At 34.7% G+C, this 69,531-nt stretch overlaps 3 protein-coding genes across 6 annotated transcripts; all 3 read right to left on the minus strand.

The window, feature by feature from the left end:
• Positions 1–1,309: 1,309 nt before the first annotated feature.
• LOC141483870 (uncharacterized) lies at positions 1,310–7,044 on the minus strand. 2 transcript variants are annotated; one of them, XM_074178810.1, is made up of 4 exons: positions 6,054–7,038; positions 3,845–5,626; positions 3,240–3,449; positions 1,310–2,129 (listed from the first exon to the last, which is right to left on the minus strand). In XM_074178810.1, the coding sequence occupies exons 1-2, from the start codon at positions 6,935–6,937 to the stop codon at positions 4,627–4,629; spliced, it is 1,884 nt and encodes a 627-aa protein (XP_074034911.1). In that variant the 5' UTR covers positions 6,938–7,038; the 3' UTR covers positions 1,310–2,129; positions 3,240–3,449; positions 3,845–4,626. The 2 variants fall into 2 exon arrangements, with proteins under 2 accessions (XP_074034911.1, XP_074034907.1); XM_074178806.1 differs by lacking the exon at positions 3,240–3,449 and having other exon boundaries at positions 6,054–7,044.
• Positions 7,045–34,397: 27,353 nt separating this feature from the next.
• Positions 34,398–36,726, minus strand: LOC141483877 (uncharacterized). 3 transcript variants are annotated; one of them, XR_012466349.1, is made up of 4 exons: positions 36,103–36,726; positions 35,747–35,953; positions 34,711–35,672; positions 34,398–34,662 (listed from the first exon to the last, which is right to left on the minus strand). XR_012466349.1 is itself a non-coding variant. In XM_074178863.1 (4 exons), exons 1-4 carry the CDS (start codon positions 36,295–36,297, stop codon positions 35,274–35,276), a joined length of 687 nt encoding a protein of 228 aa, XP_074034964.1. In that variant the 5' UTR covers positions 36,298–36,726; the 3' UTR covers positions 34,398–35,273. The 3 variants fall into 3 exon arrangements, 2 of the variants coding, with proteins under 2 accessions (XP_074034964.1, XP_074034948.1); XM_074178863.1 differs by having other exon boundaries at positions 34,398–35,455; positions 35,570–35,672; XM_074178847.1 differs by having other exon boundaries at positions 34,398–35,672.
• A 9,595-nt stretch (positions 36,727–46,321) lies between these two features.
• Positions 46,322–49,773, minus strand: LOC141483873 (protein FAM200B-like). Its single transcript, XM_074178814.1, has 3 exons — positions 49,209–49,773; positions 48,491–49,117; positions 46,322–48,405 (listed from the first exon to the last, which is right to left on the minus strand). Exons 2-3 carry the CDS (start codon positions 49,114–49,116, stop codon positions 46,857–46,859), a joined length of 2,175 nt encoding a protein of 724 aa, XP_074034915.1. The 5' UTR covers position 49,117; positions 49,209–49,773; the 3' UTR covers positions 46,322–46,856.
• Positions 49,774–69,531: the final 19,758 nt, after the last annotated feature.

Here is a 69,531-nt window from a genome sequence, read left to right on the forward strand (position 1 = left end):
CATTGTTGCTGAAATTTTCGAGAAAAAATATTTATTTATCATTTCCCTAATGACAGAGTTAATTCTCCGAAGAAATTGCCTTTCTTAGCTTCTTTAGGAAATAAACCATAAAATCCTGCTTGACAGTTACTTATATGTATGCAATACATTTTAGGAATCGCACGTTAAAAGATAAGACGTCGTTAGTTCTCTACTTCTGAGGATTTTCGTAGGGGGACAAAAGTTGGTGAACAGAAAAAAATCAAACAATTGTTTTAAAATGTAACGATAGCCCAAGACGTTTTGATCGCTGTTTCAGTAAATTATTCTAGAATTCAGATATCAGAACACAAAGCTCAGAGTTGTTTTGAGAGACCGTTAACAACAATAGTCGTAGCCATCGTAGTCAATACATCAGATACTTGCAATGGTCCTCATTGCAGAGGTGTTACAGGAAGCTCTAACAAATGCAATGAGGAACATTCCACATGTATATGTTGGATGATTCAAAACCCGTCACAGTATTAGCCAGGAAATAGCTATTTTCTTACAGGAATATGTTGTTATTAACGATATCTCAAAAGAACTCTCGAACTGTCTGTTCAGATATGATACTAAATATCTCAACCAGAGGATTTGAGTGCTACTTGTTCTGCCCGCCAGGTGGAGCGGCTGCTATTTAGTTAGAGGAAGCACTTGCAATTGTATCCTCTGCAATGATGATTACACAAGTATCTATTAGATAATTCAATGCCCGCTGCGGTATTAGCCAAGAGTAGTATTTTTTTGACCGGCATTTGGCATAATGGCCTACATGCATTGATCATGCTTGAATTTTGTATTGGTTTGAAATTAGTTTTTGATATTAGATATAATTGATGACACATACATAAATTGTCTTACTTTTTACAACATTAGTCTATGCTGAAAAAAAAACTTTTTCATAGACGGGAGCATCATTTTCATTCATAATGGAAGACTTGTAAAAATTGTTTTATAAAAAAAGCAACGGAAATTCGTTTTTTGGAACAAAACAGAGATTTTATAAAAATAAGTCAAAATCAAATACCCACAAAAATAATTTATAAAATGAAAAACTCGTTTAAATCAAATATACTTTATTTTACCAAAGATTCACATGTCTTAAGATAAGCAGTGTAACTACATGCACAACAATAAATAAATATGTAATAAAAAGTACCTGGTGATTTTGGATATTCAATAAGAAAAGTTTTGGACTAATGATAAATATAAATTATGCACCACCCCAATGCATCTTTATTTAACATAATTGTTATAAATACTGGAGCATGCCAATATTGGTTTTCTGAATATCTGTGAGTAAATCCAATATAATACCATTTCAACTCGATTATGGGAAAAAATGCACTTACTAGCCAATAAGAGTTGGAATTTTTCCACAATATGAACCCTTCATTTTCTTTTCACTTTGAAAAAGTTTCGCCTTCAAAAATGAAAGGACAATCGAGCACATCTTTCTTTATTGTGAGATATTTGTGAAAAACACCTGTTGGAGCGTGCCTCACAAATATCTACAATAAAAAAGATGTGCATTCTTTTTTGAAAGGAAAACATGAAAGATAAAAAATTTTATAGTGAAAGTGTTAGGTTCGGGTTCTGGAAAATTCTAATTTTATATTCCAGAAATAAGCTATTTTCATTTCGAGGGCAAAAACTTATTGAAATTACAAGAAAACAGAAAACACAATGTGCATCAATAAAACAGAACTAGCAGTGATTTTTGAGAAACCATGAAAGGTAAATATATAGTTCATCAATGGAGAGAAAATTAAGGTTTATAATCTGGACAAATTGACTACAACAAAGTGAAATTTACAACAAAAAAACTACAACGCATTAATGAAATGACTACTAGGAAATTGAATGAGGACAATATAAAAAACTGATTGTAAGTACTCCAACTACTATTGTTTCTTGATAAATAGTATTTCTTCTTCTGCTGTTGAATCTGACTTCGAACTCTCCTGGGGGTCAAATGTCTCAGGTCTTCATTAGTGTTGATACTTCTTGTATATATGTCTGAGACGGATAGATAGAAGTTTCACCTTGAATGAATTATTTGAAAAGCGTCCTAACTAAATGCCTGGTTGGTGTATACCAAGTTCTCTCTGTAAAAAATGAATTGAAGAAATGTATATACTATTTTTTCCCTTTCAGAAGTGGATTTTTTCCACATTTCAATCAAGCAGATATTTTCCTCGAAAAAGTATCATTCGCCATTGAGAGAAGTGAGTAAACTATTTATCACTCTCAAAGGTGTATCAGAGAAGACTTCAACAAAGTCGAAATACAGACAGAAAAAAAACACCTGTTTAAAACCTGTGCAACGTCCCTCAAGCTCATGCCATAATGTCGCCCAATTTCTCGACCTGGTTGGATGATTACCTGGCAGAATTGTTTGGGGATTCTTTGGTCTTATCAGACATGTTAGGCAAACTAGCTTTGGAGCTCAGTCACTATTTAGAGTTTAAGTTGAGCCTTTGAATATAACTGGAGTTCTTTCCCAACACCAAACCGTTCTTTTAACACCTCGACACGTGTTTCAATCTTCAAGAGGAAGAACTTTTAATCCCTTCCTTTTGAAGATGATCACTTGGTTATTCAAAGACATGTCCGGGAGTTGAAAATAATGGTTGGGTGTTGGGAAAAAATTCCAGTAATATTTATTTCTACACCAAAGATTCCAAACACTGCATCATAAGCCTTCGAAGTTGAGATGGTTGTGACTTACGGGTGCAAAGCTGTCAGGCCTATATTGTCACTCCTGAGAGGAAAGCACCTCAAAACTAGTCTGACAGGTGGTCACTTCATCCAAGTCAAGCAAAAGATCATCTAAATTATTGAGAACATCCTGGCATGGGTTTGAGAATCATTGCACAAGTATCTGACAGATTTGGTTGAATATACTTTCTTATGAGCCAGAAATTTACGTCATATGCTTTTTCCTTCTTGAAATTATTGACATTGGTTACCCTGACAGAACAGAATTTAAGACAGACTACATGACAATGATCAAGAAATTTGAAATCTAATTTTATTTTACTCTGTGCTCTAGTGATATAAAGTGGTAACCTGAATAACTATTAATAAGATAAAAAGAAAATGAGAATATAGAAATAAATTGTAGTGTAAATTTCCTTTTTTTTTTCCAAGATTTTTCATAATCTTATTTCGATTTCAATTTTTAATGGTAAAATGTTGAAATCACTTGTACATACTAGTTTTCGTCTTCATGTTGTTGGAGATCCACATTTTGATCTGTGACACAGTTCGCTTCATCAAATCTTCACATTTACTGACACCAGCTAAAATCTCATAATTTGATGGCAGTGTCCCTTCTAATAAATGACGAGAGAAAAGTTTCCTTGCAGCTTGTCTCTCTGGTGTATTCCACGTTCTCTTAACAGCAGTTTGACCAGGGGAGAAGGCTGCAACAAATTGTCAAAAATAAAACATAAATTTGAAAGAATAAAAATTTAAATGGTTGAAAATAAGCTAATTGTAATGAAAGTACAGTTACTATTATCTATAAATAAAAAAGAGCTATTAATTACGAATATATTATTGTTTCTAGGGTATTTCATTCAACTTTTTACATCAGGTTCAGATACTATGTTGAAACGAGAATATGAAACAGAAGTTCACCAAATTTTTATTGGGAACAAATCGAGTACAAAATCGATTTTGTCAGTTTCCTGAACTTATTAACAAAGCTATATTATTAATGAAAATTATTTTGTATTATAAACTGTAATGGTGATAGCTTGTGTGAAGAAAATGAATATAATATTATGAATAGAGTGGACTTCAGTAATCACTATACCTATTAATCTTCGTCGTTTGCCATCTGGTACCTTTCCTGAATCTGAATCATCACTGAAGTTACTACCATCACAGCTTGAGTTACATTCAGGCCCATTTTCCTTTTCCATAGTGGTTATTCTGGTAATTTTGGATGGTCCAGGGGTAGGAGAGTAGTACAGCGGTGTAGTTGGAGTGCTCGATATTGCAGAAGTACCTGGGACAGGAGCTGTAGGTAATGACATAGGAGTGCTACGACAGCCATCTGAATTATTACTAGAAGTAGGAGAACATTGAGCGGCTAATAAAACTTTGCTAACGCTGATTATATCACGTTCTAAAACAGGTTGCCTATAATATTCTCTGTGGATCTTTTCCGCATGACCCAAGTATCCTTGCAGAAGGTGTAAGTCTTCATTGTCCAACTTGAGTGACATGGACTTAGTGGCAACAAGTTTTCGAAGTATGGTAGCTCGAAGTGACTTTGAACTGGTTGCTCCGCATTCCTCTGAATACTGCCTCATCAATGATATAGCAGATACATGTATGTAGACAACTTTTCCATTTGAAACACTACGGTGAGGCAAAGCAAATATGCAAGGATTTTTATCATCAATTCCGGCCTCTTTTCGGTATTTCAATAATAATTTAACACATTCATGCATTGAATTATGTAAGAGAACCAGAACTCCTCTTGCCAATCTAAATCAGAAATGATACTTCGTTAGAGTTCTCCAGGTCGCCGGCTTCGATTAAAAATCAATATGTTAATCAAAGTAAAATTAGCCAAGTTCCTCCAAGTATTTACATTGAACTTTTCATCAAAGCCTCATAGTAATGATTTCTCTTTGTCATTACATAAGAGTTCAACTTCTTGATATCCCCCATTGAGGGCAAAATAGATAATTTTTTCCTCTTATGTTTTAACAAACTCTCAGATGCAGTTTTATTGACGTGTGCCGGAAGCGCTGTTTTCAACAGATGTAACAAATTTTTGGAATCCTTCTTTCCTTCCATGTCCCCATTTTTGATACATTCCGAAATATGTAATTGGATCATATATTTTAGAGATGTACCAACTTCGGTTGGTAAAGAGGGTTTATTATAATTCCCTGTGTTTTCATCATAATCTCCCAAGGTGTTAATAACTTCAATAATATAGTCAAACATCTGGGGCTTCAAAATATCTTCGAAATGACGCACAGAAGAATTTTTTTCTTTAATCATTGACAAAACCCTTGCCATTCTTATCATACGATTTCGTATCATAGGATAATGATGCTGTGATCTGTACTTACAAGCCATTTCATTACCATAAAGAATAATGAGGTTGTCAAATCGTATGATCTCTTTAATAGGACCATCTCTAAAAGCAGGGAATAAGAAATATTTAACAACTTCGTTGGCCCTTCTATGAATATTTTCTGAATTAGCTCTAGATTTGAACAACATGCCTTTGCTCGAGTTGGAAGGGTTTTTCCTACAATTTTTTTGTAAATATTTCCTTAATGAATCTTTTTTGACGATTATTTTGCAGCAAGTACATGCTATGTACTGAGATTTATCAGGTTTATCAAAATATTTAGAGACTCTAGCAGGGACAATATTTTCACCTTCTTTGAAAGCAGAGAAATTACCGTCTCTTCTGATTTGTGAAAGTTTTTCTTTTTTGTTAGGGTTTTCATCAGCCATTGCAATGTACTCCTTAACCTCAGGTTCATTTCTGTGCATGGACAAGATGTGTCGTTTAACATTGGTCTTGGACTGCTTGCAGAATTTGCAGATATTAGGTTTGTTGCAGATTCTGTAACAAAATATATCTACATTCAGGGTCTCAAATTCATATTAACACTATTGCTATTTCTTTGTTGAATTTTACAAGGTATCTATTAAAGGCTTATAAGCATATATCGAATTAACCATAAAAAAGTATCAGGAACAAAATGATAAAAATACTAGAGAAAATGAACAAAGTTTATATATTGAATACTTCACTAATTCCTTAATAACTCGTCTAGAAAACAAACCAAATAAAATTTTTGACAACCAACAGATTATTTCCTCATAAAACAAAGTTCTGCTTTTATAAAATAATAAGGGTTTCCATTGAACATAAATGAACTCGTGATGCACTGTTGTGGTAAGGAATATTGCTTTAGTACTGTAAACTTCCATGAGGACATTGTTCAATTGTGTGAAAAGTAATAGATTCGATTTTTGTCGTTACTCACCTTCGCTTATAAGCAGCTTCATTCACTAAAGTGGGATTATCATCAATCATTTCTGATACGGATTCTTCAGCAATTGTTGAAAGGATGGATATAGATGACTGACTGCTTGATGAAGAAGGCAGACCCATGGCTTTGGATGGCAGACTGTTGAAGGACGTTGAAAGAAAAATGTTATTTGTAGCAGGCAGGCTGTCAATTGTGGGAGGTGATCTGTCATTTGTGGGAGGCGGGCAGTCAACGGAGGGAAGAGAACAGTCAACTGAGGGAAGAGAACAGTCAACTGTGGGAAGAGAACAGTCAATTGAGGGAGCCAGGCTCTCGATTGTGGGAGGCAGACTGTCAGGCATAGGAGGCAGACTTTCATGCATAGGAGACAGACTGTCAGATGCAGAAGACAAACAGTTACATACTGCAGACAAGCAATTGTACACGGAGGGCAAATCATTGGACCTGAAAAGAATTGGTGAAACAGTACTTGAAATGAAACTGGAATGATGAATACGACTGATCCCCTCTACGCCTTCCACCTCAATAGGTACATTTTGAAAAATACGTCTGGGTTTTATTTTCTTCTGTACAGGCCTGCCCTCTAACGAATCAGTAATCCGTTCTGTTTTTTTTCTACCCTTTGGAGTTTCCAACTTTGCTTTATTTGGGTTGCCAATGTTCAAATTTTTCTCCAAGACAACCTTAAGTCTGCGTGTGTTATGTCCCACAGCAAAATTATATAAGGAAAGAAAATCTTCGTTGAATCCATTTATGACGATTTTGTAACGTTTCCCCAATATGAAACACTCCACCTTATTATCCTGTGATATTATTTCTGACCTGGGAATGACCGTCTGCATGCCATTGTCAGTAGTTACAAGTGCAAAAGCTGCCATGACGCGGATCACTCTTGATGTATAAGTGAATACAACAATGACAACATTTAGCCAAAAACAAACGATTGAAAAAAAAACAACGACGTAAAAAAAAACAACCCAAAAGTATACTTCATCAACCAACCCTGAAAAAAAAAAGAAAAAATGACTATTTTTCACAACGTTCAATAGACAGTGATTTATTTATTTTTTTCTACCCTAGCAACTTTAAATCTATTAATATATATATATATATATATATATATATATATATATATATATATATATATATATATATATATATATATATATATATATATCCACCACTGTTGGAAACACAAAGTGTTTCCAACAGTGGTGGCATTACACCAATCATTCACCCGCAATTCAAGTAGAAGTATTGAAGTCGAAAATGTTCAGTCTCAGGCGAATGACGTTATTGCTAACATGTCAGAGTACCTTAGATTTAATAACAATCCTTAAGATACATATTCTATTTGTTAAAATTCAGATATTAATATTAATAACAATAAAAACTATATAAACTTACCTGCATATATTCATTTACGAGCCCTTTATAAATTGCTTGGCATGTTTCAGGGATAATTTTCCCAAGTAATTGAGGAGAATTTGCCGCAGAAAATTTTAACCCTCTAATGCATTCGGTTCCCATTTGGGAACCAAGTGCATCAAATCATCTCAATTCCTTCAAATTGCATTTTTAAAGCGTGGTGTGACCGTAGTTCCCTCTCGGGAACGTTGTTTAATAAGTTCATCTACCAATTCGTAGATGGCAGGGCACTACATAGTTGGTAACTATTAAAATAGGAGAACGTGTCATGGACGTTTGACGTTATCCATTATCAAGTTTTTGATGGGGTTGTTATTGTCATTTGGAAACCAATTTTTGCGTTGAAAAAATAGTTTTGGGTGAGTTATAACCTACTTACTTACTGTTTTTTATTACTTTATGAGTACTGATCCGCTAAATTTGATTTTAGATAATCGTACCCATTTGGGAACACTGTGTAAAGGCGGTTGAAAACACAAAATAGATGAAACTTGGCAATCCATCACAACGAAATCCTTCTATGGGAAGAGTGACCATTCTCATCAAATTAGGAGTATACCGAGTGATAGTGAGGATTCAGTCCTTGCAGATGAAGACGATCACATTCCAGAATACCAGAATTTGGATGAAACATTGACAAATTTTGAATCTGAAGATGAACTACCTCTAAGTAACTTCATAAACGCCAAATCTTCTGCAAATTCTAAAGTGCGCAAGCTAGAGTGGACAGAAAATCAAACTTTCACAGACAACGACAAGGTGAAATTTTGTGGTTCTACTGATTTACCAGAGGAAATTTTAGAACTTTGCACTCCTTATGCAATTTTCAATTTATTTTTCACGGATGAATTCATGAAGTTGATGGTAGATATGACAGTGCTTTATTCGGTTCAATCCAATCCAATTCGCCCATTTGTAACAACAACTGATGAAATTAAAAAATTCATTGGCATTTTACTCTGGATGTCGATTATAAAACTACCCAGCACAAGAATGTACTGGTCTGCAGACACGCGTGTTTCCCAAGTTGCGGATATTATGCCACAGATCCGTTTTCACGAAATAAAGAGAAATTTGCATTTCAATAATAATCAGCAAATGAAAAATAAAATGGAAAAAATTCAACCTGTCATCGATCACATTCAACAAGTGTGTAGCAAAATTCCAATGGAAGAAAATTTGTCCTGCGATGAACAGATAGTACCCTTCAAGGGAAAAATTTCTATAAAAACCTATAATCCCAAGAAACCACATAAGTGGGGATATAAGTTGTGGGTGCTTTCAGGAGTCAGTGGTTTCTCATATGATTTTGAATTATTTACTGGCAAAGTAACTTCAGAAAAAGGGGAGCAAGATTTTGGTTCTGCAAGTAATGTTGTTTACAGGATGAGTCGAAACATTCCAAAAAATCTCCATCACAAATTGTACTGTGATAACTACTTTACAGGCATTCCTTTGTTCAGTCACTTGTCACAGAATGGAATTGATTGTGTAGGCACTGTTAGAACAAACCGGTTGATGGGGTGCAGCTTTCCTACAGAAAAAAAATGGAAAGAAAGAGGTAGAGGTTCCTATACTGAAAAAATAACAACATACAAAAATCAACAGCTAAAGGCTGTACAGTGGTATGACAATAAAGTGGTTACACTACTATCCACTTTTGCTGGTAGTCAGCCGTCACACAAGGTTCGAAGATTCTTCAAATCTGATAACTCAAAGAAAGATATCAACTGCCCAGACATTGTAAAGGTGTACAATAAACATATGGGAGGGGTAGATCTTCTTGACTCCTTACTTGGATTATACAGAATTCGTACTAGATCTAAAAAATGGTATCATAGGCTGTTTTTCCATATGATAGATGTGGTCATATGTAGTGTTTGGTTGTTGTACAGACGCATTTCAGAACACCACAATCAGGACCAGCCAGATGGGCATGGAAAAATGCCTCTCCTACAGTTCAGGATTCAGTTAGCAAAAGTGCTGATTACAATAGGATCTAGTAATGTAGTGAGTAATAAGAGAGGTAGACCACGCAATACATCTCTCGAGTCAAAATATAAAAAAAGGAAGCATAAAGAGTCTTCTCCTCCATTTGAAACCAGAACTGATGGAATTGGTCACTGGCCCCAACATTCTCAACAACGCAATCGTTGCCGATTGGACGGATGCAATGGAAAAAGTAGAATGTTTTGTTCTAAATGTAAAGTATACCTATGTTTATACGATGAAAAAAGATGTTTTGTAGAGTATCATTGTTGATATTCACTGCAGTGAGAATAAATATTTCAAACTATAACTGTTCTTTCTTTGTACAATGTTCCCAATTGGGAACCAAGTTTAAAAATGTAAAGTTTTTGAAAATAATGGTTCAATAATTTTTCCACTATTTTTTATGTATTTTACAAGCCAAAATACACAGTTGAAATTTTTTTTGAAGGAAAATTCGATCTTGTGCAATAGAGGGTTAAGTCTTCGTAACTATTTCCTGTAGCCAAATATCTTAAGGTTACACTAAGTCTTTCTTCGGCACTCACTGAATCTCTCATAACAGTATTTTTTTTTTCAATTCTTGGTGTTACTATATTCAATAACTTATTAAATAACATGTCATTCATTCGTAAATAGTTTTTGAAATCATTTGGTTCGTCGACCTTTAATTCTTGTAGTAAATTAACCACTGTAAATTTGTTTCTCTCACGTAACCATTTCTTTGCCCATATTCTTTTTTTTCTTCTTTAAAACATCTGATAAAACAACTGCCACTGCTACAAGCGCAGGTATGGCAGGTGGCACCATTTTGTTAATGAACCAGTGACTGAACTGATGTTTCATGAGTTCATCTCAACGTGTAGGAGCAGTTAACACATGGATACAAATCTCAGATACATGTATCGCCACCTGTCGCGATACACGTATCGATACCGATCTCAACGTGAATGGGGCCCTTTAGGGTCATGAATTCTGAATAAAGCAGTAATGCAAATGTAGCCTTCTGTTTCCGTTCTAACAAAAAATTCGAAATTTGCCACAAATATAAAAAATATATGAAATGAAGAAATGCAAAAATGATAATAATGATCTGAATTTGAATATGATTTTAGCCCATTTCCAGTAGCCCGAATAATCTAAAAGTTGACACACATATCAAGGATTGATCACAAAACAGGAATTTTATAAAAATAATGTATTAATGATGTTTATTTATTCGGTTGGAAATTTGCAATCAATTGTACAGAATCATCTCGCAGAATTGACCAATAATTTCAGCAATAAAATAACATACACCTGGTTAATTTGTGAATGTCAACGTGTTTATCAGAATTACACTGATAATTTCGAAGTGTGGCTCCAAATGGTGAAACAGCAAATACAATGTAACTCTCATGATACTAAGATAAGTTGATTTCTACTAGAATTATTTATGACAAGTGTTTGACACTGAAAAACAATTTTTCAGTTCACCTCAAACTTCATTCACAGATTGCCTTATCTAAACTTGATAAATTATATACATCTGCTTTATTTTCAAAGGTAGTTGATTGACATTTGGGATATCCCATATACATAATAATTGGCACTTTTTAACCTGAAAATTATTTTTTTTCTCTTCTGGTTTCGCCGGAAGTAATACCAACTTTCCATTTTTAAATGAGACACCCTGTTGTTATATGTAATCGACTGGTCTGATAAGTTTTAATACTATGCTGTACTGTGTAAAGCTTTATGGATGAATAAAAAATAATCTATCTATCTGTATATCATCACATGTTCGGTTAGGGATGATCATAAGGAATCCAGCAAAACCTACCAGGTTTGAGGCTGTTATCTCCAAAGACTACATAGATATCGCCAATTATTGTGTCCATGAGCTCAATGAGTGCGAGGGAGAATATATTGACCTGCCACAAAAAATTTCTCTCTTCCACTCATTGAACTTATGGATAAAATAATTGGCGATATCATCGTAGTCTTTAGAGATTAAAGTATTCATATACTCCTTGCAGTATTCATAGGAATGAATTTTAGGACAGTTATCCACAAAACACCTTTACAATTGATAGTCTCGACTCCTTAACCCTACAGTGCTCAATGTATTAAATTCAGGACATCACATTATATTCCTCATTTGAAAGCTAATAAATCTCGAGTAGGTGCCCAAAACGTTTTGTCGCATATTTAGAACAGCTTTATAAATGCGTTAGTTAAGATCCAATATCCGATGCGCGTGGTCAGTTACTGTTTATGAGTTTTCAAAAGCCAGCTATCGGTCGCTATATGCTTGAAGCAAACACGTGATAAACGATTTATCAAATTTGTGTGATTTTTCTGTGAACAATTATTCCAAATTATTGTATCTTGTTCATAAAGGTAAGGTCGATGTTATAAGATGAAAATCATTCATTACTTTTCCTTTTTCCATCACAGACTGGTCTATATATTTGGATGTATCGAATTTGAGACATAGCGCTTTTCATTCAGGATGGCTTGGGCGAAAAAATACCTTACAGATGCACATTTATCGGATAGTGAAAATGATTTTGATTGTTCTGCTGGCGAGAGAGATGAAGAGGAAATTACGATAAATGAGGCTTTAGAGGAATTCGAAATACAAAACCTGCCAATTGAATTCGATGATGGATATTTATTAGAGTCCAATGAGGAATCTGAGGTGAATGAAATTGGGCAGAATAATGAGATGGATGAGAATGTCGAAACTGATATTCAGGATGGTGCTGAAACTACTAAAACTCAGATGGAAACCAATAAATATAAAAAGAAAAAACCTGAAGTCACATGGAGAAAAAGAAATTTAGTTTTAGACGAAGATCCCAAAACTTTCAAAGGTAGTGAAACACTTGGTAGTAGATTCATGGAATTGGAAACACCATTTGCTTTCTTCAAATATTTTTTTGACGATGAACTATTGCAGAATATATAGTTGATGAATCAAATCTCTACATGGTTCAAAAAGATCCAAATAAGACAACGACAATAACCGTTGCTGATTTACAAAAATATTTAGGCATATGTATATATATATATGTCCATCGTTCATATGCCCAATGTCAGATCATTTTGGAGTAGTAGATTAGGATTGAGACAGGTAAAAGAGACTATGAGTCAAAATCGATTTGAAGCTATAAGAAGAGTTATTCATTTCAATGATAATGTGAACATGCTACCCAGAGAAGACGAAACTCATGATATGCTTCATAAATTGAGACCGATTAAAAAGGCCCTGTCGTTGAAATTTCAGAGTGTCCCATTGGAAAAAAGCCTATCAGTGGACGAACAGTTATGTGCCACGAAGGCAAGGCATTTACGACTCCAACTGACCTCCCTGTAAATTTAATCCAGGAGTGAGTCTACAGAGGAGAAGGTTGTCGAGTTTACGACTCCAACGGATCTTTCTGTAAATCTAGTTCAGGAACGAGTCTACAGAGGAGATAGATGTCGAGTTTACGACTCCAACGGGCCTTCCTGTAAATTTAGTTCAGGAGCGAGTCTCTAGAGGTGATGGATTTCGAGTTTTCGACTCCAACGGGCCTTCCTGTAAATTCAGTTCAGGAGCGAGTCTACACAGGAGATGGATGTCGAGTTTACGACTCCAACTGATCTCCCAGTAAATTTAATCCAAGAGCGAGTCTACAGAGGAGATGGATGTCGAGTTTACGACTGCAACTGACCTCCCTGTAAATTTAATCCAGGAGCGATTCTACATTGGATATGGATGTCGAGTTTACGGCTCCAACGGATTTCTCTGTGAATCTAGTTCAGGAGCGAGTCCACAGAGGAGATGGATGTCGAGTTTACGACTCCAACGGACCTCCTTGTGAATTTAATCCAGGAGCGAGTCTACAGAGGAGAGGATTGTCGAGTTTACGACTCCAACGAATCTCTCTGTAAATCTAGTTCAGGAGCGAGTTTACAGAGGAGATGGATGTCGAGTTCACGACTCCAACGGATCTCTCTGTGAATCTAGTTCAGGAGCGAGTCTACAGACGAGATGGATGTCGAGTTCACGACTCCGCATGACCTCCCTGTAAGTTCAATCCAAGAGCGAGTCTACAGAGGAAATGGATGTCGAGTTTACGACCCCAACTGACCTTTATATGAATTAAATCCAGGAGCGAGTCTATAGAAAAATGGATGTCGAGTTTACGACTCCAACTGACCTCCCTGTAAATTTAGTTCAAGAGTGAGTCTACAGAGGAGAGGGTTGTCGAGTTTACGACTCCAACGGATCTCTCTGTAAATCTAGTTCAGGAGCGAGTCTCTAGAGGAGATGGATGTCGAGTTTACGACTCCAACTGATCTCCCTGTAAATTTAATCCAGGAGCGAGTCTACATAGGAGATGGATGTCGAGTTTACGACTGCAACTGACCCCCCTGTAGAAATAGTCCAGGACCGATTCTACAGTGGAGATGGATGTCGAGTTCACGACTACAACGGATTTCTCTGTGCATCTAGTTCAGGAGCGAGTCCACAGAGGAGATGGATGTCGAGTTCACGACTCCAACGGGCCTTCCTGTAAATTCAGTTCAGGAGCGAGTCTACAGAGGAGATGGATGTCGAGTTTACGACTCCAACTGACCTCCCTGTAAATTGAATCCAGGAGCGAGTCTACAGAGGAGATGCATGTCAAGTTTACGACTCCAACTGACCTCCCTGTAAATTTAGTTCAAGATTGAGTCTACAGAGGAGAGGGTTGTCGAGTTTACGACTCCAACGGATCTCTCTGTAAATCTAGTTCAGGAGCGAGTCTACAGAGGAGATGGATGTCGAGTTCACGACTACAACGGATTTCTCTGTGAATCTAGTTCAGGAGCGAGTCCACAGAGGAGATGGATGTCGAGTTCACGACTCCAACGGGCCTTCCTGTAAATTCAGTTCAGGAGCGAGTCTACAGAGGAGATGGATGTCGAGTTTACGACTCCAACTGATCTCCCTGTAAATTTAATCCAGGAGCGAGTCTACATAGGAGATGGATGTCGAGTTTACGACTGCAACTGACCTCCCTGTAAAATTAATCCAGGACCGATTCTACAGTGGAGATGGATGTCGAGTTCACGACTACAACGGATTTCTCTGTGAATCTAGTTCAGGAGCGAGTCCACAGAGGAGATGGATGTCGAGTTCACGACTCCAACTGACCTCCCTGTAAATTGAATCCAGGAGCGAGTCTACAGAGGAGAGGGTTGTCGAGTTTACGACTCCAAGGATCTCTCTGTAAATCTAGTTCAGGAGCGAGTCTACAGAGGAGATGGATGTCGAGTTTACGACTCCAACTGAACTCCCTGTAAATTTAATCCAGGAGCCAGTCTACGGAAGAGATGGATGTCGAGGTTACTACTCCAACGGGCCTTCCTGTAAATTTAGTTCAGGAGCTAGTCTCCAGAGGAGATGGATGTCGAGTTTACGACTCCAACGGACCTCACTATAAATTTAGTTCAGGAGCGAGTCTACAGAGAAGATCGATGTCGAGTTTATGACTCCAATTGACCTCCTAATAAATTCAGTCCAGGAGCAAGAGCTGCGGCGTATGCAGAATCTGTCGCAGGTGGGGGAACTAACCCTCCATAAGCAGGTTAGCAAACATTTGCGCTAGAGTGAGGTCTTATCAAAACCAGAAGCGAAAAAGCCCTGCACGGCTAAATCTAAGGCATCGTCAAAAAACCCTCATATGGGAAGGTTGTCGTGGGTATCAAGGTGGGAATCTTGCAATTTGACCATCCGACTACCTCATTAACAGAGCATATACTTTGTGCCTGCCTCGCTGAGAACCGAATCAGGTCTTTAGAGTTCGGCAGAGCCGTACTCTTACCACTAACCTGAAAGACCACTCACCATACAAAAATCGGCTTCGTTAAGAAGCTGGGTTTGTTTGGCCGAGTGTAAATAGGTGTGAGACACAATAAACCCTTGCGGGTTACGCTGGAGGGTCGAATAGACCCACCCACTTTGGACCTAACCTAACCTAACCTCCGGATGAAACATAAATATGTTTCACCAGCTTCTTACCTGGTGCATGTCAATTGACTTTCATAAGCAAACTTTTGATCAACATTGTTACAATTTTCGTAGGAATAAAATTTTCATGAAAATAAAATATATACAACCCATGTTGTATATATTTTATGATTGTTACGTTGTTCAACGGGGGTGGAAGAGAAATTTGGTTTTGGAATGAAAGTTCAGCCCCCCTTCGGTATATTCCAAAACCGTGTTGGTAATACACAATGACAAATATCAAGAGAGAATATGCAGTGTTTGTATCAACCCAAAGTGGTTTTGAGGGGTATTTTCCAAAGCAGAATAATTTATATATATATATATATATATATATATATATATAACATATATATATATACATATATACATATACACATATACATATACATATATATATATATATATATATATATATATATATATATATATATATATATATATATATATATATATATATATATATATACATATATATATATATATATAACCACAAATGTGCGGTTGGCTTCTGCTGTTGACTCCGTGCGTATGTGTTGTTTCCTGCTTTCGGCAAACAAGTGTTGCCCATCTTTACACTTGGCTGCACCGCGCTGATGAGGCCAATAGCCAGAAACACGTGTCCGCGGTTTGCCCCTATTTTTTGAGTGCTGTGTCCACGAATTATTTCATTCTTGATTCGTATCATACACACTCGATAAAATCTCTATCTATATATATATATATATATATATATATATATATATATATATATATATATATATATATATATAGAGGTTATGACATGTATTGCACCAGTTAGGCCATAGCAAAAAGAAGCGGACTCACCAGAATAAATCAAATGAATAATGCTACTGCTACTTATCATGCGACTCCGTGATGTCCAACTTAAATGCAATATCCAACAATGGCGGCTGGTGGTCTGAAGCGGCCGTTTCGACAAGCTAGGACAAAACACCAAATCCGACCTTTTGTCGGAATCCCGTACCAGCAAACTCCTTGTACTCGGGACTATCGAATCTTTCCCTTACGAAACCCAATATACTTTGGAATGCAACAATTTCTCCAAATTGTTAACAAAAATTAAGAAAGACCTCTTGTTTCTTCCTCGTCTCCTCCAACCCCCCCTCATGACCTATTTCCGCCTTTCGAATTCCTATTTATTGAAATTCCTCACATAACATTCTTTCTTGCCGTTAGACTTCCTATAATTGATCAAGGTGATTGTTTGAATGTTCATAACGATCTCCATTTACGTAACACAGCTGCAGCTATTTTATAATTCGCCTGAATCAAATTTTACCGCCAGGAAATAAACCTGACTAGTTCAGTAGTCGATCTTTCTCCACCAGCTTGCGAACTACGACGGCAGCAAATGACACCTATGACAAAGTCAACATCTAGGTTTTGTTTACTTTTCCAAATGCGCCAATTGAATATCAAAACAGGAATGCCAAGTGAGTATTGACCTTCCCTCTACACTCATTATTTTCATCTCCTTATATAAATGAATGAAGATATTTTGACTTTTTTTCCTTTTCTGGAGTACCAAGTTTGTTTATAATGATAAATTCCTATAAAATGTTCCTTATCAAAGGTAGACAACCAACCTTACTTGGCAGTTGTAGTGTGGGCTGCCTATCTGAATTGATATTAGTGTATTCACATAGAATAAAATAGCCTAATGTTACTTGGCGGGAAACCGGCACGTAACATGATGTATCTTTCTATAAGTAAAATAAGTTTTGAAATTCTTTGAATACTTATTGACTTTACTATCTATGAATAAATAAACCCGTTCTCTTTAGAATATCAGTAAAGATAGAACACATCTTTTCTTTTTTATACGTAGATACTTGAGTTTCATCTTCATATACATGTTATATCTTGTTTTTCACAATTCACTTTTTAAAAATTGGTTTATTTCTTTATAAACACTTTATTACAATATTTGAATATAACGTGAAAAACTTGGAACATTAACTTGATAAGTAATTGATATGAACTATCATTAATGAACTGTACTAGAGAATGGTTACTTGGTTAATGAACATCTGATAATAAAATTTACACATTCTCTGAAGTGATTAATTTTGATCCGTGATAGGGCATCGGTATTTTTGTATATTTTGCCAGGTTCATACTCTATTTCGTAGTCGTACTCTTCTAATTTGAGTCTCCAGCGTGCCAGCCTACTACCTAGGTCTTTTATTGAAAAAAGCCAAGTGAGAGGTCTATGGTCAGTGATGAGTTTGAACTTTCTTCCGAACAGGTATGGTCGAAAGTGTTTCACAGCCCATACAATCGCTAAAAGTTCTCTGTCAATCGTAGAGTACTTTGATTCAGCGTTGCATAGTGTTCTGGAGGCGTATGCTATGGGAAGGTCTTTTCCTATCAGTCCTTGTGAAAGAACAGCTCCTATTGCAAATGCGCTAGCATCTGTCGTCAAGAGGAAAGGTTCTTCGAAGTTGGGATAAATCAAAATTGGCCTAGAAGTAAGGGCTAATTTTGATTCGTTGAATGATTTCAAACATTCTGAGTCGAATTTAAATGGGGTATCTTTTTGTAATAATTTTGTGAGTGGTTTGAAAATTTTGGCAAAATTTGGTATGAAGCGTCGATAATAACCAGCTAAACCTAAAAAGGATTTGATTTCTTTTGGGTTTTTTGGTTGGGGGAATTCTTGGATGCATTCAACTTTGGAGGGGTTTGGTTTAACGCCGTTTTTCGTGATTACGTGTCCAAGATAAGCGACTTCTTTCCTTAAAAATTCGCATTTGTCAGGCTGAATTTTCAAGTTGGCTTTCCTTAGTCTTTTGAACACTTCCGTCAGTCTTGAAATATGTTCGTGGATCGTTGGTGAGTATATAATGATATCATCCATATATACAAGACAGCGCTCGTTTTGGATGCCAAGGAGGATGTTATCCATCACTCTTTGGAATGTGGATGGTGCGTTCTCAATCCAAAAGGCATACGGGCAAATTCATAGTGACTGTTCTCAACAGAGAAGGCTGTTTTTGGAACGTCTTTTGGGTCGATTTCGATCTGGTGAAATCCTGTCGCAAGATCGAGGGTGGTAAAATACTGACATTTCCCAAGCTGATCTAGCAGGTCGGAAATGTTGGGTAACGGATATTTATCGGCTACTGACAGTTCGTTCAGTTTTCGATAGTCAATCACAACACGCCATTTGGGTTTTCCTGAAGCATCTAGCTTTTTCGGTACTACCCAAAGAGGGGATGACCATGGGGATGTCGAATGTTGAATGATACCTTGATTAAGCATTTTGGAAATTTGAGTTTTGACTTCTTCTTTGTGAATATGAGGGTATCTGTAAGATTTTGTAAACACGGGTCTCGCATTGTTAGTTTCGATTGTGTGTTTAATTTCATTTGTGAAGGTGAGATTGTCGCCTTCAAGATAAAATATGTCAGAAAATTCAAGGCATAATTCGGTTATCATTTGTTCTTCTTCATGGTTTAAATGGTCAAGTCTGAGTTGGTTTTTTATCTCTTGAGTTCTGTCAATTTGTTCTAAATCATCGTGAGAGGTGTTAAAGTTCAAAATTGATTCAAAGTCTGTTATTGGCTCGAAAATAAAGTCTGAAAAATCGATTATTTTGGGGATTGCGTTAGCATTTATGATGGATGTCAAAAATTCACCATTTTTGTCAATTTTTACTAGGACGTTTGGTATTCTGACTTTCTCTTTTTCTTGCGCTAACAGTATAGCGTCGGTATTTTTAAAGTTACTTTTGAGTTTGAATATTCTTTCTATTCTGGGTTCAATTGAAATTTGGTTTGGTTTCGAATTTTCAGTTACTTCATTATCTATAACTTTGAACAAAGGAACTGTTTTGAAATTTGTAATTAATAGTTTGTTTTTTAGATCAATAATACAATTATAATGTTCCAGAAAATCGGATCCTAACAAACCATCGAATTCAATATCAAGGTTGTGAACATAGACTTTGTGGGGATCTTTATCTTTGAAATTGATCAGAGTCGATTCAGTGATTAAAACTTTTTGGTCCGTGATTCCCTGGACTATTACATTTTCTGGGAATAGGTGAAGGTATTTTTCACAAGTTTTTGGTTTGAATATCGAGTATCTATTAAAATGTTGAAGGTATTTGAAAGGTCTTTGATATAGTATACGTTTTTTGAATTCATGAAGTGAAGTGAACTTACATGAAGCGTTGTTCCGGGAAGTTCAGATCGGGGTGACAATCTTCTAGGTTCATCGATTGGATTTGGGTTTGAATGTCCGATGTTATGTCTCGGGATTGACTGAAATCTCGAGGGTGATGTTGTGTTGGAAGTGAAAGAAAATCCTGGTATTCTGAAATATTTGGATTGTTTATATATTGGTCGTGTTGGTCATTTTTTTCATATTGATCGTATTGGTTGTATTGATCATATTCTTGCGGGCATTGACCATTATCAGTATAATAGTCATTTTCTTGGTTACTAGCTGTATAGTAGTTCTCATACTCTGTGTTATAATCTTGGAGAGGTTGGGATTCTTCATATTTAACGCAATGTGTTCTTTGTTGATTTGAGTTGGGGTTGCGTTGAATTACTGAGGGACGATTCTGGTTTTGGTTTTGGAAATTTGGTCTAGGTGGGGTATTTTGGAATTGCGGTGTTTGTTGATTGTTTTGAAATTGTGGTCTTTGTTGATTGGTTTGAAAATTCGTTTGAGGACGGTTTTATTGGGGAAAATTTGGTTTCGGAAAATTCGTATTTTGGAAGGAATTTGTGTTATTTGGTGGTGGTTGTTGTCTTTGGCGGCATTCGTTCGACAAATGACCAAAGAGTCCACAAAAGTTACACGTTCTTGAAGACTGAGGTTGTTGGGGTCTTTTGGAAATTTTGTTTTTCGGTTGGTTATGTTTGTCATGCTTTTGGTTTTCGAAATACGAAAGTTGAAGTTCTCTCCTGATTCGCATATGTGCTTCGAGCATGTCTCTGGGGTTTCCAGCGCGTATGATTTGTCCTAGTCTGGGTTCAGGTCCGGTAAGTAGTGTATTCAGTGTCATGGTTTCGATGAGTCTCGATTGAGCTGTTTTTTGGTCGGCAGTGAGAGTAGATTTTTCAATAAAAGCGTGCATTTTGGCATTATGTACTTGTAATCTGTTGAAAAATATCAACGCGGTTTCATTTGGTAGCTGTTTTAGTCTTTGCAGGTCTTGGATTAAGGTGGTGAGATCTCGGGTATCACCAAAGTTTAAATTCAGTAGGTGTCTGATCTCTTGATATGTTTCGGGGTTTCGAGAGCTTATCAGTTGGGCAGCTCTTCCGCGAAGTTTGTTTTCAATGTGTATCGTCAAAAGATTTCTTTGATCGCGAGTTGACATTTGGTATGCACAATCGCAAGCATTTGTAAAGGTTGTTAGAAATATTTGGTCTCCTTCAAACTCAGAGACGATCGAAAATATGTCCGACAATTTATATGGTTCAATTTCGGGAATAGGTTCAGGGATTGGTTCAGGGGCATTTTCGTTGTCAGGCATATCGCTCAATTAATCGATTCACTGGACTATAATAAATCAATAATAGCAATACTCAATACCTTTAAGATAATCGAACAGTACGATTATTTTGATGATAATTGATCTGTACAATTATCAACAATTGATTTTACAATAAGCCAATAATCAATCTGTATGATTATTGCAATGAAATAAAATTCAATACAATAAACGAGATGAATCTTTGTTGACTTACAGTATTTGTTTCATGGGTGATTCGTCTTGTTTTTGAAGTTTTCCACCAGGGGCTTCACTAGGTGTTCCTTCCGTGGTTTTCTTCAAGTGATGACTCCTCGGGTTCTCTTAGTTCTGCTTTTCCTTGAAGGGCTCGGTTCTTTGTTTCCTCGAAGGATTGGAATCCACCGCTGCCAGTTAAAATTTTCTTGTTCTAGCAACGTTTGTTGTAGCACAGCTAATTTAATAATGAAGCAACTTATTGTAATAGTTTTAATAAGAAAAATGTAAAGAGGTTAGTCAACATGAACGACCATCTTTTAGAATACATACACACAGACAAGGAGCGACTCCTACTACGCTACTTATACATGTTTGACATCTATAACACAGAACATCTGTAACACAGAAAAGATCTAGAGTTTGTGCAGAATTGTATTCAATTCAACATTCCCCCTCAATTCTGCATTAATACATCAACCTTATATTAAATATACAAACTTACATTTCAATAACATTAAGTCTCTTCCTAAAATATTCAAATTGTTTTAGTGGTAGAGCCTTGGTCATTATATCAGCTAATTGATCATGAGTAGGTATATAATTAATAACAAAGCTTCCGGCATTCACAAGATCTTTAACAAAATGATGCTTAACATCAATATGTTTTGTTCTTCTAGTCTCATAAGTGTGAGCCATTTTAATACATCTCTGATTGTCTTCATAGACATTGACTGGGTATACAGGTTCAAATATTTCTTTTAGTAATTTACTTAAAAAGAGACATTCAGACATACAAGCTGATAGTGCTAAAAATTCAGCTTCACTACTTGACAGTGCTACTACAGATCGTTTTTCGGAACACCAGCCTACTACATTATTATTAATTAAAATAATGAAACCACTGACACTTATCCTGTCATTAACATCACTTGCGTAATCAGAGTCTACATAAGACAACAACTCTATTTTTGATATATCATACAAATTATAATAAAGACCAAAGTTTTCAGTGTGTCTCAAATAACGTATTACATTTTTCAGGTGTTTCCAATGAATTTCTGAAAAGCAATTTTGAAATCTTCCGAAATAGGATACCACAAAACATAAATCAGGTCTTGACCCTAACATAATGTACATCAAGCTCCCTATCAAGTCTTTATATGGTACTTTAAAATTATCATTTTCTGAACCTTTTGTAAGATTCAATTTAGGCTGCATTGGGATTTTCGAAATTTTACAATCATCCATTCCAAAATGATTGATGATTTTTTATTAAATGTTTCTGACATATATAAATTTTGTTATTCTGCCTCAAAATTTCAAGACCCAAAAAGGTTATCTTATCACTTGTCAAATCCCTCATATCCATAATTTTCATTAATTCTTGTTTTACCTTGGTAACATCAGAGATACTATTAGAAAATAATATAAAATCATCTACCCATATCAAGATATATGTAACATCATTAAAGTAAAGACATGGATCAACATTAGATCTTTTAAATTTCAAATCAATCAAGTGACTGTTGATATAATCATTCCAACACTTTGGACTTTGGCGTAGGCCATACAACGATTTCACTAATTTACACACAAGACCTGGAGAACTCACTTTTAAACCGTCAGGTGCCTTCAAGTAAACTGGTGTCTTGAGTTCACTCTTCAGAAATGCAGATTTCACGTCCAGCTGATGGATATGCAATTTTTTTTCAGTGGCAACTGCTAACAAGGTCCTCAATGTCAACATTCTGGCTACTGGTGCATAGACATCTTCCAAAGTCGGTTGCTGATAACCTCTCGCAACCAAACGTGCTTTCTTCTGGATTTCTCCATTCACCTCCTTCTCAGTGAAAACCCATCTGGAATCAATGATGTTGATGTCTGGTGAGGGTATTACCATTTCCCATGTATGATTTTCCTCTAGCGAATGAAGTTCTTTATCTATAGCTTCTTTCCAACCATTATTATTTTCAACGGCTTGTTTATAACTTTTTGGTATTTCTGAAGGTAAATGTCCAGTAGATAAAGCCATCATAAGATCGACATCATATTCATCTAGATATTTAGGCCTTTGCCTATTACGGGAACTTCTACAAATATCATCACTTTCTTTTTTCAGCTTATCATTCTGGTTTTCATGTATAGAGTCATTTTCTTGAATGATACTTTCTGACTTGGAATCATTTTCAGGTGTCAACTGTGTTCGATTACCAATTTCTACAGCAATTCTGTTTTCATTGGGTGTATTGATCATTTCATCAAATACTACAGATCGAGAACTCACTACAATGTTTCGACTTGAATCATATAGTCGATAACCATTTTCACAGTACCCTACCATCACTAATTTCTTAGTATGAGAATCAAGTTTACCAGTACGATTTTCTTTTGCCACATGTGCATACGCTTGACATCCAAATATTCGTATCTTGTTCAGATCAGGCTTGTAACCATACCATAGCTCTGCTGGAGTTATATTGCCAGGCAATACAGAATTTGGAGTTCTGTTATATAGGTAAACAGCTGTTAGTGCAGCTTCACCCCAAAACCTCTTGTCAAGTTTCGAATCAAAAATCATACATCTAGATTTATCAAGGATAGTACGGCCAAACCTTTCGCTCACTCCATTTTGTTCCGGATTCCGAGCGACAGTGTGAGTAATACGAATTCCTTTGGCAGCACAAAAGTTTTTGAAGGTTGTTGAAGTATATTCTCCCCCATTGTCACATCTAAAGTTTTCAATTTTATGCCCAAACTTAGTTTCAACCATTGATACATATTTGGCAAAAACATCTTTCACTTCTTCTTTCTTTTCGAGAAGGTATATGACTGCAAAATGGCTATAGTGGTCAATAAATGACACAAAATAATGTTTTCCATCATTTGATATACACTGAAGAACTCTCTTAGCTTTCCGCTCTTCAGCTACACTTTTCAAAAAGGGTGTACGTGTTTGTTTCCCTTGAAGACAGATCTCACACAAAGAGTTTGTTGGAAACCTTGCAGAGTGTCCCATACGACGGTGCCATAAGTTGGACGATTCTTCATTTGTAACAAGAGCTGCTTTGGTATCCAATTTGATAGTTACAAAATAAAGATTCCCAACACGTTTTCCATGTATAATAATAGTTTTGTTTTTCATCACCTTGACAGAACTGTTCTCAAACACAACAGCAAATCCTTTTTCCTCCATACGCTTTACGGAGAGAAGATTGTAGGCAAGACCTTCACAAACAAAAACATTGTCGAGTTTAATGGACAAATTGGTTTCAGTGAACACAGGTAAACGTCCTTCCAGTTTCGTATTCACTACTTCTCCTACTTTGGCAACATTTATTTTATGAGAAGAGTGTTTCAGATCAGTCGAATATTCATCATAACATGATTTAACTAATAGTCCAATAAAATGAGGACTTAAATTACCATGCAAAAGGCAAGCCTGCATTTTTCAATATAAGTTGATTTTAGCATACATTCAAAGGATTTATTATTAAAAAATGTTGAATTTCATTTAGGGGATAGAAAATGAATAAAAACTACCCCAAAAATCCTTTTTTTAAATATATCTCGAAAGCATAAAAATATATGAAAAAAAGGTCGAAACAAAAAATGTAGGCAATACAATTTTCTATAAAATCGTTTCTGATCACTTTTGACGTATTCGCAATAGAAACCGAGATATTTGCAATAATCAATTATTACTTATAGTTCAGACGGGCTGCAGTAGAGCGGCTATACCTCTCCAGCACTACGAAATAGATTAAGTGTTGTCGGTGTTTCCCAGGTGCACATATGAATGAATGCGAGTTAAATTTATTTTCATTCCCGAAAGTGTTTGCATCCATTTCATTAGAGTGTTTTTTTGCATTTTATTGAAGAACCTGTGAAAAGTGAAAATGGAACGTGAATTGTGCTCAATTAGTGAATTGCCTCTTGAAAGTGATTGTGACACAATTGCAACTGTGAAAAAAATGGTTTGAAGACATTAATAGACAAAAGTAAAGTGAAAAATGACCTGAAATATAAAGTGTGGAAAGGCAAGGAGTCATGTCGATTTCATGATGGTTTGTATATACTGTATATTATTTTATGTTTTATTCTACGATAACAGAACCTAACAGTAAAATGTTTTTATTGCATATATATAATGAATTATTCATCTCATTCATTCATGTAAAAAAATTGAATAATTTATTATACACATGTGTCACAAAAATATTATCGAAAATAAATTTGTATTCTTTAATCTGTGAAATGTATACAGTGTGTAAAAGCCAAATGAAATAAATTCATTATTACGGTTACAGTACATATTAAAAAAATCCTGGAAGACGTCAAATGTAGATTATAATTTGACATTCTTCTACTTAAAATTGTCACCCCTACATTCAGCCCCCTTCGAATGACAGGTACAACCCCCAATTTTTTGATGTTATCGCTTTTAAATACACTCAAAAACTAAATGTAATGCAAAACATAATTGAATGTAGAATATGAAAAAGAATTATGGATGTTAACGAAGTTAACCGCAAACGTCTTGGAAACATCCTAATCCCAAATAAAACTGTCTTCTAACATTATTCAACATATCAGGCATGACCGACCTAATCGCAAGCGTTATTCGTTCTATTGAGTCATTAAAATCTGAAGGTATAGTTTCGTACACATCGCCGTTCACATATCCCCATAAAAAAATCTAATGGTGAAAGATCAGGTGATCGCGCTGGCCATTCAATCGATCCTCGCCTCCATGCTCCATCCTGCTAAAACCATATCGTATTCACTGAAACTAGAGGGATTTCTGGATCAGGATATGAATTGGCTAAACTTGGAATGACATTATTTTGAGTTTCAAATGATTATCGCCCTTCAAGTTGCCCTCAATGAAAAAGGGACCAATGATATGGTTTCCTACAATCCCTGCCCAAACATGGACCTTTTGAGAGTATTGCGTGTGTTCTTTTCTCGTCCAGTGATGATTTTCCGTTTATCAGTAGCGGCAATTTTGCCGATTAGCATGACCATTAAGAGAAAAGTACACTCATCAGACAACATAACGTCTTAACTAGAGACGATGAAGAGCTTACTAAAAAAGCTTTTGAATACGAATCAGCGCCATTTTCACAATCATTATTCAATTCTGCAGGCTTCATGAGGAAGACCCAAAAGTCAGATTTGTTTACTGTTTCCAAAACCAGTCTTGAAAGTGATAAATTGTTGTTATCTTTTTCATTCGTCGTTGATGGGGGGGTTTTTACTCCACCAAGTCACCTGGCCTCATGATAAAACATACTTGGAATTATTTCAATCTTATCGTCAATACGTTGTTACTCATTTTACTAGTAATGCAGTGGTTGTATGGATACAGCAGTGATCAATTTGGTGTCAAGTCTTACGAAAGATATCGAAAACAAGAGAAAAATGTTGCTGCAGATGAACATGCTTGTTACATTTGCACAAACGAAATTTTTATCAGATATTTGTAACAAACACAATTTTGTTCTGAATTTGAGTGAATATCTACGCTCGACTGGAATTACAGTAAGGAAAGCTGATGAAGATGATGATTTACTTACTGCCAATACCGCGATATACTTGAATAACCATGGAAATTCAGTTGCAGTTGTTGGCAACGACATCGATTTATTGGTTTTATTGATTGGTCTCACAACAACAGAAGATAACATTTTATTTATAAACTAACTAGTTCAAAAAAATCTACCAACAAATTATACTTCACTTCTGATAATAGTAATTTCAAACAATTCATATTATTTGCACACGCTTTCGCAGGTTGTGACACAACCAGCGCCCTATTTGGGAAAGGTAAGAAAAAATTATCTATACATATGATATGTCAGAAAATCTATAGAAGCAGAAGTGGCTGATTATTAATGATATTTTGAAAAACGCTGAATCTCATGAGGATTCTGAAGAAGAATGGGTCCTTGTTTATAACGATTTTCAGTACTAAACATTCTTCTTCACCTAAAAAATATTAAAAAGCAAAATTGAGGCATTTGGTTAAGAATTATTAAAATTTTTGGCTTTCTGATCCATCTTGATACAAAAAAATGTGGGGAATCTTCCAAAACAAAGAACGAAGGAATAAATCAATTTCAAAAAAATAACTCTATACAAAAACGAGTAAATCCAAAAAATATAATTCCCTGTAATTTAATTATTGAAATTTTTCGTTCTTTTTGTGTAAAAAATTTTTCCGTATTTTTTTACACAAAAATCATGTGTTTGAAGATTATTGACAGTGTTTCATGATGATGATGCTTGATGATGGGTTTCCATATGTTGCGTATCTCTATGCTAGCTTGCCTGAATACGTTGTTGGACAACATTTATGCGGCTTCCTTGAATTTTCACCTTAACCAATGTTCCTCTCTGTGTATGATCTCAGCTTGGGACCACTCGATGTTGTGTTGATGGGTCCAAACATGGTCTGCTATTCCTGATTTGCTGGTTTCCCCTCGCTGTGTGTGTTTCTTGTGCTTAGCAATGCGAACATTCAATGGCCTCTTAGTTTCATCAAAATAGGATTTTCCGCACTCACAGGGTATCCGGTAAATGCAATTCTTGGAATTGCAGTCCGCGTTTGGTGGCCTGGTTTCGTGAGGCTGCTACGGATAGTGTTACCGGATCTGAAGCAGATTCTGATGTTGTACTTGGAACCAATTCTTCTAATACTCTCCGATAATCCTCTGATGTAGGGAAGTGCAAGCATTGGTTGTGACGGCTTTTCTTCCTTGCGAGGCTCCTGCTGTCTTTTAACCAAAGTCTTTTCAACCATCGCTTTGGAATAGCCATTCCGTTGAAGATCATTTTTGATGATGTCTAGTTCCTTCTCGAGACCTTCCTTCGTATTACAGAGCCCGAAAGCACGGTCTAATAGAGTCTTGATGATTCCTCTTTTAGTCGATTGATGGTGGTTGGATTCGTGGTTCAGATACTGACCCGTGTGAGTGGGTTTTCGGTATTCAGATGTTTCCCACTTAGTGTCGGTCCTCTTCACCAAAACATCTAAGAATGGCAATTCGTTGTGGGTTTCCTTCTCCATTGTGAAATTGATGTAAGGTCTCACGCTGTTGATGTATTTCAGAAAGGCGACTAGATCAGTATTCCTATGGTTCCATATAATGAAGGTGTCGTCAACATATCTCAACCAGACTCGCGGTTTCTTGTGGGCTTCTTCAAATGCAAGAGTTTCAAACCACTGCATATATATGTTGGCTATGACTGGTGAAAGTGGCGATCCCATTGGCAGCCCTTCATCTTGTGTGAAGAATTCGTCCTTCAGTTGGAAATAACAGTTTCGTGCACAGCATCCTAGTAATTCCATGATTACTTCAATAGGTAGATTCGTTCTCTCTTTCAGGTTCCCGTCTTCGGGTAGCTTTCTCTGTATGATTTGGAGTGCTTCTTCGACCGGAACGTTCTTCACGTCGAAACTGATTAGTTGATCTTCCTGTGTGACTTCAATTGGCTCTAGTAGTTCAACAAAATGCCTTGAATTCTTTACAAAAGAGGATGTTTGTCCTTGTAATAGTTTTATTATGGGAAATAAAAATCTAGACAAGTTTTGAGTAGCCGACTCTCTGGAGCTGATGATCGGTCTAGACTAGAGTCAATTGAAGTCACACAGGAAGATCAACTAATTAGTTTCGACGTGGAAAGCCTTTACACCAACGTTCCTGTCGAAGAAGCACTCCAAATTATACAGAGAAAGTTATCCGAAGACGGGAACTTGAAAGAGAGAACGAATCTACCTATTGAAGTAATTATGGAATTACTAGGATGCTGTGCACGAAACTGTTATTTCCAACTGAAGGACGAATTCTTTACACAACATGAGGGGCTGCCAATGGGATCGCCACTTTTACCAGTCATAGCCAACATGTATATGGAGTGGTTGGAAACTTTGGCATTTGAAGAAGCCCACAAGAAACCTCGAGTCTGGTTGAGATATGTTGACGACACCTTCATTATATGGAACCATGGGAATACTGACCTAGATGCTTTCCTGAAACACATCAACAGCGTGATACCTTCCATCACTTTCACAATGGAGGAGAAAATCCAAAACGAATTGCTATTCTTAGACGTTTTGGTGAAGAGGACCGACACTAAGGGGAAACATCTATATACCGAAATCCCACTTACACGGGACAGTATCTGAACCACGAATCCAACTACCATCAATCGACTAAAACAAAAATCATCAAGACTCTATTAGACCGTGCTTACGGGCTCTGTAATATGAAGGAATGTCTCGAGAAGGAACTAGACATCATCAAAAATGATCTTCAACGGAATGGCTACTCCAAAGCGATGGTAGAAAATACTTTGGCTAAAAAAACAGCAGGAGCCTCGCAAGGAAGAGAAGCCGTCACAACTAGTGCTTGCACTTCCCTACATCAGAGGATTATCGGAAATGATTAGAAGAACTGGTTCTGAGTACAACATCAGAACCTGCTTCAGATCCGGGAACACTATCCGTAGCAGCCTCACGAAAACCAGGCCATCAAATGCAGACTGCGATTCTAAGAATTGCATTTACCGGATACCTTGTGAGTGCGGAAAATCCTATATTGGTGAAACTAAGAGGCCATTGAATGTTCGCATTGCCGAGCACAAGAAACACACACAGCGAGGGGAAACCAGCAAATCAGGAATAGCAGAACATGTTTGGACCCATCAACATAACATCGAGTGGTTCCAAGCTGAGATCATACACAGAGAGGAACATTGGTTTAGGAGAAAATTCAAGGAAGCCGCATACATGTTGTTCAACAACGTATTCACCCAAGCAAGCGTAGAGATACGCAACATATGGAAACCCATCATCAAGCGAAAAATGGCCAACTTCCACCAAACGGTTATCTCCCACTGAACCAGTGAAGTGAAAAAAATGAAAAGCGGAGATAAATGAAAGTACTCGAACGACCCATAAATAGTCATCTCTCCGAGGAATCAGTCCAGTCATCGCCCGAAGACGATTATAGATACTAACGATCGAAACGTCGTGAACTAACTTGGTTTGGAATCTCTTAACTTTTTATTTTTATTTTCATTTTAATTTCTTTATTTTTATTTTTTTATTTTTTGTTCAATTGTTCTATTTTAACTTGTATTTCATTTCACTATTATTTCATTTCAGGTTTTTTGCCTAATATAATTGTTATTTTCAGCTATTAATTTTTAATTGTTCCTTTTTTTCAGTTTTTTCAGGTATTTCAAATCATTTTATATATTAGACAATGGAAGTCCGAACTAGTGAAATTCAAAAACCATGTGTCACAAGAAGGAACAAATTGTTGTTTTTGTTTTTTTTTGGTAGCATTTAAAAAATATAAATTGTAAAAATTAATTTTTCAAAACAAATTGTTTATTGAATAAATATGAATGAAAAATACAGTTTTTATTCAAAATATAAAAAAAAATTGAAATTATGATTAAAAAAAATCATTCCTAAATATATTCATACTCAGTAGCAAACAAAATTGTGAATCAACAAATGCGTTTTTAAGCAATAATTTTTTTTGAAAAATGATTTTGTTTTTAAAAATCATAATATTCATTAGTGATGAAAATCCCCTCTGAAAAATTTCAAATATCTCATTAACAATACAATTGTTTATAACAATTTTTCAAACAAATAAAGCTAAAAGTTGCGTAAAAACCATCTTTATGTAACTCTCAATAATAAGAATATAAACAAATTTGAATATAAAGAAAAATTTTTCATTGCTTCAATTGAATTTTGCACTTTTTACTGTCTTTAATTATTAATAACAAAGTGAAAAATCAAAGTTTTTATATTTTTTTAACGGAAATCTTTTTTAAAAGCTTTCAAGAGAAGTTTCAAGAAGTAAAACAATTGAGGTTTTTGATTTAAAAATTATCGAGGTTTTCATGTAAATTCAAAACTTTTCAAAATTAGTTAATTAACCAAAGTATATCTAATAAAATAATCACGAGAAAAAATTTTTCCATGGATTTTCGTTCATTCAAGTGTCTAGAAGGTATGTGAAGTTGTTTTTCTTAATGATGACATTTAATGTCATATCGGTCAGCACGTACGGGACACGCATTGCCCGCTTTTAGAGCTATTTTCGCTTCTTAATTGAAATTATAAATGTTGGTGTTTGGGTTTGGGAAGGTTGTTTTTTCAGTAATTTTTTTCCACTTCAAAGGTCTTTTTTCTAATTTCGGATATCTTTAATATTTTCAGAGATATTTGCAAAAAACCAAACCCCGCTTTTTTTACTAAATTTTTACTTTTGCAATTTTTTTAGGCTCCCTGGAAATTTTTCAAAAAGTAAGGGTCATTCTGAATCGAATTAATATTTGATCAAAATTTTCGGTGCCCTTGGACAGAAGTTCCAAAAAAAGATCTTGTAACCCAAAACCCAAACCCACCAAAAAGCTGGACTGCCCCGCGAAAATAGGGAAGTGTGATCACTCTCCCAAACACCCAACTACAATGATTTATTTCACAATCTATAACATCGACCTATTTCGTTACGCTTGCTCGGTGAATGTCTTATACCTGTTGCCAGACAGAATTAGCCGCACTACTGCAGCCCGTCTGAACTATAACTATTAATTGATTATTGCAAATATCTCGGTTTCTATTGCGAATACGTCAAAAGTGATCAGAAACGATTTTATAGAAAATTTTATTGCCTACATTTTTTGTTTCGACCTTTTTTTCATATATTTTTATGCTTTCGAGATATATTCAAAAAAGGGATTTTTGGGGTAGTTTTTATTCATTTTCTATCCCCTAAATGAAATTCAACATTTTTTAACAATAAATCCTTTGAATGTATGCTAAAATCAACTTATATTGAAAAATGCAGGCTTGCCTTTTGCATGGCAATTTAAATCCTCATTTTATTGGACTATAAGTGAGATGTTGCTCCACTATCAATAATGAATTTTATTTCATTTTTATTTACAACTCCACAGAAATCTTCTTCGTTTTGTTGAACTACTTGAGATGAAGCCTCGGCTTTGACAGCCTCAGTGACAAACACAATTTCATCTTCTTGTTTTGTGACATTGGCGTTATTTCTCTTAGGACACTGGGACTTCATATGACCTCGAGCTTGACAGAAATAACATTTCCCGCGAAAAGGTCCACGCATGTATTTTTCTGGATCCTGTTGACGGACACGGGTACCATAATGGCTGCCTTTGCTATTACTCTGGTTGTTGTTCCTCTGCCTGTAACTACTAAAAGCTACACCTGAAATTCTTCAGGCATCGCTGACAGAAGATGAACTATAACTTCTTGATCGTCCATTTTACCTCCAGCATTTTTCAAATCACGATACGTTCTCTCGAACTCGGTCAAGAAATCACCAAGAGAGGTTTTTCCATCAAAATGCATGTTCCTCAACTTTTTCTGCAACTGAACTTGACTTGATATCCCTGACTTGACAAATGTAGATTTGAGGGAATTCAACATCGCCTTAGCAATGTCTCTGTCCATGATTGTTTCCAATATATTATCAGCAACCCACTGAACTATAATATCACGAGCAATGTGCCTTATTCAGGTGCACCTTGAATATTGTATATTGAATTGAATATTGCAAAGTATGGCGAATTTCTATTCAGGTGTTTGTCGAAAAACATATTGAATGTTGATTATTGAAAAATTCTCGACTATTGAATATTTTTCAATTTTTCTTATTCAGGTGACCCAAAACTTCCAACAACAGTTTTCCAAGTTCCATATATCATAAGCAAATGATTAAGGAACTGTTTATAAAGTTGTATCTTGAAATATTGAATATTGTTTATAGGTTATATAGGTATTTATAATCAACTAGTCTACTTTTTTAGAGAGAAAAATGGGCGATTTATTAAATTTTCCTCTTTTAATTGCAGCATTGCAAAACGAAGAAGAAAGGTAAAAAGTAAAAACAACAGGAATATATAAATAATTTTTTCTGTAGGCATTTACAAAACATATTTTCAGACTTGAGCACAACCTGAGGAAAAAAAATGTAAGAAATACATCAGATCCTCTTGATCTGCCTGAAATCGTTTTCAAATCTGTGTATAGAGTCAACAAAGATACAGCAAGGTACCTAATAGATGAAATTGAACCATTTATAGGCGACCCAGAAAGAAATGAATTAAAAATTCCAAAATCCCAAATTATTCTATGTGCCCTACATTTTTATGCCCAAGGGACATATCAAAAATCCACTGGACAAGATATGAATTGTCCCATGAGTCAATCTTCCGTTAGCAGGTGCATCGGCATAATTACTGAAATCCTAAATGAACACTTTGGATATAAGGTTCATTTTCCTCAAACAGATGAAGAAAAAAATGAGGAAAAAGTTAAGTTTTTCAACAACTTCAATGCATTTCCAGGTTGGTTATTGCTTAAATATTAACTAGCTGTTCTTTATTATAATTGTTTAAATTTCAAATTGGCCCCTTTGAATAATATATTGTTTTTTATTGAAGGCATCATTGGAGTTGTAGATGGAACTCACGTAAAAATAGTAGCACCACCTGCTGATGATCAAAATTTTCCGGCGATTCTCTTCTACAATCGTAAAGGCTTTTACAGCCTCAATGTTCAAATCATTTGTTCTGCAGATTATAAGATTCTTGCGCTTAATTCCAGATATCCAGGGAGTGTGCATGATTCAGCAGTATGGAGCACAAGTTTACCCAGGCTTCATTTAATGCAACAATTTAGAAATGGAGACAGATCCTCCTGGTTATTGGGAGATAGTGGATATCCCTTAGAACCTTGGCTTATTACTCCTGTCATAGGAGATATGACTGAGCAGGAAAGAAGATTCAACATTCGTTTCAAAAGAATAAGAAATATAATTGAGCGAGTTATTGGCATCTTCAAATCCAGATTTAGATGCTGCTTTGGTCACAGAGCCCTACATTATGCCCCATTGAAAGCAGCAAAAATTGTAAATGCTTGTGCTATTCTTCACAATATATTGCTGGAAAGGGAGGACTTTTTTGAAGAAGAGAATTCGGAGGATGATGCACCTATTCCAGATCAGCCAATCAATTTTGATGATCTGAATATAAGTCAGAATTATTTTAATGAAGGTGTACGCACCAGAAACAGGATAATCAATATGTATTTTTGATTTTTTGTCACTATAAAATATACTCAACATTTCGAAATAGATTTTTATTTAAATAATGTTTACATTTGATATTCATTCCTTTCAACTCAAAGAAAAATATCTTTCCATAGCATCTACAACTTTTTGAATGGCTATAGTTAATTCGTCCATGCTATTCTCCAACTTGTTGCTTGTAGCTTTCAACAAATTCAAAACTGTCTTATATTTTTTCGTACTTCTTTGTTTCCTGGTGTAGCACCATTTTACAACTTTTTTTGTTGTAGGTTGCTTGAGCTTCATCATATGTCCAAGTTCCTAAAATCATGGTGTGGTAATATTTAATAGTGCTTCAAGGCTACATACCTTTTGTTTCAAAAACCCTAGCTCGGGAACTAACATCCCCTCAATACACAGCCCACTCAGAATGGCTAACAGTTTTTTTTCAAGCTCAGTTAATATTATTGGAATTGGCAAACCACCACCTGTGAGATGCTGATCAATGTAAATATCCCTGGCTTTCCTTTTCACATAATTTTTCCATCTCCAAAATGCCTCTTGCCATTCTTTAATCTTTTTGCAAGCGCCACCAGGCACCTTGTTCAATTCTTCACATAATTCGGTGAAGTCTTTGTTCCTATTTTCCAAGAATTGTATGTACAATGCATACTGTTTGTAAACCAATTTTTTTGTCTCTAAAAAGATTGCCTTCTGTTACAAAAAGTAAATACAGAAAAATTACTAATAGTATAGTTATAAAATTTATTATGATACCTACATGAAATTCAACAAAAAATAATCTTTAAAAATTTTATAAAACAACAAAAAACACATTTTTATTAAATAAAAGTCAAACTCTCTCCCTAATCTAAAAAAACAATCTTCTCATTATGTACTAAAGCAAAATATTGAATATTTTTTTAAATATTTCATTCTTGGTCAATGATAACTGTGTTTTCAATGTTATTTTCCACTTTATCACAATATCTATTGATGGCATTTGCAACCTCTAAAATTGCAAGGCTTATATCAAACAGTTTTCCTCCTAGAATGTTTACCGCATTTTCATATGTCTGACAAAGAATATCACCAGTTCTTGTTCTTCTGAGTTCTATAATACAAACAAAAAATAAGTTAACTGAATGAGCATAGCTTAAAGCTGTTCTTTCAAAATTCATTTTAATTGCATTCATTCTTATCTTTACAGATGTTAAATTCAACTTACTGCTCCTTTTATTTTTAACTGTACCCTTACTAGTGGATGGTTGGTTTTCAGGGGATGAAGCAGGTTTTGTTTCCTCATCTGATTGCTCTCTTTCTTCAGAGTGCTAAAATTAATATAATGTATATCGTAAAAGCGATTTAGAGTTGAAGAAATGGCTTTTAAGATGAATATACCTACCACAGTACTCACTAGAGTATACGAAGTACCTGGCTGCTTTTTTGTCGTTTTCGTTGAAGAACAACTCGGGTTAAGACCTAGTTCACCCAAGTCGAGCCCTGTTACTGCTCCTTGGCCAGTCAGCTTAATTATTTCAGCCTCAAGCTCAGATAGAGCTTTGCTTTCCCTAGCCTTTTTTCGGCAGACGCCTTTCCACTCTGTGAAAACCTTAAAATACAAGCATTTATAATTTTTAAATTTTTACCTACCTATAGGCAGTATCAATATAATTTAACAGAAACTACGAAAATTCAGAATTTTGTCTTGATAGGTATTATATAGTTTCATTTAATATTTTCTTATGCCAGTTTACTTACCTTTTTCCAGCCATTCGTATCTCTAATGGGACCATCTCCACAGGAATTCAATTCTTGAGTCAAATTCCTCCAGAGAGCTTCCATGTCCTCCGGATTATTCGAAGGACTCCATTTTCCCGTTAGTAATATTTTATGTGATTTTATATAGTCTATATAAATTTTAAATTGTTTTTTAGAAGTTCTCTTTCTTTCCATTGTCTATTGTTTCGTACAAATAATAGAATGAATAAATCCCATCCCAAATCAACCTTCAAAACTCAATAATAAACGAACTACTCTGTCAAAAATTAGTAATTTGTTAGAATTTCCTTTGTTGCCAAGTCTAAAAATTCAATTCAATAACAGTGTTTCAACATTCAAGAAAGCGACTTTCAAGAGTGACACATGAATACACATACTTATTGTTATTGAAAAGTTCCAATATGCAATGTTGAAAAATATTCAATATTCAAGTGAACACCTGAATAAGGCCCATTGTCTATTGGATCGTAGCCATCACAGACTTGTGGCCTGTGGTAACCATCACAGACTACAGAAACGAGTTTACAATCAGTATTCTGTGGTAGCCATTTTAGTTTTTGATTTCTTGTGGGAGTGCAGCACGACTTTCAACGAAAATTTCATATTTAACCCATTTATGCCCAACGGGTCGAAAACGACCCAGTCCTTAAATTAGGTTATCAGTTATACACGTGCATGTTTAAGGTATTGCCTACTTTTGCATTCAGTAGACAAAATAATAAACATCTTAAGTATAATATTGCAGAACGTGCTGAGGGTTAGGTTTTTTGGTATTCGTCATAAGTTTAGTCGACAAAATAGTGCAGTGTGACATGGATAACAAATGGTACTGGTAAGTTGCTTATTTGAGTATCGATTTTATTGTTTTTCAAATTATTTATTATACTCGTTTCACATTGTACGAAGTAATATTTGTTTTGTGGTTAGGTTAGCTCGTTTGAAAAATAAATGCATAAAAAATTGCTTGGGTCGTTATTGACCCGTTGGGCAGATATGTGATATACATTTTCCTATTTTAGGAAGAAACCACTGACGACGGCTGAGTTGTTAGATGAAATAGAACAACTTTCCGAAGGTGATCCTGTTCCAGATACAATCTATATAACTCCTCCAGATGATAATGGATTTGACAGTAATGAAGACTCAGGGGATGAAGACTGTAATGACCCTAACAGACTAAATTCAATGCAGCTTCAAGCGCAAGCGGAAACCAATATAGAAGAAGAAAATGGTAACAGTGATGAAGACAGTAACGTAAGAGAACCTGAAGGAAGGCAGAAAAAGTCACGAAAAAATCGACAATGGGTCAAAGGGGACTTGAATGGAAATAAAACAAAACAAACAAATATCGAACTTTTACCTGTGTTGACATTAGGCGATACATCTGAGCCTCTGGAAATTATAGAGCTTGTCTTGAATCCGGAAATATTGGAATTTCTTGTAAAAAATAGCGTCCTATATGCAGGCAGCAAAAATTGTATATTGGAAATCGGCAACGACGAGATGCTTGTTTTTATTGCAATCCTTTATGTAAGTGGTTACGTTCCCGTTCCCAGACGTCGCATGTTTTGGGAAGGACGAGATGACACCAGAAATGTTTTGGTTTATGATTCTATTAGAAGAAATCGATTTGAAGAAATATTTAGATTTTTACACGCAGCCGATAATAACAACTTAGCACAGAATGACAAAATGGCTAAGTTACGTCCTTTGATTGAAAAAATGAACCAAAATTTTATCAAATATGCTCCTGTAAGTTCTTGTATGTCTATCGACGAATCCATGATCCCGTATTTTGGCCGGAACGGGTGTAAACAATTCATTAGAGGAAAGCCAATCCGTTTCGGTTACAAAGCATGGGTTTTGGCAACTCCATCAGGATATTGTGTCAATTTCGATGTATACCAAGGACGAAATTCTCAACAGACTGGCGAAAAACTTGGACTAGGTGAATCTGTGGTAACAAATTTTGCCAAATTATTGCAGAGTCATTTTCCTGATTTGGAATTTTCATTATTTTTTGATAATTTCTTCACAAGTGCCACTCTTATCAGCAAATTGGGAGAAATGGGTTTTGCCGCAACGGGTACAGTGCGAGAAAACCGTACCGATAAATGCCCCCTTCAAAATTCTTCACTAATGAAAAAAAGGGCTAGGGGTGTATTTGACAATGCCGTTGACAAAGATGAGAATATTGTTTGTGTCCGTTGGAAAGACAACAATGTTGTCACAATGCTGTCGAATGAATATGGCGTAGCACCGATCCGTCAAGCTGTTAGATATTCAGCAAAAGAGAAACAGAAAGTTGAAATACCTCAGCCAAACGTGATACATTGTTACAACAGGTTTATGGGTGGTGTGGACCAAATGGACAACAATGTTGCAAACTATCGCATAGGATTTCGAGGCAAGAAGTGGTATATTCCCATTTTATTCTGGATGTTTGATGTGTCCATAAATAATGCATGGATACTGGCTCGGAAATTTGGAAAAAAAATTGATAATCTGGAATTCCGAAGATCTATTGTATTATCTATACTGCAAAAGTATGGAAAACCTCCCTTATCAACCGGCCCAAAGCCTATTCTTGTTAGTCCAGCAGCTCGGAGGCATGGGCAACATCTTATTTTGAGTGGACAGACAAGACGAAGATGTGCTCATTGTAAAAACAAAACCACTAAAGATTGTGACCGGTGTGAAGTTGCGCTACATGATAAATGTTTTTTAGATTTTCATAGAAAATAAAAGTGTTTGGATGATATTTTATTTGTTTGTTTTCATCTGAAAGTTTTCAATTTTATAGACATGCAAAACACAAAGTTCTGCTTGTTTTTATGTGTGCATTGCATATAGGATACTTATTTGCCCAAGTGGGTCAAAAACGACCCATATCAAAACACTAAATTTCCTCACTGAAATTCGTTTTTCGATAGTTACTTCTTCAATTGAATGCCATTTAACCATAATATGTGAGATTTGTAAAGATTAGAAGAAATAAATAGTTCTGGGCATAAATGGGTTAAGATACCCGTTCATTAATTTGTTTTTGATAAGTGGGAATAGAATTATATGGAGTGGGATCACTGCTTCTTCTGGAAAATCACAACTTTTTTTGTGAAATTTCACAGCAACTTCAGCAATGGGATCCAGACTAATCCAGAGGTGAGTTGGGGTATGTTTTTCAGTAACTTGAGATTGTATTTGATTTGAATACAGAAGGCGGCATTATTTTTGGTTTCAACTATACATTTTTCAAATACGTAATGCAAAGCTTTCTTGAAACGATCCAGGAATAACACATTTTCAATATTATCAAAACCATGTTTCTGTACCAAGAGGGAAAAAGGTTGAAGGTACTAGGTGTTAGGTACTATTTTAATATTTTGATCTACTTTTTGTAGAGACACGTCTCTAAAATGAACTGTTCTTCCACTCAACGTTCATAAATTATCAGTAATGATTTTACACTTAGACAATGTGTTTTATTTTCAGAATAAAAGGTGAAGAGAAAAAAAAGTATATGATAAGTTTGTATATATAAGTGATGGCGCAGAAAAAAATGGGCATATTTCAATGAAATGAAGATGAAAAAAAAAAGAATAAAAAATGACTGGGGACTCGCACCTGATTACTGTTGATTTTGAAGTAAATATAACTTTAGGTGATTTTTGGAATGTGAGATGCATTCGTGTTTTATCTTCTGGGAGATTTCATTATTCTGGTGATTTGAAATGAAAATGAGCATTTGAATGTTTCTGTTCTAAAGGCTGGAGGAGTCAAAATATCGTTTAACCTCAACATTCAAACTGTGGATGTCTGAACCAAAAGTAATTTTTTTATGTAGATAATACAGGGTTTTATTCATAATAAGTTTATTCATAATAATGAAGTTTTTATAACTCAGAAAAAATAATTAGAGAGATGGTTGAAGCAAACAACTGATCCTGCAAAACCTTTTTTTCATAAATCTAGAGAATCTCACTGTCTCATTATTATATATACTCACAGCTATATTATATGCTCATAAAAATTATAATAAATATACTACTGAGGCAGTGATACACGAATACAATACCAAAAGCAAAGAGATCATTAGAACAGCTAAAATGAATTCGGTGAATACTGAAAAACAATCCGAAGCATTAAAAAATCTGTTTAAAAATCTGTTTTTTCCGTTAATCAGCTGTAGTCCCTATTATTTGTTATGATTAAATAAATGTTTCACTGGTAAACTGAGTTTTATTTACAACTGATTACATTAGCATACATGTGCAAGTCATCATATATACAACCATTTCTTATCTACAACTAGGTTAGTCTTCTTCTTCTCTTATCTTAATAATAATGACAAATAAGCTTTTGGCTATAGGTTAATAGTATCAATGGACAATATTCTCAACACTCCTCCTCGATTTGAGGTCTCACATCAAAATCGCTTTACTACATTGCAAAATAAGAGTCATAAAACTAGTATATTATCCCTATGCTTCACAAATATTTCTTTGCCTAACGACTTTGTTAAAATGTCAGCTAAATTTTCATTGGATGAAACATATTCAATAGATATTTCTTTTTTACTTACTAGATCTTTCAAGTAATGTGCCTTTATATCTATATGCTTCGCCCTTTTGGAATTTTCATGACTTTTTGACATCAGGATTGAACTTCTATTGTCACAATATAGCTTTGCATTCACGCTTAATTTCAAATCACCCATGACTCCCTTTAGATTAATAAGATCTTGAGCACAAAAACCTGCTGCTACATATTCCGCCTCTGCGGTGGAGAGAGCAACGCATCCTTGCTTTTTAGAGAACCACGATATAGGATTATTTCCATGTAAGATAATACAACCACTTACACTTTTTCTGTCAATTTTGTCAGATGCCCAATCTGAGTCAGAATATGCATTTAATGTATTACACTCTTGTTTGCATAATGTATAGGTTAATCCTTTACTTTTTGAACCCTTTAGGTATCGAAGTATTCTTTTGCCTGCATTCCAAATCTCTTTTGTTGGTTTGTCCAAAAATCTACTTAGATATGAGACTGAGAATGTAATGTTAGGTCTTGTTGTGGTGGATAAGTACATTAATCCTCCAATTAATTGCCTATATGGAATTTCGATAACTTCACTATTTGGACTATATTGAAAGCCTTTTTCCATTGGTGTATATTTTGGATTTGATTGTTCCATATTGAAAGTTTCCAAGAGTTTACCTATAAATTTCTCATGATTTATTTTTAACTTATCCTTCTCTCTACTGATATGCATTCCCAAAAAATTACTAACTTCTCCTAAATCTTTTGCTTCAAATTCCTCTTTCAATAACAACATTACCTTTTCAATGTCTCTTTTGCTTCCTATTAATAAAATGTCATCAACATAAAGTACTATGTATATAAGTTCTCCACAATATAGACAGCAGTCATATCTTGACCTTTTAAAGTTATTCTTTTGAGCAAAATTACTAAAAGTTTCATTCCAAACTTTTGGTGATTCTTTTAACCCATATAAAGCACGATTCAATTTAAGTACTGCAGACTTTGTCTTTAAACCTTCTGGTGGATAAATGTATATGTCATTTTCCAATTTTCCATTCAAAAATGCTGTAGGAATATCTAACTGTTTCATACTGTATCATACTCCTCACTGAGACTTAAAAGAAGGTGACAAACTTTATCTGATTCTTCATACTTGCTTCCTGCACTTTCTAGCTCTCTAATTAGGCTATCGAACTTTTGAAAATGATCTTCTAATTTGTCTGTTGTTCACTTGAGAGTTAATAGCTTTTTCTTTAACGTAAGCTTTGTAAAAACACTTTTTCTCTCGAAAACTTCTTCTAATGACTGCATCATATGTTTGGCTGTCTTTGAATCTTTCACAATGTCGAGATGTTTGTCTGATATACATTGAACAATAATAGACTTTGCTTTTGCATCTTTCACTTGAAAATCCGTTTTCTCCTTTTCAGTACCATAATCTTCAACCTCCTTTTCCAATGCTATTGCTACTTGTTTCTCCTCTAGAAATGCCTTGACCCTGAACTTCCAATTGTTGAAGTTTTCCGAGGTTAATTGTGGGAAAATCACTGTTGTATTCATGTTTCTTCTTTTCTGCTCTGCGTTCCCCTTTCTAGAAATGTCTGCTTTTCTTTTACTCAGTTTCACGTCTAGCGCGATCCTGGGCCCATAACCTATTATTTGTTATGATTAAATAAATGTTTCACTGGTAAACTGAGTTTTATTTACAACTGATTACATTAGCATACATGTGCAAGTCATCATATATACAACCATTTCTTATCTACAACTAGGTTAGTCTTCTTCTTCTCTCATCTTAATAATAATGACAAATAAGCTTTTGGCTATAGGTTCATAGTATCAATGGACAATATTCTCAACAAAAGAAAATGCAAATAAGATTTTTCATAAAGCTTATTCCGTACCTTATTCATTAAGAGAAAAAGTAAAAGTTGAACTTGAAAGTTTAGTGTCAGAAGGTATTCTAATTCCTGTTAGTCATGCAGATATAGCTAGTCCTATAGTGGTAGTCCCAAAGAAAAACAATACTATCAGAATTTGTGGGGATTTTAAAAAAAATGTTAACCAAATTTTAAAAATGGATCACTACCCTCTTCCAACTCCAGATGATTTGTTTTTCTCAGTATCAGGTGGAGTTATGTTTAGTGTGATAGATTTATCCAATGCTTATTTACAATTGTCAGTTAGCAAACAAAGTCAAGAGTTATTAACAATTAATACTCACATTGGATTATTTCAATACACTAGATTACCTTATGGTATCTCAAGTAGTCCAGCTATATTTCAGTCAACGATGGAACAAATTTTGAAAGGGTTGGAATTTGTAGGTGTCTATTTAGATGATTGTGTAATTTCAGGAAGAAATTTAGAAGAATGTATTAAGAATGTTGAACAAGTATTACAACGCTTTGAAAAACATAATATCGAATTAAATTGTGACAAAAGTATATTTTTTCAGTCAGAAATTGAATTTTTAGGACACACTTTGAGTAAAGAAGGTATAAAACCATTAAAGTCAAAAGTAAAAGAAATTATGGATGCGCCTGTCCCCACTAACTTAACTCAGCTTAAAAGTTTTCTTGGGTTGTTGAATTTTTATTCTAAATTTTTACCTCATTGTTCAGATATCTTGAGTCCACTGAATGACCTACTAAGGAAAAGCCAACCTTTTAAATGGGGAAAGTCTCAACAGGCAGCATTTGAAAAATGTAAAGGCATGATTAAGAACTGTGTTACTTTAACACACTACGACCCTAATAAGGAACTTATAGTGGCTGCAGATGCAAGTCCATATGGGTTGGGAGCAATTTTAAGCTTGGTAGAAGACGGTGTTTGTAAGCCAATCCAGTTTGCATCTTGTACGCTGTCACCATCAGAAAGAAATTATGCTCAAGTACAGAGAGAAGCGTATGCAGTCGTGTTTGCAGTTCGCAAGTTTCACAAGTTTTTGTATGGAAGAAAGTTTACCATTTTGTCTGATCACCAGCCATTAAAAACCATTTTTGGAGAAAAACAGGGGTTGCCTACTTTAGCTCATGCTAGAATTCAGCGATGGGCGGTGACATTATCGGCTTATAACTATGAGATTAAATACAAAAAAGCTAGTGAGATGTCAAATGTTGATTGTCTTTCGAGATTGCCGCTTTCTGAGATGTTCGAAGACAGTAAGGTAGAGGACCAAGTTTTTGCTTTCACATATGAAGATAACCTGCCTATTACGGCAGAGCTGATTTGTGAAGAGACAAAGAAAGACAAATGTGTGAGTGAAGTCATTGAAAACATTAAACATGGGTGGTCTTACTGCAACAATGAAGAATTGAAGCCCTATTTTCAAAGAAGAAATGAGCTGAGTGTAGAATGTGATTGCCTAACTTGGGGAAATCGAGTGGTAATACCAGAATCCCTAAGAGGTGCACTGTTGGAAATTTTACATGAAAGTCACCCCGGAATTGTAAGAATGAAACTGAGAGCTAGAAGCGATTTTTGGTGGCCAAATATCAACGACCATATTGAGCAATTTGTTAATCAATGTCAAGCATGCCAAATATTGAGTAACCGTGAAAAAAATGTCAGCATATCAGCTTGGGAAAAAAGTGAGAGAAACTTTTCGAGAATGCATGTTGATTTTTTGATTTGGAAGGCTACAAATTATTTTTGATGATAGATACCACGTCAAAATGGTTAGAGATTTTTCGAATGAATGGAACAAATGCTCTAAAGACAATTGTAAGACTTCGTGAAGTTTTTAGTAGATTCGGTCTACCTGAAGTTTTGGTGGCAGACAATGGACCCCCTTTTAACAGTGACGAATTTCATCAATTCTGTAGATCCAATGGAATACATGTAATTAACACACCACCGTATCACCCAGAATCTAATGGCAGTGCAGAGAAATGCGTTTCGACAGCAAAAAAATCTTTGAAAGAAGTATTTTTACAGGATGAATTGTCAGTATTGAACATTAAAAAAGCTATGGAAAATGATATTTTCAACCGAAATTTGTATGAGAAATGCGATTCAATTGAGCATAAGTTGGATAATTTCTTGTTTAATTACAGGAACACTCCAAGTACCGTCACAATGAAGTCACCGGCCGAACTGCTATTTAAACAAGTTCCCCGAACTAAACTAAACATGTTTCATCCAAAATATTTAAAAGGGAAGGTAGAAAGGAAAAGAGAACAAGTCGTAGCCCAGAGACAAAACAAGGGAAGACGTGAAAATATAATGTATTTAGTGAATCAGTCAGTGATGCTATATATGACACAGCTGAAGAAGTGGGTTACAGCTAAAGTTTTAAAAGCAGTTGGTATAAATTCTTATTTAGTTATGACCTCAGAAGGAAGAGTTCGGTATGTTCACGCGGATCATTTGAAACCAACTTTTCTACAATTTCCAGAAATAGATGTTTCCGTAGATGGATCAGATAAAACAGATAAGTCGGCGGTAGAAAGCTTCCAAAAGTCGGATAGGCCTGAGAGTAATAGTGAAAACCTTCATGAGAAGAAATCTATAGAGAATCAAGGTTTAAAAAATAATGAGGTTCCCCCCTCAGTTGAAGTAGTAGACCCAAAGAGTTCTGTTAATCCTATTACACCTATACCTAAATCTCTTGCTAAAAATGATAGGGTCAGGGTTTCCTCCCCCAAGTATTCAAAGACATCTCCATCATTGATTCGTAAATCTCAAAGAGTTAGTAAGGCTCCTGACAGGTTGGATTTGTAACCGTGGCTGGGATCTTGGAAACAAGCTAAGTGGGAAGGAGTGTAATATATGCTACGTACGTTGTGAATGCACCGTAAAACAGGATCCTGACAATTGACAGTGCCTAGAGGGGTACTGGCAATTGAGGTTGTAGAGTTAGGGTTTTTTCACGAATAAGATGTCGGGTAATGGCGTGGGCCAGATTTTGTATGGTGATATGAATTTTGATAATAAATAATTATTTATAAATTACACCTTTTGTTGTGTGAATATACAATACCAAGTTTTTCACATTATATTCAAATATTGTAATAAAGTGTTTATAAAGAAATAAACCAATTTTTAAAAAGTGAATTGTGAAAAACAAGATATAACATGTATATGAAGATGAAACTCAAGTATCTACGTATAAAAAAGAAAAGATGTGATCTATCTTTACTGATATTCTAAAGAGAACGGGTTTATTTATTCATAGATAGTAAACTCAATAAGTATTCAAAGAATTTCAAAACTTATTTTACTTATAGAAAGATACATCATATTACGTGCCGGTTTCCCACCAAGTAACATTAGGCTATTTTATTCTATGTGAATACACTAATATCAATTCAGATAGGCAGCCCACACTACAACTGCCAAGTAAGGTTGGTTGTCTACCTTTGATAAGGAACATTTTATAGGAATTTATCATTATAAACAAACTTGGTACTCCAGAAAAGGAAGAAAAGTCAAAATATCTTCATTCATTTATATAAGGAGATGAAAATAATGAGCGTAGAGGGAAGGCCAATATGTTACAATTGTCAATACTTACTTGGCATTCCTGTTTTGATATTCAATTGGCGCATTTGGAAAAGTAAACAAAACCTAGATGTTGACTTTGTCATAGGTGTCATTTGCTGCCGTCGTAGTCCGCAAGCCGGTCGAGAAAGATCGACTACCGAACTAGTCAGGTTCAGCGTTAGCAACTTGAAGTGGACTGACTATCGTACTCAGGGGCGTAAAATTATCGTACATGGATCGAAATTATCGTATTTTTTAGGATACTGTCTCTTATAGATAAATAAATCATATAAATTGTAATATTGATATGCATGCAAGTACTCGATAGTTTATCTTTTTTAAACCACCGCTGTCAAATCAACAGAACACTGAAACCCAAATGTTTTACACGTGGTACAGACCTGAACTGATTCCCTTTCCACTTTAAGTTCAATAAACGCGCCAAGCTTAAAATTCACTCAGACAAAATTTCACTGTTCCCATGCAAGTTGGGTATGAAACACGCCAAAATTTTGTATTTATAAAGAAGAAATGGATATGAATGGGTAGTGAAATAAAAAATGAAAGAATTTCTTTTATATATCAATATACACTTATATTCATAAAAACAGAAAATATAATTTTTATATTTTAATATAGTTTTTAAGAAATAATTTAATATAATTAAGGTATTCATAAAGATTAATTATTTGTTTTATCACTTAGAAATCGTTTGGCATTAAAATATTATTAAATTCCTCTACATCCGCGTCACTATATAAATCTTGAACCGTTTTAGCAGTGCTTTCTGTAGTAATTTTTTTTTTGTATAGTAACGCTTTGTTCATCCGACTGTATTCACTCTGTGATGGATCATACGTTGTGCAATCGTTTTCTTTACCTCTAACTCGTTGTTTAGCTAATAGCACGCCGTTTACCGTCGAAATTGTCATTTTATTGCGAGCCTTAGTTTTAATCAAGTTAATTTTGCTGAATATGCGTTCACTGTCAGCATTCGAGTGTGGAAGTGAAATTGTTTCGAGCACAAATTTTGAAAGGTTTTTAAAAGTCATTCCTTGATCTCCTTCTTCACATTCCAACAGCTTTGCCCAAAAAATATCGACCGGATCATTTACATCAATACCTGCCGGGAGCTCGAAAGACGGTAATTGACGCCACTCGTCATCGATTATTTGATGTTGATCACTTGATGCAATACGAGGCAAAGCCTTCATCAAGGGCAGCAAACTGGGGACAATATCTCTGGTCTTTCTCAACATTGCTTTTGACGGATTCAGATACGAGACTAATTTTAAAACAGGATCTGAAAAATCAAAGCGCTTTTTAATTTCTTTACAACCTTCAATTAGAAAATCGGTACAAGTCGTAGCGAAATCTGATTTTAATTTTTCATTATTGCGAATTTCGACCTGATCTAGCATTTTTCTGACTTCAACTCCGAAGTACATATTTTCCGGACGTAAACGATGCGACTCATTGCATGGGTCTAGTTCACTTAAATCGGTTCGATAAATATAATCTCTGGACATGTACGTTTCTAAAATTTCTTGATAGCTTTTACACATTTTATCATGGAGGCTTGTAACAACTACCGACGATGACTGAAAGAGTTCATTTAGTTTAGTAAATTTAGGTAGTATAAAGTCCAGAAAAAGATAAAATAGTTTGATGATCGGATTGTTGAGAGCCTGGACAATCTGTTCAACAGATTTTAATCGAATAGTTAGCATTTGGTCTCTAAAGTATAATTCGAGTGCAGGCCACTGTTCAATTATCCTCGAAACGACCGCTTTTAAAGATAACCAACGCGTTTGTGCTGGGCGGAGAATTTTGTGAACATCAATGTCTAAAAATGTTTGGAACTTTTTGAACAAGTGCTGTCGTTTAGCGCTGTTTTTAAATTCACCATAGACATTACGAGCCAGATCTTCACAACTTCTTGGTAATTTTTTACATGCATTGCTGGCACAAAGATGCAATGAGTGGCATATACACTTGAAAATGTAAATGCCAGGGCATTTTTCGAGAAATCTTGAAGCTACCGAGTTATCTTTTCCCATCATTGTACTGGCTCCATCCGACGCGAATCCAATGATGTTCTCTAATGGAATCTCGTAATCTTCAAAGGACTTCATTACTAGTCCGAACAAATATTCTGCCGTAGCACTCTCCACCTCCGAATCTTGCTCGAAAATTTGACAGAGATCCCAAAACTTGCTGACCACTCGACCCTCTTCAGCGTCAAAAAACCTGTTTTACAAAATTTAAAATATAAAAACACATAATAGATAATTATTATCCGTAAAAGCAGTGAAATATGATTATTATTTTTTACCTCACAATGATGCACATCGTTTGTATGCCCCCAATATCAGTTGATTCGTCAATTAAAACACTGAACCGATTGATCTGCAATTTTTTTTGCAGATGTTCTTTTTCGGCCTCAGCAATGACATTTTTTATTATCGCAGTTCCTTTCGTCGATTTCATCTGCATGTTCTTAACAATTTCAGAGTCTGGCACAGAACTTTTCAATAGTGTTGTCAAATGATCTAAAGTGGTGAAGGATATATTATGTTCGGCTAGAAAACCACATAACTTTAATTCAAGTGCTTGAGTTGCTTTGGCTTTCGTGCTGATTTCGTCAGTTTTTTTTATAAAAGTAGAAATTGACTGTTGAGATGCTAAAGGCTTTCGAAGATGAGTTTTCGATGTCATGTGATTTTTTATCACAGTCAACTCTGCATTCATTATTACATTGCATGTACGGCATTTAGCTTTGTACTGGTCGTCAGGCACTTTACTAAGCCATTCCTTGTAATCATCATTTTTAAGCCAGGCGTCTCTGAATTTTTGCTGGCGATGTTTGTTGATCTTGGTTATTTTTCTGGGAGGTGTGATATCCGAGTCTGATTCAGTCAGTTGACTGCTCGTACTATTTACTTTGCATTTAGGACTCATTCTTCATTGCACAGATAAAAAATAATTAATAGGTTAGTAAGTTACAGAAAATATACAGCCACTGAAAAAATGTATTTGATAAATATACCTACTTGCCATTGATAACAATCACTCCGAGTGTGTAATCAAAATTTTGCTGCTTTAGAAAATTACTTCTTTCTTCACTTAATTTGAATAATTCCGTTTGTCAGAGTGAATACAGACATATAATCATAATAATATAACGAAATAACTGCCAACTTTTCTATACAAAATATACGATACATATGAAGTGTGAACATAATCGAAATATCGAACTTATATTCTCTTGTTCGCATTGGTAGATGCTATACTAACCAATAAGAAAGCGTGTACAGCAGGCGCTGGATAAAGTTACAGTATCGACAGTGGTGAAACTTAGTAGAGCGGATCGTAAGGACCAATAGGAATAGAGAACTTGTATTTCCCGGTATTTTCCCAAGATTTTATTGGACAAAATAAAATCATGCTAGTGCGATTTAGACTATCAACGCATGAGTGAAATAATATAAATTCTCAAATTTTTCATCATGATAGAAATTATCGTACAATCTGCGTACGATAATAATATGCTATCGTACATCGTACGTAGGCACAAAATTATCGTATGTGTACGATAATTATCGTACGGTTCCGAACGCTGGTCAGGTTTACTTCCTGGCGGTAAAATTTGATTCAGGCGAATTATAAAATAGCTGCAGCTGTGTTACGTAAATGGAGACCGTTATGAACATTCAAACAATCACCTTGATCAATTATAGGAAGTCTAACGGCAAGAAAGAGTGTTATGTGAGGAATTTCAATAAATAGGAATTCGAAAGGCGGAAATAGGTCGTGAGGGGGGGTTGGAGGAGACGAGGAAGAAACAAGAGGTCTTTCCTAATTTTTGTTAACAATTTGGAGAAATTGTTGCATTCCAAAGTATATTGGGTTTCGTAAGGGAAAGATTCGATAGTCCCGAGTACGAGTATAAGGAGTTTGCTGGTACGGGATTCCGACAAAAGGTCGGATTTAGTGTTTTGTCCTAGCTTGTCGAAACGGCCGCTTCAGACCACCAGCCGCCATTGTTGGATATTGCATTTAAGTTGGACATCAAGGAGTCGCATGATAAGTAGCAGTAGCATTATTCATTTGATTTATTCTGGTGAGTCCGCTTCTTTTTGCTATGGCCTAATTGGTGCAATACATGTCACAACCTATATATATATATATATATATATATATATATATATAGCAAAAAGAAGCGGACTCACCAGAATAAATAAATTAAAGATTCAATAAAATTTTTGTAAAATACCAAGAACAGTACCTTTTGGTGGATTTATTCTCCATACTCACCCCCAAATTGCTGAGCTAGCCGAGTGGTCATTTGAGTAAACTTTTCAGTGACCGAAAAAAAAAATTTTTGTTACCAACACGGTTTTGGAATATACCGAAGGGGGGCTGAACTTTCATTCCAAAACCAAATTTCCGTAGACTCGCTCCTGGATTAAATTTACAGGGAGTTCAGTTGGAGTCGTAAACTCGACATCCATCTCCTCTGTAGACTCGCTCCTGAACTAGATTCACAGAGAAATCCGTTGTAGTTGTGAACTCGACATCCATCTCCACTGTAGAATCGGTCCTGGATTAATTTTACAGGCAGGTCAGTTGCAGTCGTAAACTCGGCATCCATCTCCTCTGTAGACTCGCTCCTGAACTAAATTTACAGAAAGATCCGTTTGAGTCGTAAACTCGACAACCTTCTCCTCTGTAGACTCACTCCTGGATTAAATTTACAGGGAGGTCAGTTGGAGTCGTAAACTCGACATCCATCTATTCTGTAGACTCGCTCCTAGATTGAATTTACAGGAAGGTCAGTTGGAGTCGTAAACTCGACATCCATCTCCTCTGTGGACTCGCTCCTGGATTCAATTTACAGGAAGGCCCGTTGGAGTCATAAACTCGACATCCATCTCCTCTAGAGACTAGCTCCTGAACTAAATTTACAGGAAGGCCCGTTGGAGTCGTAAACTCGACTTCCATCTCCTCTGTAGACTCGCTCCTGAACTAGATTTACAGAGAGATCCGTTGGAGTCGTAAACTCGACAACCCTCTCCTCTGTAGACTCAATCTTGAACTAAATTTACAGGAAGGCCCGTTGGAGTCGTAAACTCGACATCCATCTCCTCTGTAGACTCGCTCCTGAACTAGATTTACAGAGAGATCCGTTGGAGTCGTAAACTCGACAACCCTCTCCTCTGTAGACTCAATCTTGAACTAAATTCACAGGGAGGTCAGTTGGAGTCGTAAACTTGACATACATCTCCTCTGTAGACTCGGAAACATTAAATTAGTAAGTGTTTGACATCAAGAACATGTTTCCAAATATTCCAACAGATGAATGCCTTCCCCTGATTAAAAACATATTAGATAGACATAATACTAACCCATATGTCAACAGTGAACTCTGTGAACTGTTCAACACGTGTTTAAAACAAAACTATTTTAAATTTAATAATACATTTTATATACAGAACTCAGGCCTACCAATGGGATCACCGATAAGTCCGTTACTAGCTGATATATTCCTAAACAATTTAGAGACTAATCTAATTTTGAATAACTGTCTTTCCCATAAACATATTGTGTTCTGGTTTAGATATGTAGATGACATATTAGTAGGCTTCGATGGTTCAACTAGACCATTACTAGACCATTACTTGAAATTCCTCAATAGTCTACACGATAAGATCAAATTCACCGTAGAGATAGAAGAGAACAATGAGATAAATTTTTTAGATCTGACAATATCCAAAAACAATGATAAACTCGACTTTAACATTTTCCGAAAAAACACATTCACAGATTGAACAATACCTTTTGACTCTTTTAACCCGATTTCACAGAAATTGTCTGCATTCAGGTCAATGATACATAGGGCTTTCACAATACCCCTTTCTGATCAAAACCTCCGAAGTGAAATTGCAATCATTAAACAAATAGCAGTTAATAACAAAATACCTACCACTCTAGTTAACAACATAACAATGAAATATCAACAAAAATCAATAATGAAAGAACTATACTCAATTTCCACAAGACCAGAACACAAATATGTTAGTATCAATTATGCTGGTAGAATCTCCGAGAATATTAAAAATTATCTCTCAAAATTCAATTTACAAACATCCTACACATCCAACGGAAATTTAGGAAACATATTATTTAATGCCAAACCTAAATTAGAGAAAGGAAAGAGATCTGGTATATATCGAATAGAATGTGGTGAATGCCCTGCCATATATACAGGCCAAACTGGGAGAAATTTTGATACAAGGTACCACGAACATGTCATTTCGGATAAAAAATCATTAATGTACGAACATCTTCAAAATTCGAAACATAAAATAGATAAAGATAATTTAAAGATCCTACATACATGCGAAAAAGGGAAAATGATGAATCTGTTGGAATCTATGGAAATAAACAGGTCAAAGAAAGATCCCAATTCTATTGTCCTCAACGAACAACTTGAATTAAACAATAGTCCTCTCCTGAACCTATAGTCCAGATCCCAAAACCTACATTATATTGAAAGCTTTGTTATGTTCATGGATTTTACAGGTATATGAAACGCAGGTACCGGATATCAGGTATATCAGATATATCAGGTATATCAAATCATTTATGCTAGAATAATATAGGTATAAATTACTCGGATTTAAATGTAATCAGTTAGTTTTGAAAATGGTATAATAGCCGAAACCGGTCAACAATAAAGAAATATAGTGGAAAATAGACAAAAGTGTGTTTTTGTAGTGTATCCTCAGTGAACATGAATTTCCACAAAATAAACAAGTCGTCAATCGAAGAAGTCAAACAAAATTAATAAACAGAGCTCAATTATTAGTAGCTTGTAGGAATGCATTATTTACTTGGGATTTGATAAAGTCTGCTCTTGTTCAATGTTTTGGTAATAAACTTGAATCTACTTTGGATTTTGGTAAAAGGTTACAAATTTTGAGAAGCACTTTTACCCAAAAAATCAATTCATTTCCTGACATAAATTAATGCCGCTACTAAATTGATTTATTCAAGACAATACCAACAAATTTGTTTAAGCACTTTTATTAGAGGTATATCAGGTCCACTACATAGCTTGATTGGAATAAAGAATCCAGATGATTCTTCAGAAGCCGCTATAACTTACATTATAGAAGAAGACAATTTTCAATATGCCCAAAATCTTTTCAGAACTTCAATAATGCCTCAACATACAAAGGTTGTCACAAGACCACAATTTCAAGATTGGCAAGCCCACAAAACATTATCCAACATTTTGGAAATAATCAAAAAATGTTCATATAACACTCCAAATTTCAACTATAACACCCCTCAAAGACCCCCATTCGAAACGAGAAACTCAGCATCTCAGTCATTTTCTGCAAACTCATTTCCCAAACAACCTAATAATGTTCAGCCATGACCTGTCCACAGAAACTTCCCAACAAACAGACAAATAAAGACATTTGGGGGTAGGACACCTTCAAATCAACCAGAACCAATGTCAGTTACATCCAGAAACACATTCCACAAGCAACCAAATAACCTTCGAAATGAATTTACACAATCAGGTGCTTGAAACTTCACTCGGGAAACTCATAAAATGAAATTTTGTGTAGATTTTGTTCAAAATTGTTCAGATAACGATAATGTTAAAATTCCAATGCTGTTTAGAAATCCAAATAAGGAAGCTCACAGCGCAACTATTAATGAAAAAAAAAATTCTTAGTGGAAGTCCCAAAATAGCAAAAATGCCAATCCATTTGATTATGAAAACATAAAAAAGCGGTTATTCAAAATGAAACTTCCTCGAAGGTAAGTTCTACATCAATCATAAACAATGAAACACTATAAGTAATTAAGGAAAACTATCTAAAAAATATCATCCATATTTTTTTCGACATTAGTTGAGAAAGTATGTTGATGGTAGTTGTACTGTTGCCTTCTATAGAGCATAATATTTGAAAAATAAAATAGTTTTGTTCGCATCCTGTCGAAGTAATTATCAAAAATGCAAAAACCTCAAATTTGATATTTCAAATGATATGCAACATAGTACTACAACTTTTTACTACATCTTACGATTATTATCACCCGTTCAAAATAACTGACCAAGTACGTGGTATATAAAGGGATATAGCTAAGAAAATGCTGAGAAAAATGTAGAACTCTGAGTTCAGAAAAAACAATTTTGAAAGCTGATAAATCTGCCATTAGGCGAGGTCATTTGCAAAATATCAAATCAGAGAAAGTTATTTTTAGAAGACATGAATATGGTATGTGGTAATGGTAATTTAGTTTATTTCATTTTGTAAATATAAATATTTTGTGCTGTATCGAACATTAAGGGGCCAAAGCAACGTTCCACCCACTAGAGACGCTCATGATCTTCTGAAAGGCAAAAAACCAGCGTATTACCAAAAAACATATTTGTCCGATATATTGACGTTAAGTTTCCAACTGAATGAACTCCGGTGCTCGTGTCGAAGTAATCGTCATTGAAAATATATTTGTGGACATCAAAAGTATTTTATTTTGTGAATGTCATTATCAAGAGAGAAAGGTACCTTTCCAACGCTATTCTTCACGCGGACGACCACGAGAAATCCAAGTAAGTCCCTTAATGTTCTCGTTCTTGACCTAATTTTAACTATCGTTTTCTCTTTCGCCATTATGTTTGGGAATAACGGATATCACCCCAACTCAGAATACTTTCCAAAAGTTCATTTTCTCGAAACCAATTTCTAAGCTAATATATACCCAAACAGTATGGCCGATCTCATATTGTATAAAAAGGATGGTTTCAATTTTGTCAAACAAGTCTGTTCTCCGTTAAATGGTAACATGTTCAGTTTACAATTAGAGATCGCGAAGACTTTTACTAGTAAATTTTTCAATTTTGATACAGATGCAGTTGTGGATTATAATCAAAACGACGATGAAAATATCATATTATTGTGGCGTTGTTAGTTTACCAGGAAGAAAACTGTTCTTTTTTGGAAATAAAGTTTTTGTCTTTCTACTACTCCATCTTGATACAAAAAACAAGGATGAGGGGGAATCTTCCAAAGAAAGGAAGGAAGTAATCAAGAGGACTTTCAGTTTGTGTCTGAAAGTTACTTCTTTGCATGATCTACACATCCATGTATAGAGTTACTTATTTTCAAATTGATTACTTCCTTACTTTCTTCGAAAGATTCCCTCATCCTTGTTTTTTGTATCAAGATGGAGTAGTAGAAAGCCTAAAACTTTCTTTCCCAAAAATTAATCACTTCTAAAAATATAACCCCTTCAATTCAAAAACTGCCCTATTCTGGAAATTATATCATGAGAACATAATACATTGGCAATTTACGAATCATTTGTGAAATTCAAGAAATTCCTTCAGTAGAAAAATGAATGGCCAATATTTGAAATGTTTCTCAGCGATTTCAGTTTCGCGAATTTGAACACTGCTTCGAAAGCGTTCAATAATATGGAATTAGAGAATTATTCGAACTCATACTTCGACTATTTTCAAACAAAGAAACACTTTTCCCTCAAATAGAACTAAGTTGTATTTAGGGGGCGCTCATTTCATAAAAAAAAATATTTCAATTGATTGATGAAAATACCAAAATAATTGAAAATAGGCGAATAAGGAACCGTATTTAAACTCGCAATGGTGTCTAATATAACTGATCTCAAGGAAGGAATGACGTACTTGATGAAATAGATACTTTCGATTGTCTTGAAACCTAAGAGATTTCGGTAACTACATGTAAACGAGCAAAAATCTGCTCAATCAAAACAGTTTAAGAAAAAAATCACCTATCTATACATTTTTCCTAGGACATATATAATCGAAATAGGCTCACAATGAAAAACAATCACAATAAAAATAATTTTTAGTGTCATTTCCTATTAGAAATCGTCTTGATTGAATATATGGGACTATTTTCTTTGTGGTTAGCAGTCGTTATCAAGAAAAGACGGAGCAACGCTTTAATAGAACGATGGTGTGGTTTATATTAAGAGGAACCAGGGATCTCAAACCCACTTCTTTCATAAGAAAAATCATATTTTGAAGACTTTCACCGAAATTGACCTACGGTATATCGAAACACATACTACCTACAGCTCCCAGAACTAACCAGTTTATTGTTTCAGATAATTTGCTGCAGATAGTCCTGTCTGAAAGACTCTGTATGCCTAACTTCATCAATGCAGTGGTATCACTAAAGAAATCATCTTGATATTTATATTGTCAATACCTAAAGCATTAGATTTTTTTTCGATAGCAGTCAAAATATCATCATCACATATATCGGTGATGGAAAAGTTCATAGGAGCGTTCAATTTATTATTATTGTATAATGAGAGAGTGTTACTATTTACTATTGAAAGTACAGCCACGTTTAAAAAATAGTAATTGAAGTTTTTAGGTCTACGTAGTTCAATTGGCAGGCTATTGGTGTGCGAAGATGATTTTGTAGTAACACTCCAATCTGCAAGATTTCTCCATGTCATTTTTTGATTGTTTTTATTTTTGTTCAAAAAAAAATTGTATGAATGGTGTTTTTCACGTTTTACTGCGTCGCTGACGTAGTTTCCTAAAGTTACATAGTACTGTCTAGCTGCTACTGTATTTCCTTCAAGATATTTGTCATGAGTTCTATCACGGGTTTTCATCATCAATTTGATATTATAAAATGATTGGTATATGAATTAAGGAGCTAGTGCCCACATAACTACAAACAAGAACTGCTTAACAGAAACTACAAATTCACAAGGACCCAACGAAATTGTAGTTGCTGATGAATCAAAGGTATCGATATAAAGCACCAGAAACTTGAACATAACAATTGTGCAAAATGAAAGGATTCGAGTGTTGGTCAAAGACGTTTCATATGTACCCCAAGTAGCAACAAATTTATTATCAGTTGGCTAATTGATTAGAAATGGAAACAGTGTAATCTGTGAAAATGATGGTTGTGAAATTTTCAAAAAAACTGGTCAGCTAATGGGAACAGCCAAATTGGTCAATAATATGTACGAATTAGGCACTGAAAGAGCAGAGCAGTGTTTTCAATCTGCAGAAACTATTGTGTCAGAAGAAATTTGGAATCAAAGACTAGGGCACAATGAAAAGGACCTGAAGAGATTGACAAATGGTGCAGTTGAAGAAATGATATGCAAAAGAGAAATTAGCTTGAACAAATAAAATTGTGAGACTTGAAATGAAGGCAAGCAAACTAGATTACTATTTCCAGATAAAGGATCTCGAGCGAGTAGTATTCTAGAAATTGTGCCTACACTTTTATGCGGCCAAGAAAAATTATTTGAATGTGATTGACAATGTTTCATGATGAATTTCACTAGTTCGGACTTCCATTGTTCAATATATAAAATGATTTGAAATCCCTGAAACAACTAAAAAACAAGAATTGAAATTAAATAGCTGTAAATAACAATTAATCAAGCAAAAAACCTGAAATGAAATAATAGTGAAATAAAATACAAGTAAAAAAGAAACAACTGATCAAAAAATAAAAATAAAGAAATACAAAATGAAAATAACATGAATAAAAAGTTAAGAGATTTCAAGCCAAGTAACAATCGAAACGTCGTGAACTAACATGGCTTGAAATCTCTTGACTTTTTATTTTTATCTTTAATTTCATTTTGTATTTCATTATTTTTATTTTTTGTTCAATTGTTTTATTTTTACTTGGGTTTTATTTCAGGTTTTTGGCTTAATATAATTGTTATTTACAGCTATTTAATTTTGATTCTTCTTTTTTAGTTGTTTCAGGGATTTCCAATCATTTTATATATTAGACAATGGAAGTTCGAACTAGTGAAATTCATAAAGAAAAATTATTTTAGTAGGATATGGTGAAAGTACTAAGAGTAACAGACTGTATGACCCAGAAACAAACAAAGTAATTATAAACAGAGATGTGGTGATTATGGAGGAAACTGAAGTACAAGTATCAATCACTACAAGCAAAGTAATGACAGATTCAGTGCGGGGCACCGTAGAAAATGAACAATCTGTACACCATAATGATAAAGATATTAGCAATTCCGAAGCGGGAGATAGTTACTTCAAGGGTGAAGACACCAGCGATGAAGTTTACACATGCAAAATAAATGAAATATCAACTTCAGAAAGTAGAAGATCACAAAGACATACAAAACCTAAAGAATTCAAAGATTTTGTCACATATATGTGTATGGAAATCTTAGAAAAAGATAACCGAATCTCAGTAGGCTTCTCAGAGCAGATACATATATGTGGAAACAACTCATGTCAGAGGAATTGAAGAGCTTTAAAGAAAATGAAGCTTGGGAAGTAGTCGACTGGCCGAGAAATTGTACAGCAGCTGTTGTGAAGTGTAAGTGGGTTTTTAAAAGAAAAGTCAATTATGAAGGTATAGTGAAATATCGTGCTAGGTTAGTAGCTAAAAGATTCTCACAGACACAAGGAATAGATCATGTAGAAATGTTTTCCCCTGAAATAAGACATTCAATTTACGATTACTTTTTCACTTTCGGTTAAATTAAGGTTAGATATTCATCATTTAAATGTAGAAACAGCATTTCTTAATGGGTATTTGAAATTGTTTATTTGCAAATGCCAGAAGGTTTTATTTGTTCAGATACAAATAAATGCTTACGATTGAATAAAGATAAACAGTTATCACAAGCTTGGAATGACCGTGCAAATAATATTTCATGCGAGTTGAATTATAAAAAATCTATGCATTGAGTCTTGTATTTCCATAAAAGAAAAAAATGATATGCTCACAATCATTGCGCTATCAGTAAATGTTTTTTTCAGTTTTTCCAATGATGAAAAGGAAACAAGTAGAATCAAAAAGGAATTAAGCTCTCGATTTCAAATTAAAGAATGTTTGGACATGTAAGTAGATTTTGATCGGGATAATAACATTATGATATTGAGTCAGAAAAACTATATCATTGAATTGTTAAATAAATTCAACATGTTTGATGCTGAAGGAATTAAGACACTTATGGAATTGAAGTTGGATTTAAAAAAGGGAGAAGATAGTGAAGAATCAGAACTCGATTTCCTTTCCAAAAGTTAATTGGAAGCCTCATGTATTTGTCTGTTTTGACTAGACCAGATATATATTTTAGTGTCAGTTTTTCAATCAATTCAATAATTCCTGTGATGAATGTCACAGGAAAAGTGCTAAACCGGGTTTTAAAATATTTGAAAGAGACTTTGAACTATGGTTTGAGATTTTCATGAGATAATTCAAAAACTCTGTGGTTTTGTCATCTCATGTCATAAAGCAGAAAACAGTTACATTATCAAGCACAGAAGCAGAACGTATGTCCACATCTGAAGGAGCACATGAAACTCTATACTTGAGAGGTTTGTTAGCAGAATTGACTGAAAATGTATCTTGTTATACCTTATTCAATGATAATCAAAGTAACATAAGTTTATCATAGTAACATCATATAGATATATGTCATTATTTTGCATGGGAATTGATTTCTAATTCGATTTTGAAATTAGAATATCTACTTACAGATATTATGCCTGCTGGTGTTCTAACTGAAAATTTAAACTCTGAAAAACATCATAAACTGTTGAAACTGCTAGGCATAGTAAATTTGTAAATTTATTTTACTGATAAGTGGGGGCGTTGATATTGAGTTGTATTAGCAACTTGAATTATGTACACCCAACGCCATCTATGGTTTGATACTTGTAATACATGTGAAGTGTTTCATCTGAAATGAATTAGTCATTGGCTGAATAGAGCGCACGTAGTTTTATTTTCACTCTGCGTAATATGTAATATTACTATTTCAGAACGCGCTTTGAAAACATATGAAAACCAGAGAATCATTAAACTTGGGGATATAGAAAAACTCAAGTGTACAATCGAAAAAGTTTTTGAAACTTTTTGGTCATATATCACATTACCGAATAGAAACATCGAAAATAATACCGTCAAATTAGTCAAAGATTACTTCGATCCAAAGCAAACGTATGCGCTCCATTTTAAGGATCCCTCGTGTTGCAAAAGATTTCAAGTGATACGATACGATATCTTTTCAAAAATTCCTCTTTCAGAATAGTACAATGTCCAACATTTATTACTGATGTAGAAATACTAAATGACGAAGAACGAAAACTTCAACTTTACCACACGAAAACAAGTGTCAGAAGTATCAATGAAATCAAACAATCCCAGAGTTCACCTTTTTATTGGCCTAAAAAAATGATGACTTATTTTACGACAGTTATTGACTCTTTTTTCGATATGGTCAAGCGTACCCCTTAAAAGCCCTTGCCAATGTCCTCGTTCTCAAAAATCTTCTCAATTTCATCCATAGGTTACCGCTGAAAATCATTATGCGTGCCGAGTACCTAGCTGCTGGTTATATCGTACTGGATCAATACGAAATGATTGTGAAAACGCTGTACCTGAATGAATCTGGTAAGTATACCTGTTCTGTATACCTGATGAATGTAAATACATAAAAGCATATGAAAGTGTCTCATTCATCAGAGAATAAGCCTGTGAGTCAAGTGAAACCTGACAATTGAATTGTATTAAATACTCATAAGTGCTGAAAGAGTTCACTGACATAGACTCAGAAAGTAAGTACCCTTTTTCGTATAGTTTTATATCTGTGCTAGTTTCTAGTAGAAAAGATATAGAAAGAAGTTTTCTACAACGTGACATGATGTTGATTTCTCAAGTAAAAACTATCGTATGATTGAAATTTTCACTTGTATGAAAAGTCGTTTGGCATAACTAATTAATGACAACGAGTTTCAACTACGTCACGAGTCTGACGTAGTGCAGCCACTGTAGGTAGTATTTCAAATCCAAATCATGATATGGCGGTGAAAATGAAGTAGAATGCTTGAAATTCGCACAGATTGAACAAATCCCAATTCACTTTAATTTCATAGGAAATATTCTCTAACATGTTTATTCAATAATTTTTCGTGTTTCGTTGATTCAGATTAAAAAGCGTAGGTCTCCTTTTGTAATAATTCAGCATTTCACGAGAATTGGCTTTGAAATATGGCCTAGCATGAGTTGAGATTGTTTTATAGTTGAAAGGTACCATCAACCCTATCATGTTATGAATATTTCCCATTTGTTACTTTTTTGGCTTTTATTTACTCATTTTTCATCTATTACAGATTTTGACTATGATTGATCTACAACTTATTATCAATATGGGAGCCTTCGAAGTTATGGAGAATATATTTCTCCACATACCAAGAACCTCAGTACCAATAACGGACCAAAGGTATCAGGATGAAATTATTACAATATCCAAGACCATGATTTCTTGTTATCACACTTGCCAAGAGTTTAGGTATCTCACCAAAAAATATATTAGTTGTGATGAAGTTGACTGGGGCTATATTTCAAAGCAAACGACTTTATCTCAAAATTTTCTGATGGATTATCAAGAATATTTAGATTAGTAAGAGATTTCGTCAGGATACCATTTCTCGGATGATTTTCTTTGGGAGTTCAGACATAAGATTCATTGGAATGTATTTCTTGAATGCAATTTGGTCCCAGATGATTTATTAAAGAAATTAATACATAATAATATCATCAAAGCCAATCAATTATTCTGGGATCACATTTGTTCCAACTCCATATTATATGATGATTTCATCAGCGAATTCTCAGAGAAACTGGATTGGTCAATCGTGTGTGAGTACCAGACTTTGTCTGAAAATATTATGGAGCGATATTCGCACTTACTTGATTGGTATAATTTGTCGGTGTTTCAAAATCCATCGAAAGAGTTTATATTGAAATATAGGGATAGAATTGATTTTAACGGACTGCAAATGAATATGTATTTTCCAGAAACATTCGTTGCCACGTTATTGCAGAAAATGAATAGAAGAGACTATAACAGAGGTGAGTATAAAATGGTTCATGATTCTATGGGAATAAGGACGGCAGAACTGTATAGATTAAGTAAAAAGTCAGTCAGTTCATGACGGGAGCCTATCACGACAATTCAATAGTAGGAATAAACGTATTCTAATTTTGGAGAGCTGCACTTCTAATTATCAGCCCTATGAAAGATACGCCTTTTCGGGACATTGGAGATACTTTCTCTCTAACTCTGACGAGTTATAACGTATCGCTACTACTTATTTCGTGGCTCTAGCGGGTTATAACGTATCGCTACTACTTGTTGTCGATATATAATCATTTCTCAGCCACCGTATTCACCAGACTTATGTTTCCCATATCGAAAAGACCCATGAAAGTATAGCGTTTTGCGATGATTGAGAAGATAAAATCCGAATCGCTGAGGAAGCTGCAGGGCATTCCAGAAAGTGCTTATCAGGTCTGCTTCGAGGATTGAAATAAGGATGGTACAAGTGTATTATATTTGAGGGGAACTACTTGAATGATAACATAAAAATTGATGAATGAATAAATATTTTTGGTGATTGAAAATTCACTTTTTTTAACAAACATCGTACAATACCCGTTTCATTTCAAACACTAATAAAATTTGGATCGACTCTACCTCCACAAAGTCCTTTATCGATCCCGAAATTGCCTTCGAATTTTTTCCAAACTAGAAAATAAATTATTCAATTTGCCAAAACCCACGAAGAGAGATGGCTGAGTATGGATTCGAACACCGGTAGATTGGTTGGGGATCACAGTAGGGCTACTATGTTCATCCTCGTATTCCTTGGAGATGGAGTGTAGACTCGAAGACCAGTCCATTGGTTGGGGATCACAGTGGGGCCTTTATATTCACCCTTGTATTCTTCGGAGACCCCCGAGCGGTCTTCACCACGGCTTTAGCGAAATGGAACGACGACAGGATCATGGCTTTAGTACGGCTCAGACTAAGAGGCATTGCAAAAAAAATCATAGAAGCGGATGGACTGTTACGGACAACATCTGAACGGGTAGTTTTAAAGAATGGATTGATCGACCAATTTGGAACCTTGAAAATCCCAGGGCAAGACAGACAAAAATTCAACGAATGCAGACAGTATCAAGGTGAGACTTGCAGACATTTTTTGGCCCGTCTGAAGGTACTGGCGGCAAAACTGAATGTTTTAACAGGTATTCGAACAGTTGACTACGTCCTGAAGGTAAAAACAAGAATCGATCACACAATTCATGATGGGTTTAATCGACCCCTTGCGAAGAAAAGTATTATTTGCCGGCCCAACTAGTCTGCAACAAGCCTTAGAGATCGCCAAAAAAGGCGAAATTATAGAAAGTTCAACGAACTCGAACACCAAACAGATACGGACATCACACCAGAATGATAAGGGGCGTAGTCATGGAATCAGTAGCGGAGCGTACAGGCAAAAAGGACGGGATCACAAATTTCGACAGGATAATAGTGACGCCATGCGAATTGATAGGGATGCTCGAGATGAGAGAAATTATGGAACACGCGTAGTGATGGGTCGGTATTTTGATACCGCGATTTTGGAACGATATTTCATAGGAAATGTCGCGTCGCGCTCCGTAACCATTGAGTAACCAGTTACTGACGTTACTTCTGGTTCCAACTGTTCCAAGTATTCACTTAGCGACAGGTACGTACCGCGATTGAAAGGAGCGGTCTAATCTGAGATCTGAGTGAGTAGCGTAGCGACGGTGATACGCGACAGTCGCGGCCGAATACCAATAGTATCATAATCATCAGTTATTCGAAATATGTAATGAAATTTATTCCAATGAATGATGAATTAATAAACAGTTCTGAGATAAAATGTGAAATATATAATTATTCTGATTAAAAAAACTAAAAAAATAATATTCAAAATTTCAACAAAAAGTCGCACTTCATCCAGGAACATTTAAAATATTTTAAAGTGAAAATAAATATATCCGGAGACAAACAGGCAGTTTCAGAGCCCTGCACTTTCTATTGGTTATCTATTGGTTATTAAAACCCTTTAAAACCTATAGAGGGGAAAGCAGAGGGGTAGTGTTTTTTCCGTAGGAATGTAGTTAGGAACGTTTTTAACCTTATGAAACCCAAAAGATATCACTTGAACCTTTAGGAGCTCACTGTTTATAAATATATATATACTAATATGTCGTTTTAAAGCCCAGCGGCGTTGCCAGGTTACTGATACTATTAATAGAATTCACATCTATTTTTAGACTCAAGGTTTCATTTGAATATTGTCCGTTATGAGTGTAATAGCCTTAGGAGAAGAGCCGGGCTTCTAATAGTTGCATTCGTCTTCTTTCCTTTTATATGGGAACTTCTTTACATTGATATTGGAAATAAAGTAAGTATTATTTTACTATTTATTTCAAATAATAGTTTCAATTTATTATGGATTTATTCGTATTGTAATGATAGATTGATTATGATTAGTTTTCTATTAGTTTATGAAAAAACTGTTAAAGTATTATTGCATATCCACGGAAGATATTATTTTTCACAAAATATTTTTGCTTGATAAGAAAAGGTTAATGAAATTCTTTCAATCACTTATACAGTGTGTCTACATAAGTTTCCGTAATATATAGAAAAATATTTTATTATTATAATTAAAGGGAGTCACCAACATATATCAATATTATACTAGGTTTGTCAGTAAATATGATTATTGTTCAAAATGAAGTAAATTATATCATGCCGCCACCAGAGAAGAAGCGAACTCAGCATTATCTCCTGACTCTGCAGAATTTACTTGTTTGCTCATTTGTTTTATTCAAGTCAGTCAGTAACTAGCATTCACACTGTCAACATCGTTCTTTTGAGCTAAAAGTTGTATTTCGTAAATAAATAAATCTTTTTAAAAAGGAATTTCCATCACTCGTTGATGTTTTTCTATAGAATTCCGTTGTTTAATTTCGTGCGGAGCATATGAAAAAGTGAATATTATGTGGAAAAAATTATTTGAATCCAATAATTTTTATCACCCTGTGAACCTATTTTGCAAGCGATTATTTCGCAGTAGTTGCTTTCTTCAATTGTTACTTCATGATTTCCGATCGATTTCTGTTACTAAATTTTGTGCAGAGTATATGAAAAATTTATTTATATGTAACTAAGCAGTAAAAGCAGCCAACTCAATACATTTTTTCCATCGAACAAACAGTTTTTTCAAGCGATTATTTCTCATTGGTTATTTTCTACCATTGTTATTTCATAATTTCCTATACAATTCCGTTGTTTAATTTCGTGCGGAGCATATGAAAAACTGAATATTATGTGGAAAAAATTATTGGATTTCAATAATTTTTATCACCCTGTAAACCTATTTTGCAAGCGATTTTTTCTGAGTGGTTGCTTTTATCAATTGTTATTCTATGATTTTCTTTCGATATCTGATACTGAATTTTGTGCAGAGTATATGAAAAATGAATTAGATATGGAAAAAATTAGTCAACTTCATTATTTTTTTCCACCCTGTGAACCAATTTTACAAGCGATTATTTCAGATCAATTACTTTCTACCATTGTTGATTCATGATTCTCTATACATTTCCGTTACAAAATTTTGTGCAGAGTATACGAAAAAGTGAATTATATACAAAAAAAAATTTAGTCGACTTCATTATTTTTTCCACCCTGTAAACATATTTTGCAAGCGAGTTTTTCAGAGTGGTTGCTTTCATCAATTGTTATTCCATGATTTTCTATCGATATCTGATACTAAATTTTGTGCAGAGTATATGAAAAATGAATTATATACGGAAAAAATTAGTCAACTTTGTTATTTTTTTCCAACCTGTGAACCAATTTTGCAAGCGATTATTTCAGACTAATTACTGTCTACTATTGTTAATTCATGATTATCTATACATTTCCGTTACGAAATTTTGTGCGGAGTATATGAAAAACTGAATTATATACGAAAAAATTTAATCAACTTCATTATTATTGTCCACCCTGTGAACCAATTTTGCAAGCGATTATTTCGCAATGGTTGCTTTCTTCAATTGTTACTTCATGATTTTCTGTCGATTTCCGTCACTAAATTTTGTGCAGAGTATATAAAAACTTGAATTATATGTAAGAAAGCAGTTAACTCAATTAATTTCATTCACCTTGTAAACCTATTTTCCAAGCGATTATTTCAGAGTGGTTGCTTTCTACTATTGTTATTTCATGATTCTCAGTATATTTTTGTTGCTAAATTTTATGCAGATTATACATAAACTGAATTATATACTGAAGAAATGAGTTAACATGGTAAACATTATCAGTGATAATAATTTCTCCTTCCAAGTGTTTATTTGGACGAGTCTACAAATATTCAATCTCTAGTTTACAAAATGATTATCATTTGATATCATTTAGGAGAGTGAAGTTTCACCCTCTGCTGTATCTGTGAAGTTTCTGCAAATTCATTCATGACATTATGACATAAAGGTATCAATTATAACTTTTACTCCGTACACTACTGAACGTTCGGAAGTATTCGGAAATTTTAGCAGCTAACTTTAGCAGCCAGTTTCACATTGCTATTGTGCATTGTGATTTACTCTAGAATTTGATTCTAAAAAGCATTTCACTGGGTGAGCTGTACCAGTTTATTTATCTGAATACCATTGTTTGAGTACTTTTTAGTGGTCATAGACAGCGTTTTCCAAAACTACTTTTGTTTCAGTACTTTTTAGTACTCATACAGAGACAGGGACTCTCAAAAATATTTTTATGAATACTCAATTTCACATTTTCAATCATGGCAGGCAGAAATACAAATGTTTCTGTTTTGAAAAGGATAGCGCAGGCTCTTTTAGCATTTGATTTGGATATATCCAATTATGTTTTCAGTTTGAAGCCAAGTCATCCAATTTTTGTTTTTGTTTGTTCAAAAATAAGAATCAGAAAACTAAAATACCCGAGTCAAGTATATAGGCGAATTCATTATCAAAGAAATGAACTTGAGAAGTTATTAAAATCGGATACAAATAGTGGCGACTACAGAAGTGATGTCGCGAATAATGATGATAATGATAGTAATAGTAACAATAACAATAATAAATATCTGTGCATTTTGTATTTTAGACAATAAACCAATAACAAATTCAAATGTGACAAAAATAGATAATCTTCCTATTGAAAATGCTTCGGTGCCAATTGAACCGCTTACTTTCGGCCCGCAAGAACATTCAATCAACGAGAGTAAAAAACGTGCCAATATTGTCTGTTCCACTCCTCTCAATATTAAAATCGCCTCTCTAAATATATTGGATATGAGTAGAATTAGCAATGAAAAAATTGAAAAATATATTTCAAATGAAAGTATTGTTAAGTCGGAACAATACGAATCATCATCGGCGTCAGTGAATAAAAAACATGAAGTTACCTCTGAAACATTTGATATACCTAAATGTTTTTTAAATTTATCTCCATCCAGTAATAATGATGTACTTCCAGTAAACTCACATAACGTTGAAAATATACTGCTGAATACATTCAAGATGTGCAGTCTATTGGAGGGAAAATTTTAAATTGAAAGTGACGATATGCAGTATCTTATTCATGATAATAAATTAGTAACTAAATTTTACCCTTTTTATTTTCGGAACAGGCTCAATAAATATGTCAATAATATTTGTACTGTAGTAATGAAATATCCGAAATATATAAAAGACGGTTCTATCAAAATATTTGCGTTATGTAAAAACAATAACTCCAGATGTAAAAAGTTTGTAATGGTCATCAGAGGTCACTCCGTCCATCTTTTCAGTAATTCTCTTCATTTTTGTCATCCAAATAAAATTATTTCCTGTGTAAAGGGAATTGAATGCGAAGTCTTGAAAAAACAGGTATTGCACAAAAAACCCTCGCTATGTAAGAGAAAAACTATTTTGCTCGCAAAAGAAGGAATTTTGGAACAAGGAAATCTCCAAGACATAAAATCCGATTGTGTTATTAGAAAAATTAAATCTGAAGCTGAATCGCATTGGGATAAAAATGACCTGATTGATGTTTTGAAAATGCAAGAAGAACATTCTGAATACTTGCAGCAAGTTTGCATGCCGGTCAATATAAAAATGTTTAGCGAAGAACAATTCCACGTTTTAGATAAGAGCGGGGTGGATAAATTACCAGTGATTTTTTTTGACGCTACAGGTGGCATAGTGAGAAAACCAACCCCTAAAACAAAGAGAGTTTATTTATACTGCGCAGTTTTACCAATAGTCACAGGAAGAATTTTTCCTGTTTTTGAAATGATCTCAGGTACCCATTTTACCAAATCTATTTTCTCTCTATTTTATGAATTTCGAGTATTTTGTGAAAAACATGATAAATGGCCTAGTTTTGGATCGGTCGTTACAGACAATAGTTTTGCTAATATTCATGCCATCTTGAAGGCTTGCAATAGATTAGAATTATTAGATTATTTGAGAATCACTTACGATATCGCGTTCGTAACTTTGCATTTGTGTTGCGCCCATATCATTAAAAATTTCAGTAAAGATATAAATGAATGTTATGCTGATAATGATTTGCGTGGATTTTTCAAAGACATATTGGATAGCGTGATAAATATGGAATACTTTTACGAAATTGAAGATTGGTTTCGCTCCATGGTCGTGGTATTACTAAGTCCAACGTTAAACGATAATACAAAGTATAATTTTAACAAATTATTGAAAATTAAAGATTGTGGAATCCGTTCAGCTGATTTAGACCATAAAATCCAGGATAGTAATAATCATATCGAAAATAATTTATAAGGGCCTGATGAAAAATATGTCGGTTTGCACAAAAGAAGTATTTTCTATAAACATTTCAATAATATATTACCAGAAATAATTGAAACTAATAAATTGTCTTCGTCCGTTGAAATTGTAAATTCTAATAAATATTCAAGTGAGAAATTTCTCCACATCATACTTTCGAGATATTTACCATTTTGTTCACTATGGACGGGAATAATTCTGAAAAAGAAGAATATGGTACGCCATATTAGTAATACCTATGTTGAAAATTACTTCGGAAATCTAAAGAAAAATATTTTGTAAGGTAACAAAAATTTGAAATGTTCCAGGTATCTGAGGAAAAGCAGGGAAAATGTTTTGGCCCTACATAAAGAATTCATTTTTAAAATTGCAAAATCTAAATAAACAAAACAGCGAAAGCGGGTAGACCCCATTTCAGATCATGTAGTGCAAGAATCGTGGAACAGAAAAAATAATAAAGCTCCTAGTTTGCACTTTTCGGGAAATTATTAAAAAAAAAATGGCTTTACTCAACGCGTCGCGTATCGAAAAGGTCGAATCGAATTCGGATACTACGAAACATATTAATTATGAATGTGCACATATTTTTACGGATGATAGTGTTATGGAAAAATGTTTGTATTGCGGATTTGGTAGA

Source organism: Leptinotarsa decemlineata, unplaced genomic scaffold, assembly GCF_025532065.1.
Source record: "Leptinotarsa decemlineata unplaced genomic scaffold, Ldec_3_MD MMD2_P_RNA_scaffold_14, whole genome shotgun sequence".
Taxonomy (NCBI): domain Eukaryota; kingdom Metazoa; phylum Arthropoda; class Insecta; order Coleoptera; family Chrysomelidae; genus Leptinotarsa; species Leptinotarsa decemlineata.

Bases quoted from the DNA above. Each gene is read 5' to 3' on its own strand.
- LOC141483870 (XM_074178806.1), bottom strand. From the start codon at position 6,937: ATGGCAGCTTTTGCACTTGTAACTACTGACAATGGCATGCAGACGGTC. The intron at 5,627-6,053 runs GTGAGTAACGAC...ATTTTGTTACAG, and splicing joins GAAGCTGCTTATAAGCGAAG to AATCTGCAACAAACCTAATA.
- LOC141483877 (XM_074178847.1), bottom strand. From the start codon at position 36,297: ATGGAAAGAAAGAGAACTTCTAAAAAACAATTTAAAATTTATATAGAC. The intron at 35,954-36,102 runs GTAAGTAAACTG...TTGTATTTTAAG, and splicing joins ATACGAATGGCTGGAAAAAG to GTTTTCACAGAGTGGAAAGG. The intron at 35,673-35,746 runs GTAGGTATATTC...TATTAATTTTAG, and splicing joins ATACTCTAGTGAGTACTGTG to CACTCTGAAGAAAGAGAGCA.
- LOC141483873 (XM_074178814.1), bottom strand. From the start codon at position 49,116: ATGAGTCCTAAATGCAAAGTAAATAGTACGAGCAGTCAACTGACTGAA. The intron at 48,406-48,490 runs GTAAAAAATAAT...TTTGTAAAACAG, and splicing joins ACGATGTGCATCATTGTGAG to GTTTTTTGACGCTGAAGAGG.